The following is a 71087-nucleotide window of genomic DNA, read 5'->3' on the forward strand; positions in this document are numbered from 1 at the left end:
TTGGGTTTTCAGCTCATAGGGGGAAGGACAAAGGTGGACAAAGGAGAAACAAAGCCGCAGAAGGTGGACAATGTCATTTGACAAAAAAGGCACTTTTATTTTCATGTGACCTTTTGGTGAAAACAGTTATTTACAGCCACAAGCCCCATCCCTATTCATTGCTGCATACTGATTATAATGAAGTCTAGGGTATGTTCATACACTTAAAGGTGGGGTAGGTAATTTTGGAGAAACCAGCTCGAGTGCGCTAGAATTTGAAAATACACAACCGGAAAAAATCTGCCACTTCCTTAAAGAGCCCCTCCTCCAACGCACACGAACGCGCACATGACCAATGAGGGCACGAGATAAGTTTGTGCACAGATGGAAGGATGACAAGCAGGTAGGCCATCCAGTTATTTTAGCCGGGCCGGCTAAAATGATTGGTCGTGCTTTTTACAGCGCTACGGCTTCCACAGATGACATTTTTTTATGGATTTTTTGTCAAAGCACTTAAGATATTCATTGCTATCGGGATGTTAAGAGCATTCCATGGAATATACCAAAAAGTGTATCTCGAGCCGGTTTCTCAAACTTACCTACCCCACCTTTAAGTCACACACTTAAGTACTTAAGTAAGTAAAAGTAAATATACCTTTTAACCGGCTGGATTTCTGAGTGTGCTGACTGTGTTTCAACAATGCAGGAAAGCTTTAATGGCAATGGCATTTCAGAGTGTCTCACCTATTGCATCACTACCTGTTAACATCCCAAACAAAAAAAAAGGATACTAGAATGATTACAATAGGAAATTGAACATGATGTGTCATAAAACATCTGGTGTGTTGTGCAAATTTAAATAGAGAAAATCCAAAAGCCGTTCCAACCGTTTGTTTGTGTAGCAAGTGAATCAGGGGTGGGTGATTATTTTCCTGTAGACGAGAAGGAAAACATTAAGAAAATCTCACAAATTACAGAAGCAGTAAACGCAGGAGTAAATTAATAATGCAAATCAAGACATAATTATTCCTACTTAATACAATTATGCATTTCTTATCTAGCGTTTAGTACATCTTGGGGGTTTAATAAACATAAAATGTAATATAAATGCAAAACAAATCAACCCATTAAACATACCATTAAGATCATTAAATAAAAACTCCTTATTTAAACTCATTAGGTTGTCTCTTTGTTCAGTATGATTTGGGATTTCTAACAAGCTTAAACAGAGATGTTGGATATGAACTCCTCAGGGCTGTCCAGTGTATTTGGGGAAATTATCCAAAATGTGTTTTAACATTTTATGCAATTTGTATATAGTGTAGAAATTGAAGACCAATTTGTTACCAACGCTCAGTTTTTCATGATTACAAACAAGGCCAGCAAGCAATGAGCACCTAAAATCAAAATAAAAGCTTGTACACAGTTTAGCTTACCTGTAGGGATATTTATCAATCTAGATAGTTTTGGTGTGAGTTGCAGAGTGTTGGAGATATAGCAACTATTTTTATTCTACCAAATATGTCACTGTCAATCCTCTCGTCCACGATAAGCTGCAGGCTTCCTTCAGCACACTGATAGTGTAGGCGGGTGAAGTTCAGTAGAAACCACTAACTACAAGGTTTTTCGGATTATCTTGTTGAACCTGGCCATGATTTTTGGAAAGAAACATTGCTTTAAACAAACAAATACAACAAGTGTATACAAATGTATGCACTTTGAGCACCACAAGGCAAGTGCCATCTAGTTACATTATATGCGAGAGAAGGCAGACATCTCCAATCAACTTCAGCACTCAGCATGTCCCACCAAAATAATCTATATTGCTATTACAACAAGTCAGTGGAACAATACGGTTTTTTTAACTGTCCCTTTATGCTTTGAATGCTACATATTTTATTTTATTCAACTCAAAATGGAAATGGGCTTTCAGTAGCAGTCACTTTGTAATGGAGATGCAGCCTCATGTATCTGATAGCAGCGACGTCCTAATGATATTCAGTTCACAACATAATGCTGTGCTCTGACCCAATTGGCACGAGGATTTGTTATCTAGCTGTTATCCGATAATCTTCCCCACACTGCATTCATATTAATATACAATCAGACTATCTGATGAGATTATCACTCGCACAACCAGATTAGGCCCCTTTCAGCAGATTACCATCCTGACAGTCTTACTGTGAAACATTCGCACCCGCGCAATTGTGTGTGTTTGTGGATTAGTGTATTGGTGTACAATACAATCTTCATATTGAGAGCCTTTGTGAGTGGCCAGTAGCCTGTGGAAAGCTTGGTCGGGGATCAGTGGTTTCAGATTGTGTGTGTGTGTGTGTGTGTGTGTGTGTGTGTGTGTGTGTGTGTGTGTGTGTGTGTGTGTGTGTGTGTGTGTGTGTGTGTGTGTGTGTGTGTGTGTGTGTGTGTGTGTGGGGGGGTGTGTGTGTGTGTGTGGTGTGTGTGTGTGTGTGTGTGTGGTGGGTGGTGTGGGTGGGTGTGGGTGCGTGTTGAAGAGTGTTAGTGTTATTTCATGGCCTACTGCACATGAGACAGAGAAATAGACACACGCCGTGTACACTGAGGGTCACAGCCGAAGGAGAAGGAGAGGTTGTGTGTTTTTATCAAATGTGTGTGTGTGTATGAGCACAGACGTTCTATGACAGCAATGAGTTATTGCTTTGTGTGTGTTTTTTTGGGGGAAATAATGGCTTCATCCTTACAGAGGTATTAGCAGCAAAGCAGCTAAATATTTATCTCTTCATAACAGATATGGACATTCTCAGGAACTGCAGAGGTTTGTGTTTGTTTGTTTTTGTTTCTGTGAAAATGTGGCTGTGTGGTATGTGGCATTGTGTGGTTAGATTTTCAGGTTTTTTTCCCATCTCACATTGTGCTGCCTTTGATTCCTGTGGGCTCTTTGATCTAAAGTAGGCCACAAAAAAAACAACGAATTGACACACATGACTTTTACACGGATTTCAACTGTCTTCCTCCTCCGTCTGTCTTTCCGCCTGCCGCTCACTAGGCTACCAGATCTCGTACTGCTTGGACAGCAGGGACCCTCAGCGATGGACTACAGTGGAGGTGGGCTCCACCGCTCGACAGTTCACCGTCACAGGACTCTCCTCCGAACAGGCCTATGTGTTCCGGCTCACTGCTCGCACCGCTGTGGGCTGGGGGGAGGAGCAGGAAGCCCTGGTGGTTACCACTGAGCGCCGAGGTAAAGGACACAGACACACACTTTAGCTTTACATAAATTCTAGTTTGCCCTCAGATCTGATTCTGTAGATAATGCATACGTTTACCACTCCTATTGAATCATAATAGGAACCTGAACTCTCAAGTTGCCACAAAATGGAGGCTAAATGAGAAGTTTTTTTATTTTGGATAATGACCCGGGACAATGAACTGTATAAAAAAGAAGTTAAAATGTGATGTGTTTATAATAATACTTTTTTCAAATGTAACTTTTATTATTGTTTTTTAATAATGAAATGCTTAAAACTTTAAGGTGTTTAGGGTTTTCAGACCTTTTTTCTAGGATGCAGCAGCAACATGTATCCATGACTTAAGGTGTAAACAGAATGGAGTCATCATTGTTTTGATTTTAGATTTTCCCTGAGTCAAAATGTCAGCTGAGGAAAACACCTTTAGGGATAAACATTATGGGTTTGTTGGGTCACTGATGGGTGTATTTCCAGACAGAAAAAACAGAGCTATCAAGTGTGTGTACTGTGTATGCACTGAGGCAAGGAAGATTAAGATGAAATTAAGTTTCTCTCTCTTTATTTTATAGCAGATAGAAATGAAAACAATATTAATCGTTTCTGAAAGAGTATTGAATCACACACTAATGGAACCTGTATAACAAGTGTGTTATTTTGCTTCTGTACAAAATCACTTATCTACATTGCTGGATAATTTTATAAGAATAATGCTGTGTAAGCTTGCTAGCTTCAACTAATGACAAACTTGCCTTTTTCATGCACCCCCACTAACTATATAAGTATCATGTATCTTGCGTGGCATTTGTGCCAAAGTAATGTAATCATCTGTAATGACATTTAAATTCAATTAGAATGATTCATAAGGAAATAATATGTATAATATGAACTACGTTAAACACAACATTCTGTAAATGAGTCCATTTTAGGCTGGACGCACTTGATTAATGACTTTAATTTTACCTGCACTCTCCATCAAGAGGGGTTATAGCAGGAGAAACTGCAGTCTTTGGTGGTTGTGTTGTCCTCTCTTTTCACATTGACTTTCAGATGGTCAAATATTATATTTGGTAATTGTCTACAGTAAAGCTGCAAGTGCAGAAAGAGTGCAAAAGGTTAGCTGAATTTTTAGCATTTAAAAAATGAGGGACCTCTGCAGAACGCTAGGCAGAGATAAAGTTAGAGAAAGATAACCCAGGAGCTCAGATTATCAGTGCTTCAACAACAAGTAGTTCACAGTTGGACGTGCAGAATCCATGGTTACTGTGCAGCAGCAAATGTAGATGTTGAAATCACCAGATAGACCTGCTACAGTAGCTTAAAAATCTAAGAGTTCCAAAAACCACCTAGGGGTCCGTGCAACCGAAATCAATTTAAAATGAATGGGCCCGTCTGGGTTTGGTAAATATCTAGAAAATGTTCACAGACCAAAGAAAAAAATTGGTCTGTAGGCTGGGATTGAATTGCTGACCCTCTGATTGGTAGACACTTAATCAACCCCTGGGCCATAGTCACCCCTTTTAATGACAACAGTCAAAAACAATCGGAAAAACTCTCATAAAGACGCATAAAGGCCCTGACACATCAGGCAGTCACCAGAGAACTGTGTTCTCCTGCGTCTTGGCCATGTGTCGCACTGGAACACACCGCAAAGACTTCAGCCGAGCACGTACGAACTGCGCATGCGTGAGTGGCAATAACTTTCCTTACCAGCAGGCGGCGGTAGTGTGTATTCGTCATTCAAAAGAGGCAACAACCGGAAGACAGAGAAGAAGAACTGACTACGTGATCTAAACAAACAACAAATAGCGTGTGCGTTCCATTTTCACTCTCGTCCATCGAAAACATGTTTCGTGCGGTACTGGAGCTATCAGCCATTTGAGTGTTGCTTGTGGAAGACATTCTCAACCGTTTTGCTTCTCATGCACTGATTCGCTAGCTGAACAGCCAATCAGAGTGATTTCGCCTGTGGCGTCGGCCATGAAAGGCCAAATAAGGCGTGTCACGGCCGACGGTGCGGGACTTTATATATACCCTACAGTCTATGTGCGGGACACACCAAATTGAGTTTGGGCGACAGGGCACGCTTCATCGTCCGACTAACGAAAACGGACGATTTCGGCCTGGTGTGTCAGGGCCTTAACACTTCAAATATAATGGTACTGAAAGTTGTGGCTTTCAGTCTGCTGGTACTTGCTGTGAGAGACAGCAAGCATTATCGGCATTTCACACTCAACTGTCTTGCAACACAAAGTATCGTGCTGTGTTGTAGGCGAGTGACAAATGTTCACTTAGTAGGTGAGAAAGAGAATGAGACTGTCAGTGTGTTGGAAGGGCAGTAATTGGGATGTCTTTTTTGCCAAAACAGATAGCACAGACTATACATGATTCAAAAGCCCTTAATCTTTACTCCAAACCAAAGTAGTTACTTAGTATTGATCAGCAGTTCTATTGCAATTTTAATTATTATGTTTTTTGAGCAGCAGGTATATTGCTAAATTGTCTTTAACATTATATCTAATTTGAGCAATCACTGGTGGCCTCATTGTAAAGTATTAACTGTGAACAGCAGGAATTTAATCACATTCAAACACTGAGTATGAGAGCCCATGACTGTGAGAGAGGACATTGCTTAATTACAATAACTCTCTTTAAACAGCCCTTAGAAATCTATCCTCCAACAAACAGTCAAGGACCAGAAAGAAGAGCACATCCTACATGAGCTCTAACGGCATTTTCCCTTCAACTCAGAAACAAATAAAGGTTTTGAAGCGCACTCAGATTCGGAGGTTGTGGCACTTTAATGTCATCTTGTCTAGACTTCTGCTCCTCTCTCATTCGCTTCCAATCAACTTCTTTCCGCTCATTGAGAATACATTTTAACTTAAGCCAAATAACCCTTCAGCAAATCCCATACTCATGTATCTGTTCAATGGTTAAAATATGCACAGTGTATATGATATATATAACACTGTGAGTTATTTAGCAGGTCAAGAAACATTAGTTGGAAATAAAGTAAGCAAATGCACTTATAGTCTTGTAAAGGCTGATGTTTTTATAAATGAATTGAACTAAGTGAATTTACTTTGAATTGTACAAATCAACCAGGATACACAAACACTATGAGTCATTTCTGTATTGTGACTCTTTTCCACTCAGAAAGGCTACAGTTTTAAGCTTTTGTAAACATTATTAAAACCTTATCTCCATTTCCCTGCTTGCCTCCTCTCAACAGTGCCTGCATCAGACTCTTAAAATAACAGACGTTATGTTAATTATGATGTAACACAGCCCAACAGGTTTTTAAACTGTGAAGCTCCAATCACATCAAACTTAACGCATTGTTTAACTGTATTAGCTGAAAGTACAAGTAATGAAAGTCAATAATGCAGGTCCACCTCACAGCACATCAACCAATATAAGTGTTACAGCTACAGGTTGTTAGTGTTGTAGACTCAGGACTAAAGATTATTACATTTCAATCTTTGATACGCTGCTTCAAAACATCAGCTCAGAAAATGCAGTATCTGCTTAAGACCTGCATTAACAGATGTTTTTCTACTGGCCACAGTGACACTGATACGTTATAATAACCTCAAAATGTTTAAATTAATGTATTAACAAACACATGCCATATTTACACATGCTGCTGTCCTGGAGAATCATTGTGGAGTTGTGTTTGTGTCGCTCTGAGGAACATAGATCCAACATTCACTCTACTTTAAGCACTGTTTTTTTATCTCCATCGATTCCTGAGGGAAATATTTGGCTCTTTAGCCAAATAGTCAACGATGTTTACCAGCTAGCTGCTAACTTTCTGTTGTTCAGTTTTGTTTATATCCCCCTGCATTCCATATAGGCTGAGGGAAACTGCGAAGTCCTGTGATAGATCTCTGTTGGCCACTCCAGGTGAAACCTATGACTTTATAGAAAGTTTGATCCCATTTTAACTCAACGATATTGATACAGTATCTTCAACACATATCCACACTGTAATAAATGATAAGTTGACTTTACTGAAAAATATCTAGGAAACCGGTTGCACTTAAAAAGTGAAGTCAATTGAACTATTAGTATTAAGTTTACTTAACTTAATATATTCTTGTTAAGTTAACTTTTAATTTGGTTCCATTAACTTAATTTTGTTTAGTTCTTCCAACTTAAAAAAGTTCAGTCCAAACTACTTTATTTTGTAAAGTGATGTCAACTTAATTAAACCAAGTTCCTCTGACTTACCTGAAAAGTTGTGTTTACTCAGTAGAATTAAGGGAACCGATTGCCTTAATGTAATCAAGTAAATACAACAAATTTCCAACAAAAGCTAAACCAGGAAGTGTTTTAGCACACCACGTGACGCATCTGAACAAATCACGTTTGGTTTAAGACCCCTTTGTACCTTCACGATTGGTTGCTGATACAAAGGATACGATATTTGGATCCGATGAGATTGTGCAGGAGAGACCGAGCTTTCCAACGATACCTCTCACATGGTGCAAACAGCCGTCGCGGTACTTTATGTTACGTTAGAATGCTAACTTTGGTGAATTTAGGAGAAATCTACAGACGCAAATAGACAAGCTATAGTAAAATAAACACCTAAATTCCTTCCAAAAGCCTGAAAGAAAACATGTTATGGAATCAAAATAGCTCAAAATTGAACAGTGCATGAAAAATGTTTTTGCCGGCCGTGCCTCGCCCTGCTGAGACACACCGGAGTTGAGGATCTGTGGGGTTTATTCTCCCAAAAATATAATTTAAAATTTACAAAATTAAATTAAAATGATAAGATATATTTGTGGCGGACGATATTTAATTGTGGCAGCCCACCACAAATGAATCGATGTATGGGAAACACTGGCAGCTCTGCCTGTAGTGCTCTACTGCCATGTGCCCTGCTGTTCCCTTGGCTTCACTTCATGAACTTGGAGTTACAAACAGTTTGATCAGTTGAACCAAGTTGTATACCTTTTTTGGTCGAATCGAGTAAATCCCTCACATTGAATGAGTAAAATCATATGGTTAGTGAGAAATAAGTACAATAAGGTATTTTCAGTAAGCATAGCTATTACTATTTACAGTGCAGATTAGCCACCTTTATGTTTGTATTCTGTAACGATACATTTAATTTAATATTGAGCACTGATTTTGTTAATATGTCTTATAATGTTATGTATCTTACAATTCATTTTAAAAACACATTTGCATTATTATTACATTCTGTGTGCCGGTGATAGTGAAGTCAGTTGATGAAGATACATGGAAGAATGGTTTAAGTGTCGGGTGGTTTTCAAAGTTTGACAGAGAACTATTCCAGCGAAGTGAAATATCACTTTTTAAAAAAAAGTCATAGTGACTCTGGTGTCTCTGTGGGCCAACGCATGAACCGCTTTGGTTTGAACGCGGCTCCCACTTTGATTTATGTCATCCCTGAACTCTTTCTCCAATTTTCTCTGTCAGCCGGCACCACCGCTGTCTAGTAAAGCAGCGAAATGCTACAAAAGTCCTTATACAAAAATGTGACAGTGAATTGAATTCTTATGAAAACATAGAATCATGATGTCAGATATTCTATTCAGAGCTATCAGTGTTTGTAGAGTTTTTTAATTGGATCAGATATCATAGCATCTGCAGCATCATTTTCAGGGTTTCTTTCTTAAGAATTGAATTGAGTGGATCCCTGTTCCACTTCAGTAACATAATGACCCATTCTCACTGAGAGATAGACAGCATAGTCTAATAGAGATTTCTTTCTGATGATGCAGAAGAGACCAACTTAATCCCCAGAAAAAGAAAATTGGCTTTTGGAGTGTGCGTGTGGCTGTGTATGTGTGTGAGGCTGTGTGCATGTGCATGAATGAAAACAATTCTGAGAGGTTTATCTGCTGGTGTTTGTCTCCAAGAGAGGATAACTGATACGGTAATGGTCATCATACAGCAGCATATTAAGCAGCATCCATCCCCTTACAAACATATACACTATTTGATATCCTTTAACACCAGAAGCTTTTCTTCTTCATGTGCCCTTCTGTTCTTCTCTCCTCTACCTTGTATGGCAGAATACATTCTGAAAAGGCAGCTCTTGTTCTGACAATTATGAGTGTATTATCAGAACATGATCTTCACTGTAGAGCGGAACAAGAGAAGCCGACATGGAAACACAGATGGTATCAGGGAAACAAAAGAGGAATCTTAAAAGGACTGAGGAATAAGGGCACAAAGGAAGAAGGGAGTCAAACAGATTCGACTTAAATTGCTTGTGATAAGGATGAATGGAGGAAGCCTCTCTCTGTGTGTGTGTGTGTGTGTGTGTGTGTGTGTGTGTGTGTGTGTGTGTGTGTGTGTGTGTGTGTGTGTGTGTGTGTGTGTGTGTGTGTGTGTGTGTGTGCGTGCATATGTGTTTGTGTACACTCATCGACTTGTCAAACAGCTTCTGCCACACAGTTGTACAAAGATACTGACTCCCAGATTCATCTTTTATCTTCTAATTGAATAGCAAGACTGACAAATAGGAACACACACTGGCAGTCTGTAGAGAAATAGTTTCTTTGATGTTGCAGTGGTTAGATGTCTTGTTTCATTTAAACACATGTAAGTATTGCAACAGTCAAGCCAGTGTAAATGTTGGCTGCCCTTGTCCTGTGTTACAAGGTATTGGCAGCATATGGTCCATGTTCGCCTCAATTTAGTCAGGGGACAATTTGTTCCATCGTGCATAGTTACAGATAGGGGGCAAATTAAAGGAAATTAATTAATGAGAAGAGAAGCATATTGCAGATGTTTCTATAAAGGGACTCATTTACATCCATTTAAGTAACCAGGTTTCAGCTTATTTAAAAAAAAGAATGTGATTTTGGACCTGGTAGCCGCAGATAAACAGGAGGGGGTGAGAGAGGGGACGACATGCAGCAAAGTGCGGCAGCTCGGATTCTGATCTCGGCCGCTGCAGTTAGGCCCTATAGCTGATTTCTTAGTGTATATGATATTTCTTCAACTAGATTTATTATTTATTTCTGAGCCATGAGTATTGAAAGCTGGGTCTCTAATTGACTGTTTACATGTATGAATGTGTAATACAAAGACTTCAAACATAAAACGTTTCCCTGTATAACTAAGACAGGAGAGAAGATAAAAGGAAAGATCATTAAAGGTAGCAATTCATATAATTCCATCTAAAGTACTGCTTGAATTGAAACTAACTAACAGTAGAGTGTACAAGTCTAATCATGGTTCCACTTCTCAATATGTGGCCTTTTGTTAAATGAAGACACATTTGTACTGTAAGGAGAAGCTCTGCTGTCTCACAGACACACACTGTTCTGGAGGCGTGTTCTTATTACTTTCCTCTGTCTGGAACACATTTGCATAGGGATAAGTGTTTTGTAGATGTTTTGACCTTTTTTCATTTTCTATCTTTATGCATCCAGCACCTTCTTGACTTGCAGTGTTCTGTCTTTTACTTTGTGATCCAACTATATATTTAAAACTACACAATATCCCTCTGTCCTTGATGTGCGAAAACTCACACTCGATGGGTGTACGCAGTGGGAACACAGTCACTCCATGTAACATTCCTAAATTACATGATTTTATGTATGAATGAATACTTAAAATAAAATTGCCCTAGAAATGTAAATGTGTTGATCTTTTTCCCTTTCCTGCTTTCTTTTCAACTCCCCCTCTCTTATCCTGGTTTCACCTTCCCTCTCTCTCCCCTGCCTCTTTCCCCCTCTTTTCATCTCACCACATCCACAGAGCGTCCCCAGCCGCCCAGGAAGTTGTCTGTTCCTCAGGAAGGGGTTGAATCTCGTCATGTGCGCCTCCACTGGGTGACAGGAAGCTCAGGTTCCTCCCCGCTGAGGTACTTCACACTGCAGGCCAAAGAGCTGCCCAACGGGGACTGGAACGCACACACTGCTGACATCCCGCACAACGGGACCACATGGACCGCTGACAGGTACACATGTGCACATATGTGCAGTCACACACGCACAGACACACACGTATCTGCTTGTGTGGCAAAAGTATTATAATCTTTTTTTTTTAAATCTAACCGTAACTACTGTATGTGCAGCAGGCAGGTAAAGCTTCAGATGATGTGTATACCCAAAATAGAACGAGATGGAGGGTGATTACTTTTTTTGTGTTTTCTAACCGGAATAAAAAGCAGGAAATCAAAAGGAAAAGATAAAATTGTGGTTTTGCTTTTAAAGTAATCCACAAACTATAGCAAGATGAAGCCAATACATCTGACTGTTTGCTTAAAATTAGAAAATCCGTTGTTTCAAAAATTACAAAGCATTACAATCGCTAAAGCTTCCACCGTAAACTGATGAAATGCCTAATGAACTGTGCAGGCACGGAAAGCTTGACAGGCATAGCAACAGTATCTAGTGAAGGTTGGGGCTATCTAATAGTCAATTAGGCCATCTCAAGCATCCTTGGAGAAAACATGAATAAAAACTCAACATTACTGTTTGTGCTTTCCTGACACAGCATGGACATTTTGTTTGGCATTGCATGCTAGACTTGAATTAGTTAAAGCAGTCTTTAAAAAATCTTGTAATGTTTATGCATCCTCGGGGAGAGAAGAGGAGTGGACTGAGAGACGAGGAGGACTGTGAATACTCAACGCAGAGAACAGAGAATTAGAACACAGAAAGAAAAAGTTTTATTTGGAACATGTCGTACCAAAAAGGTTTTTAGAGCAAAAAAACGCAACAAGGAGAAGAAAAACCCCCACCAGGGAGAGCAGAGTAATCATAATCACTGCAGAAACGTGGAGGATCTCAGTCACCTAATCGCAGAGCAACAGCAGGAGTGCTCCTTAGCTTTTTCTCTTAAACTTTTTTTCTCTCTGCCTTTCGTGCTTTCAAGTTTCTGTGTGCCATTTGTCCAACAGTCATTCTCGAAAAACGTTTTTTACCTTTTCATCTGTCATCCCTCTTGTTGCCACCACCTCCCTTCGTGCCTCCATCCATCAACAGCTAGTGCTTTCAAAAACCATAAGCCGTGTATTTGTTCCTTTCCTTCACATGCACTAATCCACAGCAAGAGAGGGCTCCATGTCTTCCTTTTCCATCCCTCTCTCTCCATCCCTCCATCCTGCCCCTCTTGGTGAGGCTGTCATTAAGGCAGCAGGTGATGGCGGTCAGACTCGATGGCTGCTCCAACTTCCCTGAAAGCCTAAGTAGCAGAACTATGATGAGGATTTACTTTGGATGGTGTGTGTGACTGTTGGTGTGTGTGACTGTGTGTGACTGTGTGTGACTGTTGGTGTGTGTGACTGTGTGTGACTGTTGGTGTGTGTGACTGTGTGTGACTGTTGGTGTGTGTGACTTTGTGTGACTGTGTGTGACTGTTGGTGTGTGTGACTGTTGGTGTGTGTGACTGTGTGTGACTGTTGGTGTGTGTGACTGTTGGTGTGTGTGACTGTGTGTGACTGTTGGTGTGTGTGACTGTGTGTGACTGTGTGTGACTGTTGGTGTGTGTGACTGTGTGTGACTGTGTGTGACTGTTGGTGTGTGTGACTGTTGGTGTGTGTGACTGTGTGTGACTGTTGGTGTGTGTGACTGTTGGTGTGTGTGATGTGTGTGACTGTTGGTGTGTGTGGGTGTGTGTGACTGTGTGTGACTGTGTGGTGTGTGTGACTGTTGGTGTGTGTGACTGTTGGTGTGTGTGACTGTGTGTGACTGTTGGTGTGTGTGACTGTGTGTGACTGTGTGTGACTGTTGGTGTGTGTGACTGTGTGTGACTGTGTGTGACTGTTGGTGTGTGTGACTGTTGGTGTGTGTGACTGTTGGTGTGTGTGACTGTTGGTGTGCGCCCCTTCTTCGCCAGCTATCACAGAGCTGTTTGAGATGCTGAAGAGCGCTCTCTGTGTGTCTGCACCAGCCTGTTTCAGCCTGCCTCAGGGAGAGTCTCTCTGCCATGCTGCTGCTGCTGCTGCTGTTGTTTTGATGCATTTCGGGCTCATTCTAACTCTGAATGCTCTAATTACAGCGCCGGGTGGAGGAATTAGCTTACTTTTCAATACACTCACACTCATACTTACTTGTTATCCATCCCTTAATTGTTGTTTTCCAATGAGACATATTTGGAACCAAAACATTGTAGTCCCCCCAGGCTGGTGCGAACATGTACACACACATGTACGACACACACACACACACACACACACACACACACACACACACACACACACACACACACACACACACTCACTCACTCACTGTCCTTAAAGTCGTCCCATTGCTGTTGGTGCCCCACCCTCTTTGAGCTTGGTGCTTTGATGTGTTATTCCTACGATACCCACAACCCAACAGGGTTTTTTCGTGGCCCTTATTGGGGCTCATTATTATACAAGAGGACACTTGAGCAGTTCTCCAGTCGCCTGCTGAATTTCTCACTTGTCCTCTGAAGTCCCTGAGGCCCGTGAAAATAAGGTCCAGGACCTTGCAGGTAGATGTGTGAGCAGTGACAAAGCACGGGGGAGGATGTTACATTGAATCCTTTGTAACAATTGTTGTTAATGCCTGAACAAATGATTCAAATGTTCCTGTTAACTCGTATTTCTAATGAGGTTGGACTAATAAATAGGAAAGAAAAATTACCTATTTGCCACCGCCTGTCCTTTTAAATTTTTAATCAGATTCCCACGGTGAGCAGAAGAGGGAGGATTTAAACTATTAGCATGCTATAAGGCACAGAACTCTTGTTCAGCTGGCTCCTAACAACGAGTGCCTGTCCCTTCAGCTGATTGTAAGTGGCTCTAGAGTCAAGTGTTTTCAAAATGACTGATGTATATTGTTATTCTGTGCTTATTAATGCATTCACCTTGCACAGAGGACAAATGCAGATAAGATGTTGTGGTTGTATGGCAACAGGAATACTTTGACAGGGAAGACAATTAGCAAAGGTGTAAGATAATTATTATTCAAGACCTCTTCAAAGGCCACGGAAAGAGCAGAAATATGTTTGCGAGAGTGGGTGAAGATGGTTTTGAAAAAAATGTGTTAAAAGTGCAAAGTGTTAATGATACCTAGTGGAGTTATTTGATACTTGTGGTGCTGTAGAGCCATGTTTTGATGAGCGGGTCATTGTATTGTTTGTTTCTTGCATTGTTTGTGCCTTTGTGTTTGTGATAAGAGAAGAAGAAAACCATAAGCTGATGCAACCAATGCAACAGAGACTTTACAAACATGTTATGTGGTTCAAGGTCTTACAGATATACTTACATGTTAGCATGTATACACTGATACTCACATGGAGTGGTGAGTTCACTGGTCTACATGCTATCGTTTTGCACACACTTATAAAAGCCTATTTGCGCAAGACTATGAGTAAATTAAAGTAATGCAATGCATGCATCAATTGGTTTACCAATAGATTCACATTGATAAACCATTGTAAATGTTCAGGGTGTCCGCGGGGTCTTGAAAAGTATTAAAAGTTGATAAATCAATTTAGCGAAAATTAAGGCTATTAAAAAGTATTAAACGGCATTTTCCAAGGTATCATATTTTGTAGCTTGTTTTCAATAAGTATATAAATGGTCCAAAGAGGTTGTGTTCTACAGTTTGCCTGAATGTAATCATTGCGTAGGTGTGTAGTGTGATTCTGTGTAGTTTATTTATGGCATCCCGTTGGATTTGACGTCATCTGAACAGGACATCCCACGCTCACTGCTTGATACTGTAGCGCGCGAAGGTCCGGTTGTTAAACAACATCGTTATGGGGAAATGCAAGTCTGCGTCCAAATGGTTGGAAGATAAGGAGGAAGGACAATCAATACTGTATATAGTAATTGTGAGGTGAAGTGTGTCGCCAATGTAACCGGTTAAAAGTCGAAGTGGCGATGAGGTCTTAAAATGTATGGGAAGGGTCTTAGAAAAGTTCTTAAAAGGTATTACATTTGACTTCAGGATTCCTGCATATACCCTGATGTTGCTTGAGGATCATGGAGCAAAAACCCTAGTAGCCTTTTAATGTAAAGAAACCAATTCATCAATTTAGGCCTGAATCTGTCCAAAGATATATTTGAAATTAAAATTGAAATTAAAATTTTTAGATGAAAGAATGAAAACGTTCCTAGGGTGACAAGACTTGTTGTTCTAACAAAACCAAATAGGAAGATATTTATGAAGACGAGAGAGGTGCAAAGCTGAAACCAATGTGAACAAAGGTAATACTTATCAGTGTTACGCCTCTCATCTCTACATATGTATCTGCTGTTTGTGTCGGCAGGCTGAAACCCTTTACATCATACAAGTTTCGGATGCTGGCCACCAACGATGTAGGAGACAGTGTCCTCAGCAAAGAGACGGAGGCTGTTACAACTCTGCAGGATGGTGAGAGACTGGGAACACTGGTGGGGGGGAGAGAGAAAGAAGACATGACAAAGTGTATTTTCAAACATAAATAAAAAGGACTATATTAGGATGGACAGTTTGTCTGCCTCGTCTTTTCTTCCTCACTCCCTTTGTTATGTTTTCCTTTCCAGTCCCTGAGGAGCCTCCAGTGATCCTTGCAGTGAAACCAACAACAACTACCTCAGTCCTGGTGCAGTGGAAGGTATTTTCAGAATTTCTATTATGCTTGAGCAACACAAACATTATATACAGACAGACCTTCACAACCAAACTTCATGGAGGTTAATCACCTATTTGAAGAAGAAGAGTCCTGTGGAGTTACTGTGTTTGTACGAGTTGCATGTGGATGCAATTATGATTATTTATTGAAAAGGAAAGGTCAGAGGGCAGCATAGAAAGATTGGGGGGGGATGTCAAGAGGGAGAGACAGATTGTTCTGGCAGCGGGAGAGAAAAGTTCAAACTCTTAATGAGGTTATACCAGCAGGAGAGAAGTTAGAGGGCAAGAGAAGCAAACATCAGCCATGTCCAACAACAGAGGAAAATGAGAGAAAGGGGAGTTTTGGAAGAATTCAGGTGGTTTAAGAGCAACTGTGACTGGTGAAACGACAGTAAATACAGCCTGGCTACTTTACTGCTTGTCACTCTTCCTCTTCTGCTTGGAAGTGTCTTCTCTCACTCCTTTTAGCCTTGTGTCAAAGCAGAAGGAGGCGATGAAAAACAAAGTCACCAGCAATTTCATCATCTTTTACAAGAGTGCCAAACTCACTGAAGCATCACTTTGTCTGTGGGGTTATAGCCAGAGCAATCCAGCAGCGCTTTAAAGTGGACTCTGCTGATAAAATACTGCTCTGCCAGCGTCCTGTCATTCACCCACTACACAAAGACAATGAAAATGATCAAAGTACAGAATTCCTTCTTTGATAGTGAACTGAACTGTCTTCTTGCTCATGTGTGCTTGTTTGCATGTGTTTCAGAAACCCAATGACACCAGTATTAACGGGGTGTTGACTGGATACCGGCTGTATTACAGAGAGCTCCAAGTAAACGTTTCCACTTTCGTTGAAGCAGAAGTCCAGGCAACAAAAAACAACACCACGAGTGCCCTCATTACAAGTGAGTAGTACGGATAGCAACTGTTTGCTTAGCCCCACTCCCACTTAGTTAGTGTTGCTCTGTCATGCTTTTCTTTTCAGCACTTATGCATCAATAACAGTGATGAAAGTGTCATTGTTAAAACTTGAAATGCACAGCATTATTTATGTATTCTTTATTTATACTGTAGCACACAGAAGTAGGTCATTCAAATGTCTAGCTAAAATTGAGATTCAATCAGATGTTGCTATCTAGCCAGCTTGTAAAAGTGGCAATAGACATGTTTTTATCCCTGTCGCCTTTCCAAGTGCTATGATTTGAGACTTTAAGAAGTGAATGTTGAAGTGGGAAACAGCTACGGAGTTTGAGGGGGAAAGAAGGTCCACTTAGCCAACAGCATAAGTTTACCCTCTCCTCAGTTTCTCCTTTGTTGTGACAAGTATACATATATATGTCATTCTGCCACTTTTAGCTACTATTGAAACTATTGCTAGATACTGTTCTTTTAATGTGAATTGCTGTTGGCAAACATTGCACAGGACACACTGCATTTTGTTTCCATGGCTTTGTGCCAATATTTTAGTTTTAATTTCCCCGTACCAGCGGCATATATAATTGCACAATGACAGCCGGGCTTATAGGAACTAATCTGAATGCTGATGGTTTCATTATCTGTAGCCATTATTTTGTGCGGTCAACACTTGCTTCATAGTGATCCTTTATATAAAAAAACATTTCCATAGCCACATTAAGAGCTACCGTATGCTGTATAACTGATTAAAAACACATTTTATTACGAGAACTGCAATGTTCTTGTGCTGTCGTATACTGCTAGGTAGTCTTAATATTGAAAAAACGATGCTGTTCAAACAAACAAGTCCTTTTTAACACTCCCCTCTTAAACACAATCACTTTATTTAATTGCCGTTGTCATTTTAAAATGTACTGATGTCCCCCTCCATCCTTGTCTCCCTAAAGCCAAGAGCACCTTCAAGACAGTCAGCAGCGCCGCGCTAACAGAGTTTGAGTTGACACGTAAGTAATTAAAAATGGAACTGGGAAGAAAAGCTCCTGAGATATTTATTTTTTTAAGACTTGGTTTTAGTAACTTGATAATAAGCAACCAGCTTCTAGTATAAGAACAATTCGCAAAAACAACTAGCATTTTCACTTTGCATACATGTTACACGTAAATGTAAGTATTTTAATTTCTTTGCAGAACTGAAGAAGTTCAAACGCTACCAGATTGTTATGACAAGCTACAACATCATCGGAGAGAGCCCCCCCTCCACCCCAGTGGAGGTGTCTGTCGGAGAGGCAGGTAGGTGGAAACAGGAGGAGGCTGTTAGACAGGTCACTATTTGTATACGTCATTAACACTTAATGCTTATGAACATGAACACATGTAGGGTTTGCAAGAACAGCTTAAATGTCTAGCTGCTTCTTTCCCCAGCATTAACTGCTTTGTCAAAATGTTGCATTGTGGGTAAAATAACATTAAGTTTGAAGCTAAATCTTTAAATTGTTGCTCATCAGTTACAGTGGGATATACATTATTATTATGAATTATTTATCATCCCATTTCATACATGTACTTTATTCTCCAACATACAAACTCATTTCATCATGCACAGCAAATATAACAAAGAACCTGCCATAACACATAGATCCAAAAGCAGTATTTTTAAGTGAGGGAAAAACAAAGAACAAAGCAAACCTTACTCAAGGTGCCCTTACTGGTATATCATATGTTAAGCATGAAAGCACATCCATGACCTTGAAAGTAGTAGTTAAACACATCAATCCCATCTCAAGGTCAGTTTACTGTACATGTTTTTCCAGACCTCAAACCGTAACATACGGTATTAATGAGCAGATAGATGTACTCAGTTGTTATTGAGATGGATGTGTTCACAACAAGCTCGGTAGCTGTAAGGATTTCATCCGTAGCACACAATAGGCTTTTAAAGACTGTGATATTTCCGACTCTGGAAGAAGCGAGTTAGAAGACCTTGAATCTTTGCCCTGTCTCTCGCTTCCTTCTTCTTTCTTCTAACTTGCTTTGTCCTCTCCACGTCTCCTGTCGTCCTCTCTTTGCCCTTTGAATGGCATTGCTTCGATGTGTGTGTGTGTGTGTGTGTGTGTGTGTGTGTGTGTGTGTGTGTGTGTGTGTGTGTGTGTGTGTGTGTGTGTGTGTGTGTGTGTGTGTGTGTGTGTGTGTGTGTGTGTGTGTGTGTGTGTGTGTCTGTGCGTGTGCGTTTGTGTGTGTGTAAGTGGGCTTGCGCATACATCTGTACAAATCGGAATTTCGTCAAGAGCTGTACAAAGTCATCTATTGTTGTAGTGATGGCCCAACCCCTGTTAAACTTCACCAGAGAGTCTAGCCATGGATCTATTACACAGACAAGAGTGCAAATAAATTACTCTCAATCATGCACACACACACACACACACACACACACACACACAGTAACTGTCTAACTAAACACCTCGCCTCCTGCAGCTCCATCGGTGGCTCCTCAGTCTATCAAAGTCTCCGCTGTGTCTCCCTCCACCCTGGAAGTGACCTGGGACACACCCCCCCTGGAGACCCAGAATGGACTCATCCAAGGATACAAGGTGACACACACACACACACACACCAATATGTTCTTGTGGGAAACACACACACATGACAGACAAAGACCAAAACAATACTATGATGTGATTTTAAACACACCCAGTGTTTCTGTGTGCATTCAAACTGTCTTTGTCTCTTGGAGGCTTTTTGCTCTGCTGCACTTTCAATCGCGCTGTCGAGAAGTAGGGAGCATTACGTTAGAGGAAGAATCTGAATATCCTTTAATGGTTTCAATATCACTCGTCTGCCTGTGTCTCCCACTCGACTCCCCTGCCCCACCCCCTCACTCTTACTACTTCAAACACAAGGTTATCTTTCCTGCTTTAGACATATTGATTTCTGCCCGAGTGGAGGGGGGAAATGGAGGAAAAAAGAGGGGAATGTAATATTTGCAGAGTGGAGAAATGAGATGAGCAAGTGATCCCTGTAGAATCCTGATTAGAGGAGAGGATCGAGGGAATACGTTTAAGCTACCAGAGACGGATGGACACAGAGAAGGGAGGCAGAGGGGGTTAACAAGATTAAGACGAGAGAAATAGAGCAAAGAAAGAATGTCTAATGAATTTATAGGTTCTGACTTCTGTTCACACTGGGAAGCACAGGGGGCAGGTGGGGCTGAAGGTAAACTTCATCGCAACAGTGCTGTCTTTCAACAGTTTACTGAAATGCTCTCGAGGACTGTTTAAATACACGGAACATGATGGGTGACAGGTCATTCAACACTGTTCCTTTCAGACATACAGCAAATGTAAAAGGTTGCTTGTTTGCAAATGTGTGGGCAGATGTGTTCAAGTGAGTCACTGATACTTTAAACCAGGGGTGTCAAACTCAAATACACAGTGGGCCAAAATGTAAAAATCGGTAATAGTCGAGGGCCGGACTGGTTCAATGTTTATTGCAAAACTTATTGAAATGAACTTATTGCACATATTAAACCTGGAACTAACAAAGCTTAAATGATTGCCAATAAAAACAACATTAAACATTAAATAATCATTCATTTCTTATTTCTTATGGCTCTATTTGCGGAGTCATTTCTTATGATTACATCTTCCCACAGGCCAACAGCTTCAAAAAAACAATTTCCCTCAAAGAACAAACCAAACATGCCCTGTTGTCGTGAGAGAAAAAGTGCAGAAGGAAACATCCATTGAAACTCAGTTTGCTGCTGTGATGCTTCATTGGCATCTCATCTTGGGTGCAAGTTCATCAATGTTTGGGGTCAGGCTCTGAGCGGAGGAGACCCTCAGGATTGAGTGAAGGTGTGCGTGCAATATACCGGCGTGCCAGATCTAATAGAAATTAAAAATTATCCTGCTGGCCGAAATTAAATCCACCACGGGCCTGATTTGGCCCCCGGGCCTTGAGTTTGACACATGTGCTTTAAACAAAGCCCTCCAAAACAGCACATTTTTCCTTGTATTATCCACTTCCAGATTCTAATACTTCATACAAACAATCCATCATACTATTCCTGCCAAAGACGGTCAGTTGTATCTAATAGAAGTGAGAAAAAAACAACTGAAATTGATAAAGTGTTTCCTCCTTTTGCAAAACAAACATCCAGGTGCTATTTTTCATCGACACTTAAACCTAAATCAACTTTTTAACAACAGAGGGTTCGAAAATCCATTTAAGGTTCTTGATCTCATCAAATCATACTATAATCGTGTTCATTCACGACAGCTTCAAATCGATTTGTTTGGCTTAATCTGTATAGTCTCACTCCTGTTAAAGACACCAGAATAGATCCTCTACAGTAGAGAGTGGATTACAGAATGGTCTGGACTTTTTACTAAGCCATGAGAAATGTTGCCTATTCTGCAGAAGGTAATACATTTAGATTTAAATTGAGTACAAGGATGAGTTATTCTGTATCTCATTATTGTAAGAGCTCGGGGAGGGACAGAGACGGTATAATGCTGCCATCAAGTGCTACTCATAAGCTGCTACTTCCAATTTTGAAAGGTGTAAATATATCTCATGTGTTGCCTCTTGTTAGGAATAATAACAAAATGAACCCCTTTACAGGAAGTAGCTCTTGGATTTTGTTTTACTTTGTAAACCAAAATGCACTGAGAAGTTTTATGTTGGAGGAAAAAGACTGTGTAGCAGCTAGGGTTTATAGATAAACACATGACATTTATTCACTTGAATAGCCAACATGAATCACTCTTCCCATCAATTCCTGCCAAAGATCTGAATAATCAAACCATTTAAATAAATAAATAAACAGTGGAAGCATAGCCCTGCTGCATGTTGTTCAAATCAATAATATGATATTCCTTTCTGGCTGCTTCTCACTCGGTGTCCATGTTAATGACCACTGGTCCAAAAAAAGAAATGTCCAGTCAGTCTGTAATTATAATAGCAACCATTTCATGATCTGATTACAGCTTTAAACGAGCTGAGGAGCTGCACGGTATGATTAGAGACCCGGGGGGCTGATTGTCGTTGAAAGCTTGTCAGAGAAAACATCCAAGTGTTGTGGTTGAACACGTTTGAATCAAGAATAAAACTCTGCTGTGACTCAGAGTCATTTGGCTGTGAATTATCACTCCGAGCAAAAACATTTGAGCCTCAAATGAAGTAACCATCAGGAGAATGAGTGCTGCAACAGCTGCTGTGGCTATTCTCTCACCCAAAGGCTCTTGTGTATCCAAGATACTTTCCTGATTCATCTCTAATGCATGAGGCTCAACCACCTCTGTAACCTTGCTGTAAGTGAGCATCTGATATGAATGAGTGTGTGCCGGGGGAAAGTCAAGGCAGTTCTCACGTCAAACCGAGCCTTTCTCACTGGCCTCTCAGCTGTTGTGTACAACGTTATTGGAGGAAAATGTTTAGTCAACATTGAGCCCAGATTAAACACCATGCAGTGATTTTAAAAGTACACATTAAGAAGGAAGTAGCTGCTCAGAGTTTCACGGCGGAGAAGCACCTGTCCAGTGCCGTAATGAGCCGGAGGCAAGCTGTTTCAATGCATCAAACTGATTTAGTTGCTGCATATGCATTTATATAGGCTGTTTACTGGCAGTAAGATATCAAGTCTGTTGCTTTGCCTTTTTTTCGCTCATCATGCACAACCTGTTTCATTAAAAGTGTATGACCTAGGCCAGGGGTTTTCAAAGTGTGGGAAGTGCGTTTTGATTCAATGCTGAGTACAGCCAAACTTGACAGTCTCTTCTCTGTCATTGTAGACCGCAAATGCCTCGTTCCTTCCGTGTACTTGGGTCCGATAGCTTCTCGTTTTGCGCCGTCCCCCCGTTCAAATGAAATCGCCGCCAATCACATTTCAACGCTCGCGCCAGGGCCGGGGGAGGGGTTACAAGGCTCGCGTCTTGTGCTGCATTCACTTGCACTCGGACATTAGGGATTTTCTCTCATAAATGTCCGATCAGCCACAACTTTTATTTCAAAACAAAGCTGCCAACTGGGGTGGCAAGGCTATTTTTAGGGTGGCAGTTGCCACCCCATGCCACCCCGGTAGATCCGCCCCTGCTTGACCGGTACTTGCTTTTGATCAAAGTCAATGCGGAAAACCCGCACTCACACAGGTAGGCGGAGGTGAAGGGAATGAGCACTTTTACAGCCTTTTTGGTGAGGTGGGGGAACTCGGTCTTCACAGACAGCAAAAAAGTGTGCAAGTGACGTTTTCTGACAGACGCTGTCTCCTCTCTCACTTTAGGTAACTTCACAAAAAATCGATCCATGTTGCCGCTAACATAAAGTTAGCTGAAGTTAACTAGCCTGAAGCTCTCTGCCCCCCCCCCCCCCCCGGGGAGGCGCGCTTCACACATTGAAAACCGCTGACCTAGACCACCAAATAAAACTCACACATTCAGGATTTGTAGATTACTTTGTTTTAACCCATTTGTTAAATCACCACAGTCCTATGAGACTTAAACAAGAGTGATGAATGGGTCGGTCATATGTGCCTGAAAATGTAACTAACACAGAGTCTGACCTTTAAACCTGCTTCATCATAGCTTTGAATAGGTGTTATTGAAAAAGCAATTTTTGGCGTCATTACATTTTGACATTCCCAGGGTATTAATATTGATCTCACCGTACTGTGTTCTGAACTATTATCCGATGACCTTTGTTCTGTTTAAACTCAGTGATTGACTAAAGTAGCCCGTGTGTCTTCATTAATGCCTGATGTCCGGAAAGTTAATGGTCATGTCAGTGCTTATCTGTTTCTCATGAGAATGGACAGTGACACATGGACTACATTATACATTTTGTATTGTTTGATTACCTGAATCACTTCAAATGAGCACATCTCATGTTGGATGATGTACGGGTTGTGGTATGAGGATAAGAAATACTTTGCACTCTTTGCACTAAATCTAGGTTTCATTACTTAAACGACCATGGCTGATGTTAGGCCTTGTTGGTTAATTATCAGGGACTTTGTTATGATTAGGCACCAGGTCATATATTAGAGCTTTCTGTTATAGTTCTTTGATGTTCATGTCAATGCCATTTAATAAGGACATAAACGCAGAATTATGCTTGTAACTGCCATTTAATATCACACAAAATATAATGAAATGATGACTTGAAGGACAATTTACCAATACCTTAGTTGTGTTATTAATGTGTTAATTAGGAGCAATCGCAAAGATATTCTGTTTCTATTTTATTCTATCTATTAAGACACTAATACTTCAGAAAACAATGGTATAAAGTTATTAAGAAAAAAATGGAATGAAAGAATAAAAGCCCTCCAGATATGACACATAGTACTGTATAGCTCTGGGTGCTGTGCTTACCCTAGTTTTCAGGATGAGGGTCAAGATACTTTTGCTTGATACAGAAGAAAATAATTATACATCAAGGCCAATCCAGTTAAATAAATGGCATCTACTCACCCTTCTTTAAAGCCTAAACATATCTCTCCATAACACACTTCTCCCACTTGTGAATCAGCGCTTGAGCATTTATATATTATATGGATCGATTAGGAGACCTCAGGTGGAAAGGGAAAATAAAAAAGATATATAGTTGGCAGAAATGAGGTAAGGGAGAGGAAAAGACAAGGTATTATTGACAGTGTTTTCCTGTGTTGCAGATCCACTACTGGGAGCGGGACAAGCAGAACCAGAGTGAGAAGGTCAAGGTGATCTTTGTCCCAGACACCCGGGTGCAGCTCTCCAACCTGACCAGCTACACACCGTACCTGGCCACTCTGACGGCCTTCAACACAGCTGGAGACGGCCCCCCCAGCGACCCCCGCGGGGCCCGCACCATGCAGTCTGGTAGGCAGTGCTGACAGCATGGTTACACAATCAACAAGTATTGTTTTATAGCTTTTATTACATTGTTTGATTCGTCTTCCTTCATGTTCCCGCAGCTCCCAGCGCTCCCAGCTACCTGTCCTTCTCAGAGGTGACCGGGGGGAGTGTGAATGTGTCCTGGGGGGCTCCCCTCACTCCTAATGGACAGCTGGAGGGCTACAGGATCATCTACCAGCCCACTGCGCCCGTACAAGGTGGGCACGCACATGCTGTAAACACACAGATATGCATATTGAAGCCCTGAGAGCCAACTTATGTTGCTGATACATTTTATAACCTGATCTCAACCGATTTCTCTGATATATTTATGAATTAAGAAGAAATATTTGGGGGAAATTCAAGGGTTTGTTGTTGAGTGACTTTCGCACTTCAAGTAGTGGATTTCCCCTTTTCTTTTAGTTTTTTTACCTTTCTTTCCCTTTGTTGGCCCTGATATGCTATATAAGATCATTATTTTAATCATTATCAGTATCTCTCTTGATGCATACACTGCTGTTTTTCATAATTTGCTAACACACATTATATTTACCCTGTGTTTAAACTGCATGGAGAAATAAAACTTCAACAACATCAAATTAGGAATGCTTTTAGTCAGATTTAGAACATGGGGTAGTGGTTTGCTTCAGCTTGCCATGGCCACAATGACATTTACAGCAACAAACACAAAAATAAAAACATGTTGAGGGGAAACACTGACTTTTTTAACGTGTGTGTGTGAGAGCAGGAGTGAGTAAACTGGTGACGGTGGACGTGAGGGGCAGCTGGCAGAGATGGCTGAAGGTCCGAGATCTGATCCGAGGAGCGACGTACGCCTTCAGTGTTCAGGCTCTCACCGTCAGCTACGGCCCGCCGGTGCACGCTAACGTCAGCGCTCAGCCCGTGCAAGGTAGGCCTGCCGTCACTCTGTGTGTGTCTACTTCTTTAATCGTGTCACAAAGACAAACATCTGTTCATTTGTCCCATTATGGGGACTTAACTAGGGCTGCATACTAACCCAAAGTAACTCTTTGAATGAGTGGGCAATGTGTTTAAACCAGAATGCATTACACAGCTGCTTTAATAGACAATGAATGGAAACATGGAACTGATGGACCCTCACTGGTTTATAACCTACTCAGTTTCAACATGACAGTGTTGTATTTATGGGATGACAGACTGTATGGTTGTATGAAACTGAACAGTGATGTTGGTAAAGGTTGGGATAAGTTCACTGTGTGTAAGTTAGTTTATTTATTTGTTTATAGTGTCGTGGACAGTCCCCATTGATCGACTGTCACAAAAAACTGTAAATGCACTACAAAAACTCAAAATCTTGCCCAGTATAGTTGTCTAATATCTAGTCAGAATATGTCTTTACACCTGATATAAGACATAATAACTTCAGAAGTAACACTGCAGTGAGATATCGGGTCTTGTTTTTAGACAATGCATCATCTTGTTAAGTCAAAAAATCTTATTTTGAGATGTATCTCAGATGATTTTTTTACTAACATCAGAAAACAGAAAACCTTTGAGCATGCGTGGCTTATATTGTAACACAGCGTTTCCTGATTCTGGTAAAAATAAGTTTTCCCAGCTAATTATAAGATCTGATTTATCTAGATATCCCCTCTTATTTCAATCAATCTTACCAAGCACATTTTCACTGGTTCTATTGTCAGATTTTTGCACTTATTTCAAGAAAACAGCTTGTTTTCATTAACGTTTAACTTGTTTTTGGAGCAGCATTTTTTCCAGTGTGGAGCCGCTTTAGCCAACATTGCTAATTTCCAGCTGTTCGGCAGCTCCTGCCAGATGATAACGGACACCCTTAAAATCACAATACGTCAACAGCATTAGTTATAAAAAAAGGTAGATACAGGCGAAAGGATAAAAGACAAGAATAAAATGCAAACAACACACGTTACTACATACATGTCACATATAACACATCACAAGCACATAACAGAAACGAGGGGCAACAGCATGTAACACCCACTCACCATATCCAACACAGACTAGTGTGTGCCGGTGTAGTTCTCAGTGAGCCATGTTTTTTTTAGTTGGCTAACGTGTGATCCCCTCTGACACTACAGGCTCCCCGGGGTCTCCTATAGAGATGTCCATCACCAAGGCGTCGTCGGCACTCACCATCCACTGGTCGGACGGAGAGACGGGTGCAGCGCCGGTCACCGGATACGTTATCGAAGCCCGTCCATCAGGTGGGCTCACACACACTCTGTCCGTTCACATGCAGCTTTTCATCACGTGCACCGATTCCTATCATTGATTGAGTGGGAGGTAAAGGATGGCACTAAACCTCCCTGAGTGCAGCTTTCTCCAGATTCATTGAGACCTGCTGTGAAATGTAAGTCAGCAGCCATTTCCCAATAAAGATTACCAGACGTATAAAATACAGAAAGGCAACGTTCGTAGCATCCTGCAGGAGAGAGGGGAGACTCTGGTTTTCTTCTACCACTGATATTAAAAATGGTTATACCTCGTTATTACTAGTAATAACAGTAAACATCGCCAAAAATAGTTACATCTAAATCGACCATTTATATGTTCTGCAATCATATTCTAACAATTAAAAGGTATATTTCTCAACTTGAGCTCTACTCTATGGTCTGCTTGTCCATTAATCTCTCTCTCTCTCTCTCTCTCTCTCTCTCTCTCTCTCTCTCTCTCTCTCTCTCTCTCTCTCTCTCTCTCTCTCTCTCTCTCTCTGCAGATGAAGGAGTGTGGGACTCCTTCATCAGACTCCTCCCTCCCACCAGCCGATCCGTTTCCGTGCCGCTGGAGCGCCTGAGGTCGGGGATCAGCTACGAGTTCAGAGTCATCGCTGTTAATCGCTATGGTTACGGACAGCCCAGCACACCCTCTGCTGCTCTCGCTGGTAAACAGACACACAAACACACTCTCTCTCCCTCACACACTGCTGGAGATCAGGCTAATGAACATATCCAGGGTGATCCAACTTGTCTGATTGGGGTTTGATGGAATTTCCAGCCAACACTGAGAAGTTACTGTGGCTGTGTGTCTGCTGCCATCTAGAGGCAGAGGCGTGTAACTACAGCTCTGCTTATAGGCAAAGAGAGCGTGACTCCATTTGTGTTTCTAATCTGTGCAAAATCTGTGCAAACTGTTTGAAGAACCAGCAGGAGTTGTTCTATCAGTAGGAAGAGAAAGAGTCTTTCCTCTAAAAGACATCATGAACGGACTTTAAAGAATGTTTTCCGGTCCTGGGGGACAAACTATAACTTACATTTGAATTAAAGCAAAGGAAAAGTTTGATTCTGTTTTGTTTCTTATAGCCTCAGAGACCTAGGCGCCCATTTGAAGAGATTACAGTCAAGGCAAAAAACGTTTTTTCAAATTCAAATCTCAACTCAGAGAGTGCAAGAGAATGGAGAACTTTTCATACTGACTAATTAACTTTGATTAATGTATTATTCAGTGGGTTTTATCTTTATTTGCTTTTCTTCATCCTATTTATAGTTTTTTTTATATTTTACGTTTAGTATCCAGTGTGTATTATGTCCTGACCACATTCTGTCCATTATATATTCCTCTCTCACGTGTTCCTCCTCCTCCTCCCCTCCCTCCTGTGAGCAGCGCTGTCCGAGCGTCCGTTCTACGAGGAGTGGTGGTTCCTGCTGGTCATGGCTCTGGTGGGGATCATCCTCATCCTCGTGCTGGTCTTCACTCTGCTGCTGCACGGACACAGCAGCAAGTACAAAGCCTGCGGGACAGGTGTGTGTTCCCAGCAGACATGTGATGTGATACTTCACAGGAGGACAGAGTGGGGATCTCCAGGATGGCTTTTGCCTCGGGATGCATTTATCAATCATAGACTTACCACATCTTCCCTTCATGGATTTTTAACAGTGTGACATGCTGTATTGAATGTAGAGGGAAATGGCCTCTAGCGGTCCGGTTCAAACCGGATCACTGTTACCTGTCAGAGAGGAGAGGAAGGTCGGCCTCTCAGGAAACATCATCTCCAGGAGGATAACGATTTAAATTACCTAGCTGTTATTTCCTTACAATATGAATGTAAGAGTAATGGTGAAACTATTTAATCAATGTTCTTTATTAATTTGGGTAATGCTATTTATTCAAAAAAAAATACAATTAAATCTTACATAAAACTAGAGCAAACTAAAATGTCATTTTAAGTGGATTCAGTTATTCTAATCCAACAGTTTTGAGTTTAAAATATTATCAATCTTTCTCCAGAATATCTGTCATGACCTTTACCTGAAAGAGACTGCTTAATGCTGTGGCTTGTTGTAAGAGCAGATACTTTGAGACATGTTTCAGTTTAATGTCTCAGCAGATATTTCCACACACCAACATGTTATTCATCAGGAGCTTCTCACATCGTAAGCCGTGTTTCCTCACAGAAAAATAAAAGGTTTTCCAGTTTTTTATACTCAAATCTGGACGGCTTCATTATATTTCGGTGTGCACCACCTCCACAGGGTTATGCAGGGAGCGAGCAGCCTGGAGCGGAGAACTCAGAGTTACTCAAGGAGGCTCACTGACATGCATTGAAGGACAAACTCCCTCCTCATTATAACAAAAAAGTTGTTCCGTCTGATGTCAGTAACTTCTTTAAAGAAGGCTCTTCGTGTTGATGCTTTTCTTCCTGTTTTCATGACAGTTTCTGCTCCTCTCGGTGTTCCTGTGATGTTCCCCATTGTGGGCGCAGCATTGCTTTTACACATCTGTGTGCGTGCCAACATCTGTAATCTAAAGTTAGCTCTGAGGCAGGACGAGCACACACAAAACTAAAACTAGAGAAAAATCAATGAGACCGTGGGAAACAACAGATGTTATTTTGGTTCAGATTACCTTGAATCATTCAATCATCTTTCTCCCAATTTAAAATATGATATTGTTTCCTTTATTGTTCCATTTGTTGTGGTTATTAGTGGATAAATGACTGCCGTGTTGAAAGCGCCAAATGATGCATCCTGATTTAATATGCTCCTTATTGTCATTCCTGAGAGGTAACTGAACGCACCATGAATAAAACAAGAGGTGCATATAAACTCAGAGAGCAGTGGTTCAATTTCATTTTTAAAACATTCTCAGCCACATCCAAGTGACTGAACTGCTTTTAATTGAAGTTTTTACCTGACACTCGTCCATCTGGTGTCTTTTACCCTCTATCTTCCTCCAGGGAAGCACATGTCCACAGCGGAGGAGTCGGTAACCCTGGACAACGGAGGTTTCACTGCTCTGGAGCTCAACAGCAGGACGATCAACAACAAGAACTCCTTCCTGAAGAAAAACGGGACCAGGTGGGCTCTCAGACACACACACACACACACACACACACACACACACACACACACACACACACACACACACACACACACACACACACACACACCTTCCTGGAGTTGTTTCAGTTATTGGATTTGTTGTAATGTTTCATTTATTGTGTGTGTGTGTGTGTGTGTGTGTGTGTGTGTGTGTGTGTGTGTGTGTGTGTGTGTGTGTGTGTGTGTGTGTGTGTGTGTGTGTGTGTGTGTGTGTGTGTGTGTGTGTGTGTGTGTGTGTGTGTGTGTGTGTCCAGGTCTCCTCCCAGGCCCAGTCCAGGTGGTCTTCACTACTCTGACGAGGACATCTGTAACAACTATAACGGAGCTGCGCTGACTGAGAGCACCACGCTCACTGAGAAACCCACCGAGGTCTCAGAGTCAGAGGTAACACTCTCCCTCTCTGTATCCCTGTCTTACATTTAAAGTGGAGGAACCTGTGTTACTGGCCGTCCTACAAAATGTTTTGTGAAAGTAGATATTGAGTTCTTTGTACTGTCTGCCGTGGAGGAAGAAAAGTAAAGGTGGAGGTGAACAGTGAAAAGAAAGTACACTAAATGACTAAATTACTGAGCTGTGTCCAACCTTCTGCCTCCACCGACTCAGGCTAAGAAGAGACATCTGAGCAGAGTAGCATGTCACCTCAGTGTCTTGGTTTAACTCACACCTCTCCCCATGTTTCCTGTCTAATGCTGTCAAATAAAAACAAAAAGGAAAACAAATATAAGGAATAAGACAGCATTTTTGCTCTTCCAGTTCCCTCGTCTTAAAGTCTTTTTTAAAATATATTTTCTTTGGCAAGACGCCTGAAATATGTCAGTTAATACTGAACTGTGGACATTTTGAAACCCTTATATTTCTTACAAAAGGCAATTGCTAACCAAAGCTAAAGGACACTACAGAGGTTGTTAGCGAAATCAAACTTCATCACAATGAAAGTTTCCGTTTCATGACGTTTATACGCTTCAAAAATCATAAAAGCGGTGTTCACTGCGATGCTAACTTCTGGGTGGGAATACAATATAGCATCAAGATACAATATATCCCTCTACTGTCAACCACCGATGTGCAGACCCCTGAGCTTAGACCTTAATCTGCACTTTCCTTCCTGTCTTTCTCTATGACAATCTGCTGTGTGTTTGTACGTAGTTAACTGACAGCGACTACGAAGACGAGCAGCCCAAGCACTCCTTCGTCAACCACTACATGAGCGACCCCACCTACTACAACTCCTGGAAGCGGCAGCCCAAAACCCTGAAGCCCATCGGCTCTCCCTTCGGATACGAGGAGTGTGCCACCGCAGACACGGAGCCGTACTACCAGACCGTGGTGACGCAGCACAGCACCGGCGGCGCGTACACGCCCACGGGGCAACCGGCGCTCACGCACGTGAACCCCAACACTAACCCGCCCCCCGGCTCACGCACCCCCGTGACCGGATTCTCCTCCTTCGTTTGACTCTCGAGACTAAACCTGCACAAAATGACACACACAATTACACAATGATGGAGGGGGCCCGGTGTGTGTTTGGACTAAAGGAGACAGAGCAGGCGGCGCCGGAGGGGGGGGGGGACAAGGTGAGGAGACGTGGGACGGACTGGTGACGAAGCAGCACCAAAGAACTAAACGTACACCTCTCACTCGCCTTCCCCCCTCGTTCACAAAGATCCTCACTGTGTTGATGAGTGTGTGTGTTGCTCTCCTGCTCTGTTATGCCTCTGTGTCACTGTGCCCACACACACAGTTCTCGTTTCCACACACACACATTCACACTGGCGTATACCACCATGCCTATTCCAGAGACTCTCCGACGAGAGCTGCGACTACATGTTTGTGTAAATGTTGAGGAGAGCATTCGAACTCGGGAACATGGAATTTCTGCACAACCTTCTTCACTGTTTTTCTGTATTTACACATAAGTGCACAAAGACACACGCATGCACTCCCTTTCAGGGTCTCCCACAGGGGGAGAAGGACTACAAGGCTGAGGAGCGTCATTCAGAGACGCCACAGAAGGGAGCAGCTGTTGTCGACAGACTGGTACATGTACACACACACGGAGCTGTAAACCACTACCACAGAGGGAAAGAAAAAAGTAACAATCAATAATCACATTTTTCGAACTTGAAAAAGGACAGATAGTGAGCGTGGGCAGAGGTTTTTTAGAAGTGAAGGCATTCTCAGTGAGAGTGTTGTGTGGTTTCTAAGAGCGTCATGTGATGTTCGGGGTTGGGGGTCGGAATATATGAAAACCATGTTTTTTACCGTCTACTGCCTGTTGTCAGCGCTCCTTATACCACAGCCTCCCGAGCCATAATGCTTGCACTGAGCCGAACCCCACACATTTCATCTTCTGTTGAAGTTTCATTTTTTACAATTAAGAGTGTGTGTGTTTGAGTGTGACACGTGTGCGTAGAAGCATGCGTGAATAAATGGCTCTACGCTCAGCTGGGAAGCCTGTTCATCCGTCTCCGTTGTTCCCTGCGAAGCAAAGCGTGCCATTTTATGTGTGTTTGCTTTTTAAGATGGATTTTGTACAGGGAAACCCTTTTTACTTGTGAGGTGTTGTATGTAGTTTTGGCCACGTTTGTGTAATTCAAAGCAAATATTGAAACAGCACTGCAATTATGGATGAGGGGGAAAATAAATCATTTAGTAAGAATGATGATGATAAAATATAAGCTGCAGAGAATGAATGAAAGAAGACAAAAATCATTCTTGAAGGAGCTGCGTTCGATTCAAGTTTAAATAATAGGCCTCGCTATCTGCTCCAGCCAGACTGACACATGTACTTTGTACCAAGTGCAAACAAAAATCATCTGTAAGTTTTCTCTCATGTATAATTTAAAGATTTATCCGCCCTCCCTCACTCTGTCACGCTTGTTTTGAGTCCCATTACAGTGTGTGAATAAATGGTTATTGTTTAACAGTGTGTCTTTGTGGTGTGTTTTAGTACGGAGACGAGGAACACGCCTCTTTGGAACATCTTCTACATTACACTGACTGAATTAAAGATAAGCCTTAACATTTGCCTCAGTGAACCTGAGCTGCACTGAACTCTAACTGGGCCTGCTGCATTGTTTGTGTATTTTTGTATTACAGCGGTAAAAAAGAGAAGTGCCACAGCTTTATCGGTTGCTGTCTATTAATTATTGTCTATCAGTGGTCTGCTCAGCATGTGATACTTTTCCCTGAATAAAGTGCTGCGTCCGAGGAAACTGATGGCAGCATGTAGTTGCACTATGAAACGATTATGTAAGAGATAATTCAGCAGAGGCAAAGTGCATTCCCTTTAACTGTGGCATTCACCTCATAAAACTATATGTTAAGTTTGTTAAGAGTTGGTTCACCCAAATGTTATTTTTAACCAAGATTTCTGTCTCCAATATCCTGCAATATAATGTTGGTAATCGGACATCTGGTTTAAACCTCTTAAGCCCTGAGCCTGTTTTTCAGGTTTCAGGCTCGAAAATGCTATGCCCAAAACAAATGACTATAACTTAACTTCCAAAAGGGTTATATGAATAATTTATTTTATCAAAGCAAGGTTACATCTGTGAGTTGGATGTAGAAGTGTCAGAATAAATATAGATGTTTCTGTGTCAGAGTAAATTCAGATGAAACATAGTAAAAAAAAAAGTTAAATTCTTACCTCCGCCTAAAAAAAAAAACATTACTTATAGTGAAAACCACCCTTGAATGATGGTATGGTAGACTAAAAGGTTTAGGAATCCAAAGTATAACATATAATAAGTACCCTGTATCAAGATTGAGGCAAAACAAGTGAAATTTGATCTTTTTAGAGAGGTTTAGCAAAACCTTTGGGCACATTTGGATACCATCAGTGCCATTTTACCTTTTTCAGGTACCATACTGTAAAAATAATTTTATTATCACTATAGGTAATCATTCCATCCAAATACAAGAGTTTTTATTTAAAAAATAATAATAATTTGTTTTTTTAATTACATTTCCTTTTTTTTATGTAAATGGGTGTGTGTGTGTGTGTGTGTGTGTGTGTGTGTGTGTCTGTGTGTGGACTTTGCCACAGTCCTTACATGTTTATCACCCAACTAACACTTCTAGGAAGGTTTACTTACACAATAAAAATTAGGAAACATAGGATAAATTTGTCTCTAACAGGAGCAGTTTTAAAAAATAACACACTAAAAAACTACACTAAAACCGAAATAACACCACAAGCATTTTTTTTGTAAACACTGGCAAAAAAGAAAAAATGTACACAACCTGAATGTGTTTAGTGTTTAGTGTTTTTGAATTGAGGAACCAGGCACTTAGTGCAGTAGATAGGTCTTCACCGTTTTGTTGCCAGCACCAGAGCACCTCCTGAGCGCGGTGGCATCTTCCCCATAATACTTGGGAATGCATACGAGTGATGATGGGGGGGGAGTGGTGGTGGTGCTGCAGGGACTTCACCCCTCATATCTGCAGCAAGCTGCTCCCTGAAAGACTTTTGGGTGTGTGGCTTCGTCCTGCCGGGGTCACCCCTCATCTTGTGCAGCTCCTTGTGGAGAAGGAAGCTGTTCACCACTGCAATGTCCAGAAAATGGTAAAAACAAGTCTTGTACCATTTCATGGTTTTGTGGTGAACGCTGTAGTACCCAATCAAAGCATCGGACATATCCACGCAGCCCATGCTTCTGTTGTAGTCCACCACAGTGTCAGGAACGGTAAAAATCTTAGTCTGCCACACACCAGCCCGTTTCACTTTCCTCCTGACAGTGTCCACTGAATCAGAAGATGCAGAGGGAGGCTGGGTTAGTACTGGTGCAGACGTCCGGCGGCGTAGCTTGGATGTTGATGTCTCTGGGGCAACTGTATGCTGATCTGATGCACGTCGTAGCTCGGATGAGGCTGAAGTTGATGGCTGTGATCAAGAAGCCATTTCATACTCGTCTTCATCACTGTGAAAACAAATGTGGAAAAAACAAAATCGATTACTTCACTGGCTTATTCTTTCAAAAATGTAACTCAAATCAGAAATAATTCCTCCATTTAGCGTGTGTGAAATAACAGTATACACATATATATATAGACTGGGTTGATATACAATACAGCTTTATTTATATACTGCCGTGTTATAATCACGAAATACAATGAATCTATTGATAAGTGTTCACCAACACGATGTTCCCATTGTTTTCGTTTCTCACAGTACAATGTCTGTAGAACTACAAAACAGAATCCATTTGGCGTGTGTGGAATAACAGTTTATACCTTAATTTTCGGACTATAAGCCGCGTCTTTTTTCCCTATTTTTCGACCCTGCGGCTTATATAACGGTGCGGCTAATCTTTGGTATTTTTACAGCTAACGGACACTAGGGGACCTCCTAAATCTATTGATTTTTACAGGTTACAGTCCACCACCTTTAACTCTATGGGCTCTATGGCCGGTCCGCCGTCCCCNTCATAATCAGGGTCTGATTGTGGCCGAAGTACATCCTCATCTTCTGACGGAGAGTCAGCGAACACCATTTCCACGGCGTCTTCAAGCTTATACAGCCTCTTTCTGGGTGCTATTATTTGCTCGAATAAGTCCTAAAAGGAAATAAATCCTTGTCCTTGTCCTTGTAATATTATGGTCTATTGCCTGCTGTTTTCTCTGTGTTCTCTCTTCGCTGTGTTCGTTGCTGCTGTGCTGTGCTAGTGAGGTTGTGCGGCTGGCTCTGCTGCTGCTCCATGTGCGTAAAGCTGCCGCTGCTGACATTATTCTTACTGCGCAGGATCCTATCTCTGGAACCCATTGGTCGATTTGGGTGATTGACACCTTTTTTGTGAAACTTTAGAGCCAATAGAATCGAGGGGGAGTTAGTAAATCCCGCTAAACACTTACGTCAAGGAGAGAGAGGCTTGCGTAAACAGCACATGAGACAGCCGGAGCCCCGGACTGCAAAACTTTATACCTACTCTGCGGCCATGAATGTAATGATGGATTATCAGCAACAATTCTAAAGTGACTAAGAGACATTGGATTAACCTTGAGCAGCGTTTTTATTCCCTTGAACACGACTTTTGATCACAAAACAGCAACGGTAAGACATAATTATTGTTATGGTTTACAACACTGTTGTTGATTTCTTGCTCTGTTCTGGCTGCTAGCTCAGTGAGTTTGTGTCCTACAGTGATGATACTTATATCAAAATAATATGTGGAGTATCAGCTTTCAGATGATATGTAGTTTGTGCAGAACATAATAAGTTTTAAAGATTGTTTTTGCTAGTTAGCACCGGAAGTAGCATCAGCCTGTTTTCACTAAGGGCTAATGCTAACGCTTCTTGTGAGACTTGTGTTTTGTTTAGGTAAAAATGGCTCATATTGTCAGGTTGCTGAGTTTTTAGAGAAGTTTACACATTTAAACATCAACAATTATACTTGAATAATAATATAGCTAACTGTATATACTTCTGGAAAGAGCCATTCTGCATAATGAGTACTTGTACTTTTTGTACTATTCGTTTATATGTTGTTAATGTTATTTAAGCCAGATTCTGAATGTGTTTCTAGGTTTCTACACTGACATTGGTAAAAGAGAAAGTAGGCCTACTCCTTCCGGCAGCGGATGTTTTTTTCTGAATATCTGTCGTGTGTCTCCCCGCCAACAGGGGCCGCTGTGGGCCGGGGAGACAGAACAGACCCCACGAACTCTTGTGATGTCCGGAAGAAGTCAGCATGGCGGATTTATTTTTCACTTCATGCTTTTCTGTTCACTATTCTGCTATAATGTATTGACAATTATAACGGATATGTAACCCCGCGTGAGCTGTGTATTCAGACAGTAAGGGCTGCAGAGGGATCTCGCTGCACCGCTGCCTATCTCCCTGCTCACATCGTGACTTGTGACCCAGTTGGGTTTGGTGAGTTTCCTCGTCTTTTATTGCTTAATACTCATCTCAAAACGTTATCATGCTCGTGTAGTAGTGTGTTTTTTACATACTCAGACTGCGTGCGTTTGACGTTGTAGAGGCTGCCCCCTGGCCTATTATGATGATTATTATAGACAGAATGAGACTACGGTAATGCAGGGGTAGCTTTAGGCACAACGGGAGTCTATAGTAAGGTTAATGCAGTTCATAGTCATGTTTATATATTATACTTGATAGAGACGGGGCGAGAAAACACATGGCAATGATACACCGTGATTAACCAAAGGGTATAAATAAAATGGTGCGGGATATGTTGCAAAACCAATGTGCAAGTAATGCAGTTGAAGTAAATTATATATATATGTCAGGAAAATGAATAAATAGCCTACAATGAGCTAAATAATACTGCGGTCAAGCCAGCCTCCACTTCGGAAAATACAGTCAAGCCAGCCCGCCCGTTGTATCGCCGTGTGCGAATATAATATGCATTAGAGTAGAGGCTTGGAAAAACAGCCTTCAAAATAAAAGCACTTACTCGGTCAATAACAAATATACCTAAAAAACATACCAAACATATTCATACTGGAGCTTAAATTAAGAAATATCGACTATATAATGTGATCAATAATAATTTTAAAACAAACTACGTAACTACCACATTATAACTGAGTGAATTTAAAACGTATTAAGGATACAGCTATGAAGTTATCTGACCATTACATTCATTATTAAAATGTCCATTTCCACTGGGTGACTAATTTCAATTGATTTCAAAATCAAGACAATCTGATGTAGAGTTTCAAAATTAAAGGCCTCAAGTCTCATATATGACCTATCGTCCTTCTGTTTTTAGATAAGAATAAAACAAAAACTCTCCATTATCAAAGACTAATATCACTTCAGGGTAGGGCTGTGCGATTATGGCAAAAATCATAATCACGATTATTTTGGTCAATAATTGATATCACGATTATTAAATACGATTATTCATTGACTTTGAAAATATCAATTTATCGAACTTTAAAACAAATAAGAAAAAATAATTTGAACAGTATCTTTTTAACTGTTGATTACCCTGAACGTATAATTCAACTGAAAAACCAATACAAAAATAAATGATACATTTATATTTACATTTAAATACATAATGTCAAAATAATAAATACCAATAAACAAAATAAACAAATATTTTGGAGCGCACTTCAACAAGATACTAAACATATGTAATATGATAAATACAAATAAATTAGACTAAAATAAATTAGATCAAATATGTTGCAGTGCACTGTCACAAAAGCAAAATAATCGTTTTTCCGATTATGTTGTTTTCGTAATTGTGGCAGGCCAACATCGTAATTGCGATTAAAATATGATTAATTGCACAGCCCTACTTCAGGGTGATAGCAGGACACCCCATCTAGTCACTCAGAGAGAATCAGGACAATTGGATGGATGGATTGGGAAATTGGGTTGTCACAGCAGCATGGAGTCATTGTACAGAATCAAAATAATCTTAAAATAGAAGAAAATACAAAATAGAATAAATCTGAAAAAATAGAAGAGAAATAAAGGTTAAAGCAATAATCAGGGCTCGATATTAAGGACTGCCCGATGGCCCGGGGCCATCTAGTATTTAGCTCGGGCAGTGAAGCCTCACCTGCTGGTGGCCCGATCGGGCAATCTATTATGCCAGTATCATGCAGCTCGCGGATCCAGTAATGAGTAACCCGACAGTAAAACTAAACATATCTATAACTAGTTACGGTAGTTTGAGAGGTAATTAAAATAGCTATGTGTGATATTCTAACCTGAAGTGTGTGTTTTGTCCGCTCACCGCTGCATGTGATCATGCAGAGCTGCGTGTCGACTCGTCAGCAGCAGCTGATCTCTCTCTCCCGTCAGATTAGACTTCACTCGCGTTTATGTCCATATCGATCAGATCCAGCTAGTTCTAGCTAATGATATGACTACCTGCTTATTAAAAGACACCTAAACAATAAGTGTCGCTATGCAACTGGGTGAGGCCACAAAGTATAGCGCAGCATTATGCATTTGTTTACATGCCCACCGGAACCCCGAGGCATTAGCAACAGATTAACGCACAATCAACCCATACAGGACATCTCTTTCTCCACATTAAGTGTTAGACATTAGAATTGACTATTCTTGTCTGTCACATACTCTTCTTGTCTGTCACATAAGTGGCGCAACTGAAGCGGTATTGCGCTAAAGGGAAATTATTTTGACCAAAGAGATTTAGATTTGCCGGCTAACGGGAACTCGACGTCACCATGTTGTGTGCTTCGCGGATGCGCTCGGCTCCTCTCGACTGCTGCTCGGTCAGCTTCCGGATGAGGAAGCATTCATTCGACCAACTTACAGTAGATAACATTACAAACATTTTTAACAGGGGCCATAATAGTGTAAATAGTGTTTGTTTTGGCAGTTACAACTGAATATAATGTTTTCTACATCTGGGAAGGCATTTGCCTTCATCAGATGCAGGGGGTAGACATTAAGGGGTGTACAATTATAATATTGTGGTGGTTCATCTTTATATTCAGTCTGTGGGGGGCCATCTAAAGGCTAATGTACAGATGGCTCCGAGCCATAGCTGATGTTGCCTAAAAATTGCTGCGCGCCCCACGAAAATTGACGCCGACGAAGGGTTGGGGATCTTCCCCCTATAACATTTAGATTTTTGCAGGTCTTAGATGCTTGTCTGGTGCATTCTCTAGACTGAATTATAAGATGAACCACCCACAATATCTATTAGACTACATTTCAAGTTGTATTCTTCATTTCACTTGTTGTGTGTGTTTGCTCGCTTGCATGCCGCCTGCATAGCTTATAATAAAATACTTAAGTTGCTGACCGAGCAGACCCCGAGGCAGCCGAGTGCATCCGGCGAAGCACAAACAATGGCGACGTCAGAGTTCCCATTTAGCAGCAAATCTAAATCTCCTTCGGTCAAAAGTCAGGTCAAAATTAATTTGCCTTTAGCGGCAATACCGCTTCAGTGCGGCGCCACTTATTGTGAGCAGACAAGAACAGTATTGTGAGCAGACAAGAGTAGTCAATTCTAATGTGTAACAACTAATGTGGAGAAAGAGATGTGCTGTATGGTTGATTGTGCGTTGATCTGTTGCTAATGCCCCTGGGTTCCGGTGGGCGTCAGTAAACCAAATGCATAATTGCTGGGCGCTATACTTTTGTAGCCTTCACCCAGTTGCATAGGCGACACTTTTTGTTTAGGTCACGGCGTTCTTTAATAAGGCAGGTAGTCATAATCATTAGCTAGGAACCCAAACATGGATCTGATCGATATGGACATAAAAGCGATGTGATGAGTCTAAATCTGACGGGAGAGAGAGATCATGCTGCCCTGCCGAGAGTCGACACCGCAGCTCTGCATGATCAACATGTAGGCGGTGAGCGCGAACAAACACCACTTAAGGTTAGAATATCACTCGTAAGCTATTGTAATTAACCTCTCAAACTACCTAAAACTATTTATAGATAAATGTTTAGTTTTACTGTTGGGTTCACTTCATTCCCTGGATCCGCGAGCTGCATGATACTGGCATAATAGATTGCGCCGATCGGGGGCGCATACAGCAGGTGAGGCTTCATTGGCCGAGCTAGAATACTAGATGGCCCCGGGCCATCGGCACGGCTTCCCTTAATGTCGAGCCCTGGATAGACAGACAACGGGAGAATACATTTGATATTCTCAAAAGTAATGCACTGCATACACGATGTAAGTACGATGTAGCAGACGGATCAAACAAAGTAGGGTGCTGGGAGTTAGATCTGGCTGGCCAGAGGATGAAGAGTTGTAGAGGGTTACCCTTGCTTTAGAAATATTTTTCTTTTTGTAGTTATGTACATGACAAATAAAGCCTTTGAATGTTGTTATGTCCATAACCAGGTGTCTGGCAAGCTTTTTACCAAAAGAGCCATTTTGGGCTTCTTTTCCCCCAAAAAATTTTTTTCTGGAGCCGCGCAAAACATATTTCATAGCTTGATAAGCTAAATAAAAGCTTCTATTTATTATTATATCAGAACAAAAATTCACAGCTTTTTTTGGCATTTATTAGGCTATTTATTAGCATTATAATAAAAACTGTTAACATCTATAACGAAACCAAAGAACCGCTATAGCGAGGAGAATTAAAAATAAGTAGCACCAGCCTACTTTAAAATAAATTAAACACAGCACATTGGGAGTCGCTCGTGCACATTCGAAGGAAAAAACTAAATATTATTAAAACCGGGCCCACTTTGAAATAAATAAAGACATATAGGCTTCACCCCTAAAAATAGTTAAGAAGGTAGGGTAGGAAGAATGGGAAAGCCAGATCGATTGCGCTAGAATTTGAAAAAATACACAAACGAAAAAATATGCCTCTTCCTTCAGACTTCCTCACAGAGCCCCTCCTCCAACACACACGAACACGCACATGATCAATGAGCGCACAAGATAAATGTGTGCACAGATGGAAGGCTGACAGGCTGACAGGCAAGTAGGCCATCCAGTTATTTTAGCCGGGCCGGCTCAGATGATTGGTCGTGCTTTTTACAGCGCTACGGCTTCCAGAGATTAATTTTTGTATGTATTTATTGTCAAAGCATTTAATATATTCATTGCTATCGGGATGTTAAGAGCATTCCATGGAATATAACAAAAAGTGTTTTCTGAAATAAATTACATACCCCATTGAATTATGACTGAAGATCGTCAGCTTTCTTCCTCTCCGTGTTGTTCCCGTTGTTCCTCGATACGTAAAGGCTGCAGTGCAGCACCTTTGAAAAACTTCTCTCTACATATCAAACATACCGGTAAACCAGCATCGTTTGCTGTGAAAGCATATAACTCTGTCCACACAGAATTAAATCCTGTGTTCCTCCGGTACTGTTCTTTGATTTATCCATAGTTCGCTCATCGAGCCGGGGGTCAGGTTATTCACCCGCAGGAAAAGTCGCTCGCGCGGGACCCTAGCAGGATGTGACGCATATTTTAGTTGACCTAATTAAAACCGTTTTGTTTTTTATTTATGTGTCACAGTATCACCTCAAAATACAAGATACGAAACATTTTCAACCATGCAACAAAATATAAATAGTCCTACAAATACTTTTATTTTATATCCTTCTTATTTTTGTCTAAGCTCAAGGGAGCCAGAGCAGAGGGCTTAAAGGGCCGCATGTGGGCCGCGGGTTGCCGACCCCTGTCCTATACCATTAGATATATTTTTAGGGGCACTGATATGCACAAATATTTTGTATTTTATTCGATTTTAAGATTATTTTTGATTCTGTACAATGACTCCATGCTGCTGTGACAACCCAATTTCCCAACTTGGGATGAATAAAGTATCCATCCATCCATCCATCCGTCTTTTATTTTGAAACTCTACATCAGATTGTCCTGATATTCTCTGAGTGACTAGATGGGGTGCCCTGCTATCATCCTGGAGTGAAATAAATCTTTGATAATTTACAGTTTTTTATTTATTCTTGTATAAAAACAGGACGACGATAGTCATATATGAGATTTCAAAAGTATTTTATTTTGAAACTCTACATCAGATTGTCCTGATTTTCTAATCAATTGAGTGATTAGCTGGGGTGTCCTGCTATCACCCTGGAGTGAAATTAGCCTTTGATACTGGAGAGTTTATGTTTTATTCTCATCTAAAAACAGAGGGACGATAGCTCATATATGAGACTTCAACGGTCTTTAATTTTGAAACTCTACAGATTGTCCTGATTTTGAAATCAATTGAAATTAGTCACCCAGTGGAAATTGACATTTTAATAGTGAATGTAATGGTCAGATATGTCTTCATAACTGTATCCTTAAGTTTTACATTCACTCAGTTATAATGTGGTACTTATACGTAGTATGTTTTACAGTTATTATTGATCACCTTATATAGTCGATATTTCTTAACTTAAGCTCCAGTAGTATATATGAATATGTTTGGTATGTTTTTTAGGTATATTTGTTATTGACCGAGTAAGCGCTTTTATTTTGAAGGCAGCTTTTCCAGGCCTCTACCGTAATGCATAGGATATTCGCGCACCGCAATACAACGGGCGGGCTGGCTGGCTTGAGAGTGTGTTTTCCGAAGTGGAGGCTGGCTTGACTGCAATTAAATATTGCAGAGAATGTTGTAAGTGATCAAGTAAATGCATTATATATACATGTAAATAGAACAAGAACAGAATGTAAAATTGAATATTGTTCTGTAAATTAAAATTAAATACTGTTTATTGTAGTGATAACTATTTTGATAAATACATTGTAAGATGCAAACAGATGAATGCTTGAGGTCATAGAGCTCAGGAGTTTAGCAGTCTTATGGCCTGTGGGGTAAGACTGTCTCTGAGTCTATATCTCTGAACAAAAGTCCAATGTTAACGTTGTGGTGTCAGAATCAAATTGGTTGATTCTAGATCCAGCAATAATGTACAAAGCATAACATATTTTGTTGCCTGACATTTTGGTTGAGGTTTTTTCACCCCAAACTGCATGTGAATGTTATCAAGTGGGCATGTCTGTAAGGGACCACGTGTGGGTATCCTTAGAACCTGATTGTATTCAGAGATCTTGAGGAGAGAGGTCAAGAGACCCCTGTAGATATGGCCAAGCCAGTTTTTCCCTTGTCAAATGTAGCCTACCTTTGGAGCCTATGCTTTCTTTACAGCCTCTGAAGGACTGAATGTTGTAGATAATAAGTGTGCATTTTGGTGCAACGTAAACAATTGAAACTGAAGCTGAAACTATCTTGGGTTTGTTTCTTTTACAGGTTTCCTAGACTGATCTCAGTGGGATGAAACTTCAGGAGCCTGAACAAGGATCAGCGAAGAAACCAAATTGAACACAAATAAAAACACCAGAAACTAACAATGGATAAAGTGACTATCGGTGAGGAGGTGACGAGACAGGAGCTGCTCCCAGAGCCTCTACTGATAATCCTGTCCCCACCTCCGCCTTTCTTACCCGGCGCTGGTAAACCGACCATGTTTTGGCACAAGTGGCTAAAAGCTTTTGAACACTACTTTCACGCTCTTGGTGAACACGAGCTTGCTGAATCCTCTAAGTGTGGGCTCCTAAGGAACTGCCTTGGCCTTGAAGGCCAGCATATCTTCACCGCTCTGATCCAGAGTGAAACTTCTTACACAGCAGTCATCTCCTCGCTGACGCTTTACTTCTGCTCCGATCACACCTCTCAGATGTGCCGCCTTAAATTCCATCAGAGGGCTCAGATGCCCGGGGAGGGTGTAGACGTGTTTGTGTCTGTGTTAGAAGAACTGCTGAGACCTTGCAATTATGGACAATTACAAGACAAACTTATCCTGGATCAGCTGATTGAGAAAACCAACTGCCCACCCCTCAAAGAGAGGCTGCTGTTGGAGAGGGAAACGTTGACCCTGGACAAAGCATTGGTCATTGGTAAAGAGGTTGAATCTGCTTTCAATGAAACTGACCTGTTTAGTATTCATGAGGTCAGTGTGGACATTGAAGACGATTTAGGCCCTCCTGTTCCAACAAAGCGTAAAAGAGGAAGACCTCGGCGTGGGGAGGGAAAGCTGAAAATCGAAACAAAACCACCCTCGACCAAAACTCATACAAGATCATCGAGACACAAAGATAGTTACTATTACAGCAATGATAAGCAATATTATAGTGAAAATGATGGAGGTGTAACTGAAAGTGCTCTTGAGACTAATCTAGCTTTGGATGAACCCAACGCTGAAGCAGCTAAAGAGGTGAATGCTCATGAGACTAATCTAGCTTTGGATGAACCCAACGATGAAGCAGCTAAAGTGGTGAAAAGAGCGTTATCATCATCATCCTTAGATTGGATGGAAGAGGAAGGCTGCAACTATGCTAGTGATGGTGTCGATGATGAAGATGTAGAGGAAGAGGTAGATGAAGAGGTAGATGAAGATGTAGATGAAGACTTTAAACCTAAAAAAAAAGGCCCCTACTGTCCCATTTGTGTCACAACGCGTTTCAGAGACATAAACAAGCTCAGCAGACACATGAGGACACACACGAAGGAGAAACCGTTCATCTGCCCGGTCTGCTCTACGACCTTCAGCCAATCCTACCACATGACCCGACACATGAGGAACCAGCACAATGCGGGACAACACGTCTGTTCCACATGTGGGGAAAGTTACAAGAGCCTTGCAGATCTGCAAAGTCACAAGAAGATGCATTTGTCATGTCCAAGCTGTCAGAAAGAATTCACTAACAATAAAGCGTTGTGTAGTCATGTCTTGTCACACAGCGAAGACCAGTCCACCCAGGTAGAGGGTCAAAGTCAACTTTATTGTCCATCTCAAGATGTGTCTGTACACACAGAGGGTCAGAGTCCTCTGCAAAGTGATGAAATAAAAAACCAAGAAATCAAATCAATAAACAGAGATACTAAGGAGAGTATTGATATCAATGATAATGTTGCTGAGAACAGTTCAGACTCTGATAATAGTGATTCTCAGGATGAAGAATGTGAAGATAATGTTAAGGATAAGGACACTGAAAAAGCTACATCTCAAGATGGAGGCAGTCCCAAAGAAGAAGGAGCCCCCAAGACCAAAAAAAAGGGCCATGTCTGTCCCATCTGTGTCGACAGGCGCTTCAAAGGGGCAAACAAACTCGCAAGACACATGAGGACACATACAAAGGAGAGACCATTCGGCTGCCCTGTCTGCGATATGAGCTTCAGTCAATCCTACCACATGACCCGACATCTGAGGAAGCAGCACGGCATGGGTCAGTACATCTGCGAGAAATGTGGGAAAAATTTAGCGAGCTGGCTGGAGATGAGAGCACACAAGAAGACTCATGCTGTTGACGGCCTGACATGTATTGCTTGTGATAAACAGTTTAAAGACAAGGCTGCCCTAGTGAGTCATCTTAAATTACACAAGAAGGTCCAGGCTAAACCCCAAAGCCTCACCTGCGGCGATTGCGGCAAAGTATTCGGTCGTATGTATCATCTGAAAAGGCACATAGTGACCCATCGCAAAGCAACAAACGGAGATATTTACACATGCCCTGATTGTCAGAAGGATTTTGCCTTCCCAGAAGACCTCAACAAACACCTGGAGATTCATTTAAAAGAAAACAATGGGACCTGTCCAAAATGTGACGAAACCTTCAGTAGTCCAGAAGACCTGGAGGCGCACATGGGGGTCCATGAGAAGTCTTACGCCTGCAGCACCTGTGGGAAGAAGTTCAAGGTTGAGTATGCGCTGAAGAAGCATGAGCAAGGACATAAAGACGAACAGTTTTATTGTTCGTTGTGCCGCAAACACTTCATCAAGCTGTCCCACTACAAGAGGCACATGACGGTCCACGACAGACGGGAATCTAGATGTCCTCACTGTGACAGCATCTTTCTGCAGCTAACAGCTTTTAAGTATCACCTGCGGACTCACACAGCGGAGAGGCCGTACCAGTGCACCTGTTGCATCGAGACCTTTGAGGAGAAGAAAGATCTGGATCAACACTGCTTGAGACACAGGAAATTCAAGAAGGAGATGCCAAACTCGTGCACTAGGTGTGATTGTGCTTTCTCTACACTCCTTGAGCTGACGGACCACATGAGCTCACATGATGGAGAGCAGCCAATGACCTGCCCCATCTGTGGCAAGACTTTCCTCAACAAGAGCAAGATGGAAAGGCACCTGAGCATCCACTCGGGGGAGAGGCCGCACCTCTGCTCCATCTGCGGCAACGGCTTCCCCTCGGCCGCCAGCCTCAAGTTACACCTCCACATCCACACCGGGGAGAAACCCTTCCCGTGTCCGCAGTGCAGCAAGAGCTTCAGGTCGTCCAGCGGGCTGCGGCTGCACGGCCGGCAGCACATGGAGGTGCGGCCCAGCTTCGAGTGTCTCGAGTGCGGCAGGACTTACGGTCGCATCACGGAGCTGAAAATGCACCAGCGCTACCACACAGGGGATAAGCCGTACACATGCACCTGCTGCAACAAACGCTTTATTAGCAAACACAAGCTGAACGTTCACATGAGGATACACACGGGCGAGAGGCCGTACGCCTGTCCTCACTGCGGACAGACATTCACACAGACTGGAGACAGAAACAGACACGTCAGTAAATACCACGAGTTAGATACTGCAGTACCTAACTCCAGTGAAGATTAGGTTGCTTTTGAATGATTGTGCCAGTGGTTTTGCATGTAGGGGGTGACCAGGTGCCAACAAGCCACATTGTTTTTGAGGGACAATGCGGGACATGTTACTGTGTTGCTTAGAGCTGGATTAGATGTTTATATAGTGATGAAATTAAATATGTGTTTTGAATGGAATTAACCTAACAAATTATTATGAGCAGAAAAAAAATGACCTGATCTAGCTTGCTAGCTTGTGTGTTAAACGTTAATTAAATCAGCTGCTGTTACCTCATCGCTTTCGGTTTCAGGAGGAATATATCCTTGGGTTGGTGGTAGAGCAGGCTCGCACGGGCGACTGTCAATCAAATGTGTGGGACAAATGATCAAAATGCTGGGCAGTCCCGCACAAAGCGGGACACCTGGTCACCCTATTTGCATGTTTGTTGGGGTTGGGAGCAATTACAATCAATGAATGCAAAACCACTGTCTTCTCTGTCCAGACTTTACTGTCTACAAACAGTTTCTCCCTGATTTGTTATTTTCTGCGAGCTTCATACCTGGACTCTCTTCTATATCACTACATTTTACCACTTAATACAACAGCTGTGCATGAGGATTTAGTCATTGTAGTCCATCCCCCTCACCCCTTCTCCATACAAGCACCTTGCACTCCCAACAACTCACACTAGTGACAGAATGCGAGTTTCACAGTTTGGCGTGCCCAAATCTGTTATTATGTTAGTATGCTACATACTAGTTTAAATTAAGTAGTATCAAGTATATCACTGAAATGATGCAACAAAAAATTCAAAGACCATTGTTCAATGCTTTTGTTGTCTTCCATTACACAGTTTGTGTTTCATAGTCTTATGTTGTTTCTTTTCACATCTTAGATTATTTTAGTTTCGACTTCTCGGTAACCAAGCGTTTGTAACTGTTAAGAAAAGTGCCATAAAAATAAAACTATTATTCACTCTGCTTGCACATGTAATGAGGCTTCTGATCAACATTCAGTGTTTCCCCTAGGTTTACTGCTTTGGGGGGGTGCTGCCTGAAGCGTGGCGGGGGGTTAGTTATTGGTATTTTTTTTTTTTTTTATCCTCTGGAGCAGAGAGAGGAGGTGTGGATTATTGTTAAACACCTTTAATTTCAGGGGGGGCGCCGGGCTCCGTTGGCTGGGCGCAGCGCCCCTCCAAGACAATGGTAGGGGAAACACTGACATTTGTAAAACATGTAAGCTGCATCATTTTAGACACATATTATCAGTCAAGTGAGAATAAAAAGATTTAAATATCATTTGAAAATAATTAACTCTATATGAACCCCAAAATTAAGTATTTTATGTAGGGTTCTTTCTGACCCTTGCAACGCTTCAATAGTTATGAATGCCTTAAATCAATCATTCAAAAGAGGATTTTATAAATAGTTTTGACTGAAAATGCATTGTTACATCTCAAAACAATTAGTAATGTCTATCTTTCCGTAACCCATAATGCCTCTTGCATAAACCTCAAGCACTTCTGGGTAGCAGAAATTAGCTCCTAAAAAAGGGCTTTAAATGATTTCCAAGTTGAATTAAAAAGTCCTTTACATTCTTAAACTTAAAGGTGGGGTAGGTAATTTTGGAGAAACCAGCTCGAGTGCGCTAGAATTTGAAAATACACAGCCGGAAAAAATCTGCCACTTCCTTACAGAGCCCCTCCAACACACACGAACGCGCACATGACCAATGAGGGCACGAGATAAGTTTGTTCACAGATGGAAGGCTGACAGGCAGGTAGGCCATCCAGTTATTTTAGCCGGGCCGGCTCCACAGATGACATTTTTTAATGGATTTTTTGTCAAAGCACTTAAGATATTCATTGCTATCGTGATGTTAAGAGCATTCCATGGAATATAATAAAAATGTATCTCGGGCCGGTTTTTCAAACTTACCTACCCCACCTTTAACTAAAGTCTGTAACTGACAGATGTCTCCGTGTTGAGTTTATTTAAACAACATTTTTATATAAATGTGTGTTTTTATGCTGAAGCTAAATGACATGCTAATGAATGCAATAAACTTACATTTTCATTAGTAGATCATTTCGGTACTTATTTAACAACTTCAAACAAGCTGACATATCTGATAAAAAATCGATAAAGAAGCTAACTGTCAGTAAAAATAGTTGAAAGCAGGCGTCCACATGAGGGTGCTGCTGGGACGTTAATGTATATCTCTATTACACAGATCACAAATACAGTAGCCTACCAAATAACGATTCTAATAGTTCATAAAACAAACATTTCATTAATCATTTTCTTACCATACTTGTCCAATACGGGGAGATATCCAACAATAAATCAGCGATATACATGCAACAAAACGAAACTTAAACAGTCCAAACTTATATTATTATAAGTAGCACCTGACATCCTAATTACAGTTGGTAAAAGTCATTATATTGTACTTTTTCTTCCCTACAATTCAGGCTTAGGTATTTTATTTAGCCAGAAAATAACATTGAGATTCAGGATTTCTGAATTTATGTTCTTGTAATTTACTAGATTATCCAATCTATGCAACCTCCTACTTTCTTCAATACATTTCGAGTATTAACCTGGTATTAACGTCTTACTGCAATGCATTCATTTGATAGGTATGACCACCTTCTTAAATGTAGCCTACATTACATGCTATACATACCGACACAAGGTGTTTTCAGTTTAGTGTCTGATGAAGGATTCAAGTTAGTGTTGTGAAATCCTCTGCTGGGTTTACATGAGGTTAACTTGTTCTCATAAGCATGGGCGTCATTTTGTTAAAAAAAAGTGGTCTGGACAATTTCTCCAGATTGAACATCAGCATAGTAGAAGAAAAAATATGTCCCTCCCCTGTTTGTTGAACCTCGAGCACCTGCATGAATAACCAATGCATAGACCATGTGTTTTTAAAACACTGAACGCACAACTATAGGTCTTGCTGTGATGTGATTGTAAATGTGTAGCTTTATGCACACAACGAGCGCACAGGTATGGAGGACAGAACATGACATAAGTAACAAATAAATAAATGCATATATCCACAAAAAATACATAATAATAAAAAATACTAATAATAAAATAATAATGATATAATAATACAATAAAATGTATAATATAATAATACAATTATAATTAAAATAAAATAATGATTAAATACTAATAATAATAATACAATTAAAATAATAATAATGTTATACTCCATTTATTGGAACTATAATGGTATATACTTTAACTAAAGGATGTTATAAAATGCAGGACTTGTACTTGTAACCATAGACTGTATAGGCTTGTAACAGAGTATTTGTAATGATGGTACTGTTGCTTTTACTTTATCCATCACTGGTGTTCAACTTCCAACAGAAAAGAGTAACATCCGGCCCGACAGGGGGCAGCACTTACCGTTAGTCCTGAAGCTAGTGCTAATCTTCTGTTTACAAACAGGGGCACAAGAAGGTAGCTTCGTATTGTAAAATAAATAAATCACTTCTGTGGTTTACGTCGTCATGTGGATAATGTTTTTAAAGCAAGGTAACGTTGGGTTGTGATACCGAATAATGTACCTTATCTCGTCTTGAGTTGTAAAGAGTTGGTCTAAATTCTAAAATATACTGCTGAAGCTAAGCTAACTTTGCTAATGTTACAAACGGCTGGTTATCAACCCCTTCATTTTCAGAGAGATACATTGACGCACTGTAAATTATGTTAAATAACATGTGTGAGGTAGATTTCAGGATTAACCCAACAGATAACCACTTGCCCTGTAAATCAAAAATAATGAACATAGCTACGTTAGCTTGCTAGCTTACTAGCTACATTGCTTACTGTCGTAGACTGTCTAGACTCGGTGTGAAGCAGTGTAAGATAATCATAATTAACTTCAGTATGTTGCTGGAGCATTGCAACATTCCTCGTTCAAAAATAGCAGTCTATTGATCAGATTAACTTTCAGTAAAACAACTTCAACAACTGGTTAAACTATAAACCTGAATCTAGAGTCTCTCCTAATGGCTGCTTTAGGCTTTAATCTTGCCAGCGGGCAAGATCTTTTCAGCATTGACACAACAGAACAATCCAGCTCTATAACAAACTGTGCCCTTAGTGGGGAAGAGGTCAGGCAGTTCTACGAAAATGTAATGAAAGATAGTCAAGGGCAAGAGAAATCAAGGAGGAGAGCAACTAGCAAGGGTGATAATGGCAGAGAGCCCAATAGAAGAGAGAGGAGGAGAACCAGGGCAGCAGAGATGCGGCAGGCTCAAACAGACTCTGTGGTTCATAGAGGGAATAGTAGTGAACGTGAAGGCAACACAAGAAGAGATGTCATCTCAGAAAGGACCATGGAGCTCCTGGGGCTCAGGTTTCTGCGCTGTGCCAATGATGGTGACATCTCTGGCCTCAAAGACCTGCTCTCAAAGGGTGTTGACATCAACTTCCAGGTACAGTACTGACTTTACTGCTTAGTGTGCTTTCACTTTCTGACCCTGTATTGGTTTTAAGTCCTGATGGTTTTTCCTTCAGGATACTTACTTTTGGACGGCAATGATGTGTGCAAGCTGGTCAGGACAAAGAGCAGCGGTGAGGCTGCTGCTGCAGAACGGAGCAGCCTGGGTCGGTGTGGTTGACACTCAGGGCAGGGATGCCAAAGATCTGGCGCTGGAAGGTATAACCATGCATCTATTAACATCTCTAAAGTGTGTTTTGTACAATGAAGCTGAACTCATTCATATCTGTTTTTCCCCAGCGGGCCACAATGAGTTATTGGAGGAGTTGGAGAGCTATGGGACAAGTGCAGAGAGAGACCCTCAATCTGATAGCAGGTTAGCACACACTGAGCGTTGTGGCTCTTCTAGAGCTGTGACCCCACATGAACCAACATAGCTTCTGTGTGAGCCCGACCCGAGCCTGAACCAGGGCCGTTATGGGCCTATGCTACAATTAATAAACTTGAATTACCTTAATTTTACATTGTTCATGACATTACACATACTATGTTTTGCATTTAAAGGGGACCTATCATGCAAAATGCACTTTTGTACGTCTTTTATACATGAATATGTGTCCCCGATGTGTCGGGGAACTCACCAAGTGTCAGAAAACACAAGCTACTACTTGTTGTTGTTGTTGTTGTAATGGGCAAGCTAGGATTCACCAAAGTCACACAAAAAAAACTAACCAATCCAGGAAGCGGTAAAAACAGTGTTTGTCAATGGAGTCTGGTGGCTTTCAAGAGAGTCTAGGTACCAGGCTTCAGTTCCAGATTTGAGATTATTCTAAATATAGAGTCTATTTAAACTGATGTACATTTTTTTAAGGTGGCTAAATAATAGTTTTGTGGCTGCACCTATCCTCAGAAGTGTATTGCTTTGCTTCTTGCTGGTACTCCTTCCTTTTCTTTCCACATACATTTCTGTACTTCAAAAAAATCCCAACTATCTCTTAAATGCACATATAGACCTGGCTTTTTTTTTAAGACATACATCAAAGTAGTGAATCTGTTTCTTTAATACATTTCCTCTCATTGTCTTCTTCTCTGTTCACCCCCAGTGCCTCCCAGCCTCAGTGGTGCGGTGTGTGTTGTAGCGAGTACAGCAGCAGCCTGTCGTCACATCTCTCCTCCACTCTTCATCTGTTCAGTCTGCGGCGTGCCCCCCCCACACCCTACTACTGCCTCCCCCCCTCCAGCAACAGCTACAAGATGATGGTTCGCTGCGGCTGGGAACCGGGGACAGGGCTGGGGCCGGAGGGCGAGGGGCCCAAACAACCAGTGCCAACGGTGCTGAAAAGAGACCAGGAAGGCCTGGGATATGGACACATGAAAAGAGCCAAAGTGACTCACTTCCAACCCAGGGACTCTGCCGCAGTGAAACGACCATCACAGGAGAAACAGGAAGGCAGAGGCAAAGGAGAGAGGAAGGAAGATAGTAGGAGAAAAGAACAAAGAGACAAGACCTGGGAAAGAGATTTCCGTGCCTCTTTTTATCTTTGACATCTGCTCAAAGTGACTTTTCAAAACGTTTTCTCTTCCAGACGCTTCTAAAAGTATCTCTAAAACATTAAACAGATCTTTTATGAAGAGGTGTGTTATTAGCTGTGAACAGCAGCTCTTTAGGAGGCTGGGAATTTGACATGGAAGTCTGAGTCTGAAGTCTGTGAGTGAACGCACGAAGAGAAGATGCAGTGGCACGTTGTCACAGAGTGCAGGTGTGTGTAAAGGTGCTTGGAGGTGTTTTTCCACTTTGACTCTACCTCAGACCTGTTTCCATATATGGTCAGTCTTGCTGCTGTTGTGCAACGACCAAATATGGCATTGATTTATCTTCATGATTTTGATTTACTCCGTGTGACCTAATGTGGGGTTTACTTACTGTAAACCATTAAGACTGTTTCATACGTTTTTCATTTATTTAAATTAATATACATCCACTCGTTACGGTTCATTAACCAGGAAAATAAATGTCTTTAATATAAAAGAGCTGTTTTCTTTTGCTTTCCTTTACTGCCATTGCCAAGCAATTAATATTACAGGACAACGTTACTTTGAGATTTGGCTCCACTTGACCAACATGCACATATAGATGAATTAACACCTAACTTGAGTAGAACATACATAAACCTACATGACATTACAAACAAAAATATAACTAACCTGTAGCAAAACATGTCCATCTCCATTTACAAATAATCAGTTGAAGTTGTAGGTGGGCAGTCGACTTTAATCATGTCAAATGTTCTTAGAATAACCCTCATCCAATTAGAAGTAATTCATGTTTCCTTTCATGTAGAGTTTCAAGTAAAGTTTCTATCAGTTGTTTTTTGTACATACAGCAGTTAGGATATTTATCTAGTTATCTGTCTGAGCAGCAGAAGTCATGGTGTTAAAGGGTGTCCTTCAGATGGCCATGATTCTTGTATGTTATGCAACTAAACAAACCAACAGTGCACTCTCCCTTAGTTCATGAGCTCATGGTACCTTCTCACCCAATTGAACACACCTGCAGCCTTGACCATGTGACTGGCGGTTCACATGCTTGTGTTTATCTGCAGTTTCAACATAGTAACACTGTCTGGGTATTTAATTTAAAGTTGCACTCCTGTCTGATTTTATGTGTTAAGGTTTAACGTATTTTGAAGTCTCTATTTAAATTGGCACAACTCAAGCCAAAGGGGGTCATCAGAGCTGCAAAACTCTCCCCCAACCCCGACAATACAATATTAGACAAACCATATAATGTGTAATAAAACACGTCAATTATATTTTAGCCCAATATCACAAATTACAATCTCTATCTGGATAGTTGACAAAGACATTGGTTCTTGAAAAACTTGCTTCGGATAAGGAAAACCCACTAACAAAAGCCCACTGAGTCATCAGAAAGGTGAGGCGATGACTTTGTGGTAGTCATTCAACTTACTTGAGAGTATTTACGGGATATTGCGATATATTGCATCATGTGTTTCTGTATTTTTAGGAATTTTCTTTGTTGTTCGGATACTTTATGCATTTCAAAGACTTGGAGTAATGTGGCCTCCCCCCAAATTTCATGCACATTAAATCAAAATTGCTTGTGTGACAGTAGAGATGAGTATACGTTCGGATCCACTGGTGATTAAACAAAATGTAACATATCAAGATTCACAAATCTTACATCAGCCGCTAAATCTATCTAGAGATGTGACCAAAACACAAGAAAGCCCCCAAAGCTACCACCAGTTAGTTTTTATTGATTAAGCTGCATGTAGCTTTGATAAAAGCATTTTAACAATAAGATAGCGTAAGAAAATAAATCCATGTTAATGTGTCATTTTGCCTCCTTGACATTAGACATTTTCAGACATTTTGTTTTATGAGTTTACTTTTTAGTTTCATTGTCAAATCTGGTTGAGTTTGATTTGTAATCATGACACTAAATGTTATTAATTAGTGCTTCGACTATACATATTTTTCCTGTCAAACATTTCCATCACTTATGAACGTCTTCCATTATTAAAGTCAGGGTCTATCACAATGTCACATCAGATTACAAACTTTTATAAACTTTAAGCAGCATTTTTTATTACTAAATGATACATTTAGAGGATAGTTCAGCTCTCCTAGTTGTCTGCTTTTCCTGAGGCGATTTAACGTGTCACCAGCTTGAGCTTGATCGGTTTCAGAGGTCCAACCAGACCATCTGGGTTCATTATCAAAGGGATCTGTGAAAGACAAATACAACATTTGAAACACGTGCTCTCTCTGCCAGCAAATCCAACTTGTCAAGTGTATTGAGCAATCATGTAGTAAGCATTTCAAAAGTAACCACCTCCGTCTCCTCGCAGACGGAGAAGCTGTAGTTCTGCAGAACTTCCACCATGGCCAGTTTAATCAAAACCAGAGCAAAACGCATCCCTATGCAGTTCCTCGGCCCGAGCCCAAATGGCAGGTAGGTGTACGGGTTGATGCTCTGCTTGTTCTGTTTACTGAATCTTGAATAAAAAGCAACAAAGAAAAGAACATTTAACTTTTACACACATACAAACATAAAAGGGAATCTTCTTATATACTATGTTTCACAGGATTGTACAAATGAAGTTTCTCAAGATTCACGTTCAATTTTTTTATTTTACACAAAGTAATTTAATTAAATCTACACATTTACAACATCAACACACATTTACAGTACACACATCTACACACATTTACAGTACACATTTCACCTTATACATACATTTATAGTACACACACAGGAGCACTGTGGCATCTACCTGTCGGGTCGGAACTCCTCGGGCTCGGGCCACAGCTCGGGGTCGTGGTGCAGAGCGTAGACTGGGACCATCACGAGCATGTCCTTAGGGATTGTGATGCCACTGACCTTTACAGTTTCTTTGGCAATCCGTTCAAGACGTCCAGCTGGAGGGTAGAGCCTATTGTCAAAAGATTACTGACATTATATATATTATAATATTTTGAAAATCTACAGACGTACCCAAATGTCTATTCTTGAAATACAGCATAATGTTGTTTCAATGGCAAGGTAGCAACTCAAAAGAACAAGATGGTTCTGACTTTCTTTTATAATTATCATATGGATTTGTGTTATGTTAGTTATTTGGTGCATGATCAAATGCCTGCAAATCTAATGACATTCCCGACAACCTCAGCTATTCTTCATTTTTAGTGCTCATTATCAAATATTAGCATGTCAGCAAGCTATAATAATGGTAGTAACATTGCTAAACATTAGCATGTTAACTTAATTCTTATGCTTAGCATGTTGTGAACAGCTAGTATAAGAAAAAGCTCTTTACCTCAGACACTCATTGACGACACTGTCTAGGTACTCCATCTGCATCAGCTCTTCATATTGGACAGAACCCTGCAGAGATACAAATCATGCTTACACTAAACACAATTCGGGATTTTCAAAACTTTAATTTAATCAATTACATGAAGTGCAGAGAATGACTCTTGTACCAGAAACCTCTGCTTTACCTTTTTAGGGAAAGTGGAATCTATCTCTTCTTGCAGGCGTTTCATGACTTCAGGATTTCTTGCCAAACTGTAGGCCAAGGCAACGAGAGTGAGGGCGCTCGTCTCGTAACCAGCAAACATAAACATTGTGGCTTGAGAAACAATCTCGTGATCAGTGAGACCTGTCAGGGCGGACGAGATGTATGAAGAGGGATGAAGAGGAAAAGAGGCCTCAAAACCTTTTGTGTGCATACAGGTGTGTGAATACAGGTGAGTGAATGTAATACCTTTATTCTGCTTTTCTTTCTTGGCTTCACTGGCAGACTGAGAGTTGATCATATGTTGAAGGAAATCTGCATTCTGAAAACAGGAATGATACATGCTCTCCAACATGTGTTTGATAGTATGTTGTATGACAGCACAGTGGACCATGACAATCCACCATCCACAGATTGGGTTTCTATGGTAAACATGTGTTGTTGTTGGAATATCCTGAGTCAAAGATGTGTGTGTACTGAATATGTGGTGTATTGCTGTCATTTTTCATCAACTCCCTTGATTGAGGAATCCAATGTTTATGCAAAATGTTGGTGGTCAGCTCAATTGAGCGCGATCAGATGTTTATTGTAATACGATGAAATGAAAAACAGAAAAACAAAATGGAGTTTTTTATCGTTTTGTCCAAACCTGGTGTGAGCTCCTGTCTCGTTCTTCTCTGACCTTCCCCAGAAGAGTATTAAAGAATTGAGTAGAAGACTTTGTAAACAAGGAGACCCCAAGCCGCTCCATGAGAGGAAGAAAAACAGGGAAAAACCCTGAGAAGAGAAAGAGGGTTAGTTATTATGATCTTAGTCACGAACATATCTGTTAACATCAACATAAAGAATTAAAAGGTGCATGTCATTGAAAAGCAGTGGATACCTTGGAAGATGAAAAGAAGTGGGTTGAATTTAAAGAGCTTCGAGGCGTGTTTGATGAGGGGATGTGAGGGGTTGTTTATTGAGTCCACATCCACACTGAATGCACAGCTGGCCATCACATCCATACTGTAGCCTCCAAAGAAGCTGGACACACAAATCATGATATCATTGATTATTGGTTGAAACCAGTTGCCACATAGAAAATAATGTACTTGATAATAATTAAGCTCCTGTCAGCTGTTAACTTAGCTTAGCACAAAGACTGGAAAAAGAGGGACACAACACCTAAGCTCAACAATATACACACTTTGGTTATCATGTGACCATCTTGTCACATTTAACCATGCATAGCACCGCATTACTCACTCTTTTACTGCTATGACTTCATTATTGCACGCCTTGGACTGCAGGCTGGTTGTGAGTTTGCTGGAATGATGTTTCATGAGGCTAAACATCTGAGAGCAAGGAAAAAGTGTAAAAATGAGAGTGAAGTTAGTGTACTGTGGAGATGAATTGTTACTATAGAGTCGTCCTCCATCTTTAATCATTCAAAATATGACTTTTACAACTTGTGAAGATCCAAAAATCGTACTTCTTTTATACGGCCAGAGGTGAAAGAGGGAGTGAGGATGTGACGAATCCGTCTCCATTCGTCGTCCTCAACAATAGAGATAGCGTCATAAAGGTCCCCATTCAGACGAAAGTTCTGAAGTTTGTTAGAAACACACCACAACAATCTTTTTTATTTTCTACCCAGAGATATATCTATAATTTTTTTGTAAAAGCAAGAAATGTGTTCCCCAATAAAGAGTTGCTCAAGGAGATGGACTCGTTTGATTTACCCTCAGTTATCTTGTTCATATCAGAGATATACTTTGAACTATGCACTGTAGTCGAACAACACAATTAAAGCCAATAGAATTGCTTTTTTTTGTTAAGTGGTAAGTTGACATTCCCCCCCCCCCTGCCAATCCTCATTTCCTCACCGATTTCAAAATTACATTATAACAACTTCAATTTGAAGACAGCTTTAGTCTGCTAAAATTGATGATCAACGGATATTGTGTCACTCTCCAGTGTCTTATTTACAGCAATCCTTTATATTTTCTATATAGTTTTATGTATATCCTCACCCTGCGGTTGGTAAAGTAGGTGAAGCACTCCTTCACGATGATGGCTTTCACCATGTCGGGGTCCATCACTGCCAGCACGGGCTTCCTCAACTCGTATGATCTAGACATTTAAACAAACACATTTAAATGTTGTGCATTCATTGTTAAACTCTTGTTGCTATAGCAGGAGAATATCTGCTGCCATTAGTAAGACTACAGCTGATACAAGCAACCACGGGTGAAGTTCAAGAGTCAAAACCAGTCAAACGTTGTCACATAATAATACGTAATTATGAGTAGCTTGGTGTTAGGCTTAGTTAAGTTTGATACACTTCTGCTTTACTGGCTCTTTCTTAACTTACATTTCTACAGGAAATCTATTTTGTGTTTTGGGCAGGTAATAATAACTTGTATTGCTATATGTTGTGTCTCTGTTAGTGTTAGATAGTAGTTCCCTATGAGGAGCTTATCACACAATCTCAACCTTTGTTTTATGTTATTAGGATGCAGGACAAACCCACAGCCCTGTAATTCAGTTTTATGGTCGAGAGTTACCACATTTGACAAGCTAATGAAACTCAGGTTCCTTTTTCATGGCTCTGCCCACACATTTGACAACAAATCCTTTCCTGGATTACTGAGACTTTAAATCTACTTTGCTGACGTAACGTTAATTTTGGGCCCTATCAATGAATCTTGTCATATTATCATATTGAATTCTTAAGCAACTTCACACCCCAACCGACATCCTTTTTTAATATGTATTTATCATTTATGTTTTTTGTTTGTTTTTTATTTTTCCTTTTTGAACCCATCAACAATGTTATTTGCATTTGACTTTAAAACTGAAAAGCAATTAAATAAAAAATAAATTATGGACTCACCCCCATATTTTTCCATACTTATTAGCACACTCGATGTCATCCTCGTAGTAAACCTGGTAACAGAGAATGTACTGTATATTCATCCCTAATCACAAAAAATATCATTGTCCGTTGAAAGACAAAATCAAGCGAATTTTATTTAGATAATAAAACTGTATTAAATATTTACATACAGAGTGGTACCGGCCAACTGTTCCCCAGTACGTGTACGGCTTTGGACCTGGGATTCCCAATTTCTCAAATATACCATGAGTCCACTTGCCATACCTGTACAGAACAGAAACACAATAAAATACAATCAAAATTAAAGTATTTAAGGTCACATTGTGTCAGTCAAAGACTTTAATCTTAACTTTGGTGATTTCCTGTGTTTCTAAAGGTGATTTATGTCACCGGTAGTACGAATAATCTTCCTTAGTTCAAATAAACCTCTGATCCTTACACAAAAAACAAGCAGAAGCATGTGATCAATAGAATCCATGTTTCTAAAGAGAAGAAAGGAAGACAGCCCATGGCTCTCGCTTGCTCTGCCAAGTTGAACTGAACTCTGACTGACTGCATGTTCGAAGGCGTGGGTTCTCTTCACCGTGTTGCATAAGATGTTTTGCTGTTTCCTCTCATGTGCAGCGACAGTGCCCAAGTGTCACCCACACATAGGGACGCGGGACGTCAGTCAGAGTTGGGGGTGCGGTGGGAGGATGGGGGGGGGAAGAGTTTTGTTTAAATATTGAAGTTAAAAGCATCAATCTGGTGCACTTTGAAAGCAAAATTAAGCGATCTATGGATACACAACACCCATATGAAACTGAACTGTAAGCAGATTTTCTTTTTCTTATATTTTACAAATCACTCCCCTTTTAAACTGTATTCTTGTTTTACTATCATATAGTATTTCATAACTGTTTTTCATTTATTCTCTCTGGCTGTCCATCTCATAATGTTCACATAGGAATATCATTCAGAAGAATTATAATTCGCCCAGGCCAGGCGATGCCACTGGGCGGTCCTGTATAATAACGTCATATTAAATGCAATAATTTGGTCTTTAGCAACTGCTTGTGAGAGCAGTGCATTCATCGGTGTTCGTTTTAATGCTGCCAGTTTGTGGACGGCCTGTGTGTTGATGGGACTTCTCATGCTCCCTAAATGTTTCCCCTGCCTTTCGCCAGTTGTTAAACCCTGCTTTCACAAAACTCCCATCCCTGATCTTGTCTGCACTGACAAGCTTCTTTTCTATAGCAGAGCAACAGAAGAAGCACACCGCATTATCGCTTTTTCTTATTTTCTTCCTGCGTCCCTGCCCACACACCTGAGTATATGCCTGGACTTGTCTTTGTGTTATCAGATTGCACATTTATATTTATAATTAAAGTAATTTGACTGTCACAAACATATCACAGTACGTTTCTTTAGTACATCAAGGAAATAATGTCTTTAATGGCTTGGTTGTATTGCTTCTGTAACACAAGCAATACAATTATTAGAGCCCTAAAATAGCTGCGTCACAGACGACAGATATACTAATGCCTGTTATTTAATAATGGTGTTTAGTTTCTTTCTGTTAATGATTCACATAACAGTGCTTGTCTGTCATTGGTTCAGCTCTCACACACTTGGTCACGCAACCTGAATAACCTGAATGTGCAGCACGAGATAAAAGCCTTTGGTCCGTGATTTTGGACTTTAGTGGAGCTTGTGCTGCCATTGACTAAAAAGAAAAAACACGCAGAGATGGGCTTTTATTTTTCAACTGAGACATGGACCCTCCTGGTGGCTTTCATCACACTGACCATTGTGTGAGTGTTTGAAAAATATTTGTCCGAAGTATGTATGCCGTGTGTTTGTTTGTATGATGACTCTTCTGTTATTTTGTTTTCCAGGTATGTCTGCTGGCCATTTGCTACATTTAAGAAAATGGGCGTCCCTGGTCCAACACCAATCCCTTTTTTTGGGACCATGTTGGAATATAAAAAGGTTGGTCAACATAACTTTTCAAAATCAATACTCAATCGATTCATACCAGAGTGTACAGGCTAAGCAGGATACACAGTAGTGTGGTAGAGCACCTTACAAATATCATTCAAAGTAATTATGTGTAAAAGTGACTTACATTTATGTGTAAAAGTGTATGCATGATACTGAGTGAAACTGGTATGTTATGCCTTGATGATATCTACACTTTGCATACTGATAAAGTCATTTAAAACTTCCACAAGGTTAGCATGTGTGTGTAATGGGTGCAGCATGGTTGTGGAGTTTAAATCACTGATTACACCATGCATATTGTGTCATTCAGTTTTTAATGGTTTCACCATTTTCTCATAGGTTAAACGACAAATTCAATTGTTATAAACGTATCAGTGTTCAATTTCTAAGATGAAAATAAAGTATTTTAATTGTGTTATTAAAATCTGATAATGAAAGTTTTCCTTTTCCCATTTATTTTACATTCGGTAATCCATCAGTGTTTAAACATATTTTATTTTGTGGGAAGTCTGAAGTGAAGTTGTTGAAACGGATGATTTAATGATTGATCATTTTAACATGCACCGTGTTGCAACTCTTGTTTTTGTTGACATATTCTTCAGAATGAACACTACTTATGTTAATGATTTCCATATTTAAACATTTGTTTTCATGCTACAGATATCTCCAACGCATTGAAGTGGACAGAAGAAAGGTGTATGATTCATAATCTTTTTTTTGTCAGGGATTCACTGTCTTTGATGAGAATTGCTTCAAGAAATATGGAAAAACATGGGGGTAAGTCTGCCTGATGTACAGTGCGTGTATTGTGTATTATGTATTGTGTGATAATTAAGTTCTTGGTGTCATGTTAAAATCTTGAATGTAATGTAATTGTACCCCCACTCATCCTGGAGAAAAGGCAGAAGTAATGAATCATTTCAGGTTTTTCATTCCTGCATTATCTGATTGTTGTCCTTTGTCTATATAAAATATGCTTTTTCTGTTTCTTGTATTATTGTATATCTGTTTTACAAAGAAGCTTTGTCTCTGACTGTATCAAAATCTCAGTTTTTTGTATCTATTCATATTCTGTTCACTTCTTGTCATATTTAGCATATTTGATGGCCGTCAGCCCGTGCTGTGCATCACTGATCCGGCCATGATCAAAACTGTTCTGATAAAGGAGTGTTACTCTCTCTTCACCAATCGCAGAGTAAGCTAATCTAAAACACATTTGATAAGTCATTGCGTTACTTGAACTCTTCTTATCTGTGGCATGTTTCGTATAACTCTGTTGCAGAACTTCCGTCTGAACGGGGAGCTTTACGATGCTGTGTCAATCGCTGAGGACGATCAGTGGAGGAGGATCCGCAGCGTTCTCTCTCCCTCCTTCACCTCAGGGAGACTGAAGGAGGTACAGCCCCCTCTCCCTTTATTACATGTTAAACTTACCTAATCATTAGCTCAACCAAAAAGTGTTGTTGCTCCTTGGATTGCTCTGGGATTTCTTAAAGGCAAGGCAAGTTTATTTATATAGCACTTTTCAACACAAGGCAATTCAAAGTGCTTTACAAAAAATGAAAGACATTAAGAAAATGGCATTTAAAAACAGTAATTAAAAAGAAAAGTTAATAAAGGCCTAAAGAGGAGAAAGTACTCTGCATTTGACAAAACAAAGAACAAATATAAGAGAAACATAAGAAAATCAAGCATGGTTATGTGTAACTGAAAAGTTCATTTTCCCTTTATCACCTTGTGGCCAGTCAGATTTGTTCTGCAACTGCTTTTTAAACCAAAACAGCAGAAACTCTTTGTGTATTGTGATGTGTGTTCTACTTTTCAGTTTTTAAGTAAGCACGTTCAATATTTCCCTGTCTGTACTGCAGATGTTTAGCATAATGAAGCACCACTCGGCTAACCTGCTCAGCAGCATGAAGAAGAAGGCAGACAAGGATGAGCCCTTAGAGATGAAGGAGTAAGGACACTAAATACAACAAATTCAATACATACTGTATTCGTTTATTGCAATACATGTCTGTTTAGGCCTGAAAGGATAAGGTAATCTCTAATGTGTTCGTTTGCTCCTTAGGTTCTTTGGACCCTACAGTATGGATGTAGTGACCAGCACAGCCTTCAGTGTCGACATTGACTCACTCAACAACCCCTCAGACCCTTTTGTCACAAACATCAAGAAGATGCTGAAGTTTGATTTTTTTAACCCTGTCTTCCTCACTGTTGGTAAATAATAAATGTTGCTTCTATTAAATGCAGCCATTCATAATTGTGTCCTTCACCTGTCCAATATTTACAGTAAATACAACCAGTGTCCTTCCTTTGTTCTTGAACAGCTTTTTTTCCCTTCATGGGTCCTATTTTTGAGAAGTTGAATTTTTCATTTTTCCCTACTTCGGTCACTGATTTCTTTTACGCTGCACTGCAGAAGATCAAGACTGGTCGAGAGCAAAGCAAGCAAAAGGTATGCCTGTCTGTGCATGTGCGTATATACATATATGTGTATATAGTGTTATCAAAAATATAATCAAAGCTATTATTATGTCTTCTTTTAGAGTCGAGTGGATTTCCTTCAGCTGATGATTGACTCCCAGAAAACCCACGATTCCAGTGAAGTGGAAGAGGACAAAGGTGACACACACAGCCACATACAGTATACACGTTAAAGCACGACTTAAAACAAATCTTAATAATATCTCTTTGCTATCTCCCCAGGTTTAAGCGATCATGAGATCCTCTCTCAAGCGATGATTTTCCTGTTTGCTGGCTATGAAACAAGCAGCAGCTCTCTCAGTTTCTTGGCTTATAATCTGGCGATAAACCCTCATATCATGAAACGGCTGCAAGAGGAGGTGGACTCCACTTTCCCTAACAAGGTGTGGTATAAGTGGGTGGAGGGAGGATAATATTGGAAGTATAGCACGTGGGTCTCAATATAATTAATGTAAAGCTGTTTCATTGGTTTTTGGCAGCTAGATAAGATAACATTTCCACCAACTCTTAAGGATCTATAAGCATACTTAGCTAAACGTGTCTGTAGGCTATGCTATAACCAAAAAGAGGACAAGCCCAGTAAAGCTGCTGAGTTAAGTGATCATTCTCCAGGTGTGTTATTACAGCATATGATTAGAAACTGGATACAGCTTGCCACTGTAAAATAGCAACTTGTTATTTTGGATCAAATCAAACAAGGTCGAAAGTATTAGTAACCATCAGGAGAGATTCTAGGCAGATTTTGAACCTTTTGTCAGGTAAGCGGTTTCCCACTTGTCTCCTCCTTTTGGTTTCGCTAAGCTGACCAGCTGCAGTCTGTACTTGTCTATAGGAAAATAAATGAACAGAACAGATCTATCTTGAACTTTTTTCCTTCTCATTTGACTAATACAAAATAAAATGGCAATGGTTGTTATGGGGAAGTCACTTTTCTGTAACCAGAGCATCATTAAAGTGTTATTAGCCAGCTAGCTCGCTAAACCTATAGGTGGTTATGGATATGGTTCCCATTCCTTATAAAGGAGAACAGTGTTATTTAGCCTCAGTTATTAACCGTTATTGTTTCCCTCTAGTGTTCTTGTGGTCCAAAATGTCCTTGATATAATTGAGTCGTGGTCTTTTTATGTATATGTGTGTCTTTGTGCTTGTAGGGTCCTGTTGAGTACCAGGCTCTGATGGAGATGGCGTATCTAGATGGCGTCATCAACGAGTCTCTCCGATTGTACCCAATTGCCCCACGTCTGGAGCGTGTGGCCAAGGCGACTGTGGAGATAAATGGCCTTGTGATTCCCAAAAATATGGTAGTGAATGTACCCACATGGACCCTTCACAGGGACCCTGATCTGTGGCCCGAGCCAGAGGAGTTCAAACCTGAGAGGTTAATATACTGTATATATCTATATGTTAAGGTTAACCAAAACAACCACAAAAAGAACCTGTGTGTGTGTGTGTGTGTGTGTGTGTGTGTGTGTGTGTGTGTGTGTGTGTGTGTGTGTGTGTGTGTGTGCGTTCGTGTGTACATGTTTACGTTCGTGTGTGTGTGTACATGTTTACGTTTGTGTGCTTGTGTGTCCCCAGGTTCAGCAAGGAAAACAAGGGGAATATTGATCCGTACACATACATGCCTTTCGGGGCAGGACCCAGGAACTGCATCGGGATGCGATTTGCTCTGGTGATGATGAAACTAGCATTGGTGGAGATCCTGCAGAGGTACAGCTTCTCTGTGTGTAAGGAGACTGAGGTGAGACCACATATTTGTTATCTTAACACTGCTTGTAATTGATTATGCTGAATACGTACTCTTTTTCATGGTGCAGTTTGATCCAGTACCATATCCTTACGATCAAGATACTGCTAGTTTGATTTGGGAAAACAAGAGTGATATGACACCTAGGATAGCTAGCCAATCATGATTTTTGTGCATGTAGGTCTGTCCAAAGATCAAAAGCCATTAACATGACACTCTGTACAAAGGTACAGGTGACATTGTTCATCACTGGGCCGGAGAATCACTGCTGTTTTTGCTGAAATGTTCAAATAACGCACTCAATAATTCTGTAATGCTGCCGGATGTTTGTTTAGTTGTGCATTGTTGACTTTGTTCACACTTGTCTTTGCGCATCATTTCCTCCCAGATACCCTTGGAGATGGACGTCCAGGGTCTGCTGATGCCAAAACGTCCAATTCAGCTGAAGCTGGAGGCACGTTCTTAATCCTTAAACTGAAAAAAACAAGAATATAAAGGTTAATCATTTGAGCTTTTATGCATACAGACCTATTGTAAATAATTACAAAAATGTTACCAAGGTAAAAGTACAGTTGTGTGTGCAATTGTATCAGTTACTTCTGTTTTTCCTGTCAAAGCTTTAATGTCAAAATACATTGTGTCACAAATGGATAATTTGTAAAGCCTGTGTTAAAGATAAAATAAATGGATTTTTTCTCATATGCACTCTCATTTTTAAATGTGATTATTTACACTGTCAGAGCAGCATGCAACGTACAGGGGCTAAAGATGTGTCTGAACAACAGAAGCAGGACAGTAACATGTTGATACTTAAAATAAATATGTTTTATATGAGGGTCATTGTTTTATATGAGGGTCATTTTTCCAGTAGGTAAGACAACTTACGATAGACTTTGATCCCAAACAACAGCACATCTAAATGTTAGCTAAATCACAGCTAAATCAACACTTCTCTGATAACAAAACAGAGGTGATTACTGAAATGTATTGCAGGCTGATTGCACAGGTTTCATTACATTTCGCAGGTGTTCATGTTTTTGTTTTCACCCTGTGTAAAACATGGGACTAAAATACAAAAGTAAATAGAGTTTGTTCAGATATCAGCCAGGAAGTGAGTTCATGTTTTATCAGATATTTCAGTAATAAAAAGCATAAAGTGGACCACTGTGATAATGTTGTCATAACCAGTAGTTGAAAGTTACTAACTGGATTTACTCAAACACTGTAGTTAAGTACAATTTTGGCTACATTTCCTGATACAAATACTTCTTTTACTCCACAACATTTATTTCATAATTTAAGTTTCTGAAGAACAGATTCAGATTAACTATCCAAAATAAATTAACAAACGTTTCGTCATGTATTATTATAGATTATGATAAACTTAATCGGTTCCTTGGTAAAATGTCAAGCAAAAACAATAAAAAGAAATGCCTGGAATAAAAACAACAGCGCACTCGTGTGGATGCTATTTTATATTGTGTTCATTTATTGACCATGTGCTCCCGCTATTACAGATCCATTATCCACGTTTTTCAACCATCTTGTTCTTTCCATGTTTATAAACAGAGGGTAGAGATAAAAAAAGGAAAGAAAAAAAATTCAGAGCCGAGCAACCCAGCTCCAGTGCAGACACCACATGTTCCTGGGCTGGGATTAGGGGGGCGCTTATCTGCTGAAAACAGCTGAAATCTGTGTTGATATTAAACCAAACTTGTCAATTAATGCTGCATTTGAAGAGCCCAAATTGCAGGAATAAAATATAATGAACTGTCATCCCATATGAATACTTTTTTTGTGTCTTTCAGTAACTTGTGATTCGTCAATTTAACGTTTTATATATTTAACTTTAATTAAATGACTAATTTGCAGCCATTTGAATGTATACAGATCCGCAAACCAGGAGAGACTCGAGAGTGAAAGACAGTAATAAGCCTGCATTTTTTAATACTGCTACAGAGTGGATGTTAAATCTTGAGGTACTGAAGTGAAGCTCTAGTTTCCTGTGTGACGTCATGAACTGCAGCCTATCGGCTGAGGTGCCCGCGTGTGGCGTTCAGGGAAGAGAATCAATACCAATTGTTTATATGTATTTATTCAGAATGAACAAAGAGAAATAAAAGTATTACAATTATACTGAACATTTTTTAAAGGTACAATGGCCTGACATTTGAAGCACCTTTTTAGCCTACTGCACTTTAACAGCACTATTTTATAAACACCATCTCCTATTCGTCTCTATTTTTTCTCATTCTATTTAGTTGATGAATTTTCTAATATCATCTGTTTTTAAGTGAAAATCTCAAAAGGTTCTCATTTATATAAATGTCTGTTAAGTCACTATTTATCCCTGAAGGAGATAACACAATGCTTTTTCGTACCATTTTGAATGCAAGACTTTTACTTGTAATACAGTATTTCTACACTCTGGTACTTCTGCTTTTACTCAAGTACAAGATCTGAGTACTTCTTCCACCTCTGGAGAAAGAAAGCGTGACGAGGGGCCCGTGAACGCAGCACCAGTCCGGTTCCTGCGGAGACTCCGGTCCACGCTCCGGTCCTGGTTTAGCCTCGTCCCGGACTCCATGTTGTTCCGAGAGCCACGAACAAGTGCCGAAAACTCTCACGTTGCAACTCTGTGTGTGCGAGTAGTAAAGTGTGTGTGTGTGTGCGCGTGTGAGTGTGTTGACCCTCCGAAAGAAGATGGCAGACTACCGGGAAGACACCGGAGCTCGGGCTCTGCTGGCTCTACAGTCGGCACCATGCAGTCCCGTGCGCGTCGGGGTGACCTCGCACTATCTCCAGCCCTCGCTTGCCCTCTCGGGTCCTGCGTTGATGGATGCCCGCGCCGATGCCGGGATTTTCCCCGGGCGCCTCGCTTGTCCTGCTCCCCAGGCCCTGGCCAGACTGGAGGGCCGGGACTTTGAGTTCTTGATGCGCCAGAGGACGGTCACCATAGGCCGGAACTCGTCTCACGGCTCCGTGGATATCAACATGGGTCACTCGAGCTTCATTTCACGGCGACACCTGCAGGTCACATGTGACGAGGCGAACGGGTTCTCCCTCCGGTGCTTGGGCAAGAATGGCGTGTTCGTTGACGGGGTTTTCCAGCGGAGAGGGGCTCCGCCGCTGCTGCTACCCAGAGAGTGAGTGTTAGCATAGCCGCTACCGACAGGCTAATTATGGCAACACGACTGTTGCATTACTTACTTTAATGTTCAGCACGCATTGACAATCAAAACTAAAACAACTTCGCAGCCAGTGTCATGAATTAGTTGGTGTCTCCTTTAAAGTGTGTCTACCCCTATTAATATACGCTAAACAGTTGAATACAACTTTGAAACTACGTTTTTTAATTGTATGTCAGCTATGTAAACACCTAACTATGAATCCTTAATAGTTCAAGTGGATATATTGTAACTTTAAAAGTTAACCATCTATATATTCAAACGATGGGCACATTTCTGAAGGGGATACACAGTTTGTCATGACACCCCTAATAATCAGAGCGGTTTGATTTGGTCTGATCGGCTTCGCTTAATAAGTTCACTGTAACCTTGGTTTGGACAGTGAAGCTGTAACATAATTAGTCTATATGTCAACACTTAAGCTGTTAATCTTTTGTCTGGATGTTTTGAGGGACCCCTGGCCTCTAGTGTACTTTTACCCGACTTATTAGCTAATATCAAATCACGGAATTGACCTAGCTCGTTTTAGCCGTTAGCGAACTTCGCTTCATTTGGCATAACGACAAAATACAAAGCAGATACAAAAAGGTACTTTTGATATTTTGAAAATAATCGTGTAGTGATAAAACTGGCTTTATAACATGTCGTCAACTTAAATGTGTACTAAACAGATTGATACAGGTCGATAATGCTACTCGTGAAGCTGCTTGCCGTCGTGTTAACATTAATGTAAACAAACCCTGGCAGCTCAGTTATTAGTCTTGTTGGAAGAGTGGTGTTTGTTTTGTATTGTGACTTGAAATGCGTGTGTTTGTATCAATAGTAACCATCTGGTGTATTAATATGGTCTTAGTTGTACTGTTGTGGCACCATTGTCGAGGCTAAACGTTTTTGCTTCTACTGCCTGATTCATTTAATAAGGTGGCAATCTTAAAAATAGTAAGCTTTGACTTTGTGTGTGTGTGTTGATCACAGGGTGGAGAGGGGGGGGTGTACTCTTATCCTCTCTGATTGGCTGTCACGAGTGTTTGGGGGCGTGTCTGGCATTGAACAGGAAGTGCAGCATGAAATGACATCCTCATAGCAGGAGCACATGGAGTAAACACAAGACTCACACACCAAGGCCAAGGCATGTGTTGCTCTGGGGCCTCTCTCAGGATTACAGAGCTAACTGGAAAATGGTGCTGAGCTTAGTCCGGAAGTTTATCAAATGCAAAAGAGGGCAATTTATTTAAGTAATCCTTTTAGTTATTCTTTAACATTTACAATACATATATACCCTTTTTATCTCACTCCTTAAATCACATCACAATAATTAGTTGTTATGACACTGCTCAGTTGAATCTGTGTGGTTTAGTTGATATCTTATTGACTGCCGATTATTCCCGGTGCTCCAGGACATTAATATTATTGTTTTTTCCAATGTTTAAAATATTTTTCATGAGACATAGTTTTCATACAGGCCGCCTGCAGCAGATTTTCTTAATAGCTGTTTGTCTTTTTTGAGCGATTTCTTCTAAACTCTCTAGCTTCTTAAGTCTTCAATGGCCTGCATCATTAAAGCATTCACACAGTACAATATTTGGCAACATATATTTTAGGTGATATTCAGTACTCAGCAATAATGCCAGGAAGCAAAATCGTGTTCCCATTACCGGGTAAACTATTGAACCTTCTTCCACTGTATCTCAGAGTCTCTCACATGCTCTCCAACACTAACACTATTCAACATGTCATGTGAGTCAGTTGAACAGGGGGCTTTCTCTCTGCTACTCCAACATACAGCTGGCACCGTGGACGTTAATAAGAACAAGCTGTTGTGTGCACAGTCTCTTGCACCTCAGCTGTGGAACCCTGAAACTCCTTCAGTTGTTCTCGCATGGACAGTCAGTTGTTGAGGATGGCCTGCTCTATACATGGACAGCTGTGAGAGCGCTGCATGTGGGCTATTGGATTGGCATCTGCAATTTTCAGAAGCAAATTATAGAGAAAAGATAAAGTGCATAGACTGGTTTAACTGTCAGCTTACAACACATTTATGGTTTTGTGGGGGTGTTTTTTCTTTTTTCATGTGTTCATCTCCACAGGGAGGTCTGAGCCCAGGGCCCCTAGAATTAGTTAGGATTCAGTTTCTTTTTCAAAGAAAGCACTCATCTAATCTAGCTTGACACAATGGTTCCAGTCACAAAGAAAGACTACACTGAATCATCACCCTTACTGCCTAAACTTGCTAGGAGACATCAACATTAGTCATTAAGGTTTCATTGTGAGACATAGATGAAAGCCTCGTACACATTATTATTTTCGGGGGTTTCGTTTAACCTTGAATTATGTTGGGCCTGAACAAATCCTTGCTT

The 71087-nt window shown here is 40.7% G+C and overlaps 6 protein-coding genes across 7 annotated transcripts in view; 5 read left to right on the forward strand and 1 right to left on the reverse strand.

The window, feature by feature from the left end:
- The first annotated feature begins 2745 nt into the window (after positions 1-2745).
- On the forward strand, positions 2746-32824 carry LOC104962449 (protein sidekick-1-like). The gene is made up of 18 exons (XM_010790888.1): positions 2746-2770; positions 3002-3196; positions 10953-11154; positions 15444-15547; positions 15700-15770; positions 16545-16683; positions 17641-17697; positions 17882-17983; positions 19166-19281; positions 24360-24546; positions 24642-24779; positions 25310-25471; positions 26661-26786; positions 27299-27463; positions 28183-28320; positions 29756-29876; positions 30155-30284; positions 31047-32824. Exons 1-18 carry the CDS (start codon positions 2746-2748, stop codon positions 31353-31355), a joined length of 2487 nt encoding a protein of 828 aa, XP_010789190.1. The 3' UTR covers positions 31356-32824.
- Positions 32825-36542: 3718 nt separating this feature from the next.
- On the forward strand, positions 36543-47797 carry LOC104962315 (zinc finger protein 271-like). The gene is made up of 2 exons (XM_010790750.1): positions 36543-36774; positions 43599-47797. The coding sequence occupies exon 2, from the start codon at positions 43699-43701 to the stop codon at positions 46966-46968; it is 3270 nt and encodes a 1089-aa protein (XP_010789052.1). The 5' UTR covers positions 36543-36774; positions 43599-43698; the 3' UTR covers positions 46969-47797.
- A 2571-nt stretch (positions 47798-50368) lies between these two features.
- On the forward strand, positions 50369-53422 carry gpank1 (G patch domain and ankyrin repeats 1). Its single transcript, XM_010790760.1, has 4 exons — positions 50369-51394; positions 51477-51618; positions 51700-51775; positions 52503-53422. The coding sequence occupies exons 1-4, from the start codon at positions 50966-50968 to the stop codon at positions 52942-52944; spliced, it is 1089 nt and encodes a 362-aa protein (XP_010789062.1). The 5' UTR covers positions 50369-50965; the 3' UTR covers positions 52945-53422.
- Positions 53423-54634: 1212 nt separating this feature from the next.
- LOC104962336 (cytochrome P450 3A30-like) lies at positions 54635-59838 on the reverse strand. Its single transcript, XM_010790771.1, has 14 exons — positions 59765-59838; positions 59496-59589; positions 59323-59375; positions 58460-58559; positions 57919-58032; positions 57693-57781; positions 57328-57470; positions 57094-57221; positions 56694-56766; positions 56428-56588; positions 56244-56311; positions 55701-55859; positions 55259-55421; positions 54635-55151 (listed from the first exon to the last, which is right to left on the reverse strand). The coding sequence occupies exons 1-14, from the start codon at positions 59833-59835 to the stop codon at positions 55077-55079; spliced, it is 1491 nt and encodes a 496-aa protein (XP_010789073.1). The 5' UTR covers positions 59836-59838; the 3' UTR covers positions 54635-55076.
- A 196-nt stretch (positions 59839-60034) lies between these two features.
- Positions 60035-66238, forward strand: cyp3a65 (cytochrome P450, family 3, subfamily A, polypeptide 65). Of its 2 annotated transcripts, none has more exons than XM_010790791.1 (13): positions 60035-60134; positions 61203-61296; positions 62033-62085; positions 62404-62503; positions 62591-62704; positions 63177-63265; positions 63380-63528; positions 63639-63766; positions 63858-63933; positions 64018-64178; positions 64947-65173; positions 65374-65536; positions 65931-66238. In XM_010790791.1, exons 1-13 carry the CDS (start codon positions 60103-60105, stop codon positions 66006-66008), a joined length of 1464 nt encoding a protein of 487 aa, XP_010789093.1. In that variant the 5' UTR covers positions 60035-60102; the 3' UTR covers positions 66009-66238. The 2 variants fall into 2 exon arrangements, with proteins under 2 accessions (XP_010789093.1, XP_010789085.1); XM_010790783.1 differs by lacking the exon at positions 60035-60134 and adding an exon at positions 60995-61118.
- A 1461-nt stretch (positions 66239-67699) lies between these two features.
- Positions 67700-71087, forward strand: part of foxk1 (forkhead box K1) — a 13393-nt gene continuing 10005 nt past the window's right edge. Inside the window, exon 1 of the mRNA XM_010790802.1 lies at positions 67700-68688. Within this exon, the coding sequence (XP_010789104.1) occupies positions 68246-68688 (443 nt within the window). The 5' untranslated portion in view covers positions 67700-68245. The remainder of the gene's footprint in view (positions 68689-71087) is intronic.

This window comes from Notothenia coriiceps, unplaced genomic scaffold, assembly GCF_000735185.1.
Source record: "Notothenia coriiceps isolate Sejong01 unplaced genomic scaffold, NC01 NC01_scaffold00001471, whole genome shotgun sequence".
NCBI classification, from domain to species: Eukaryota; Metazoa; Chordata; class Actinopteri; order Perciformes; family Nototheniidae; genus Notothenia; species Notothenia coriiceps.

Coding starts and splice junctions, on each gene's coding strand:
- cyp3a65 (XM_010790783.1), top strand. CDS start 61,054: ATGGGCTTTTATTTTTCAACTGAGACATGGACCCTCCTGGTGGCTTTC. Junction 63,767..63,857: donor GAGAGCAAAGCAAGCAAAAG/GTATGCCTGTCT, acceptor GTCTTCTTTTAG/AGTCGAGTGGATTTCCTTCA. Junction 63,934..64,017: donor TGAAGTGGAAGAGGACAAAG/GTGACACACACA, acceptor CTATCTCCCCAG/GTTTAAGCGATCATGAGATC.
- LOC104962449 (XM_010790888.1), top strand. CDS start 2,746: ATGGACATTCTCAGGAACTGCAGAG. Junction 15,548..15,699: donor TGTTACAACTCTGCAGGATG/GTGAGAGACTGG, acceptor TTTCCTTTCCAG/TCCCTGAGGAGCCTCCAGTG. Junction 24,547..24,641: donor GGCCCGCACCATGCAGTCTG/GTAGGCAGTGCT, acceptor ATGTTCCCGCAG/CTCCCAGCGCTCCCAGCTAC.
- LOC104962336 (XM_010790771.1), bottom strand. CDS start 59,835: ATGGGCTGTCTTCCTTTCTTCTCTTTAGAAACATGGATTCTATTGATC. Junction 59,590..59,764: donor TGCTTCTGCTTGTTTTTTGT/GTAAGGATCAGA, acceptor TGTTCTGTACAG/GTATGGCAAGTGGACTCATG. Junction 57,222..57,327: donor ACTTCTTTTCATCTTCCAAG/GTATCCACTGCT, acceptor TTCTCTTCTCAG/GGTTTTTCCCTGTTTTTCTT.
- gpank1 (XM_010790760.1), top strand. CDS start 50,966: ATGGCTGCTTTAGGCTTTAATCTTGCCAGCGGGCAAGATCTTTTCAGC. Junction 51,619..51,699: donor CAAAGATCTGGCGCTGGAAG/GTATAACCATGC, acceptor GTTTTTCCCCAG/CGGGCCACAATGAGTTATTG. Junction 51,776..52,502: donor GACCCTCAATCTGATAGCAG/GTTAGCACACAC, acceptor GTTCACCCCCAG/TGCCTCCCAGCCTCAGTGGT.
- LOC104962315 (XM_010790750.1), top strand. CDS start 43,699: ATGGATAAAGTGACTATCGGTGAGGAGGTGACGAGACAGGAGCTGCTC.